At 35.7% G+C, this 72,089-nt stretch overlaps 3 protein-coding genes across 7 annotated transcripts in view; all 3 read right to left on the bottom strand.

The window, feature by feature from the left end:
* Positions 1–7,877, bottom strand: part of LOC149930858 (uncharacterized) — an 8,823-nt gene extending 946 nt beyond the window's left edge. Inside the window, exons 1-3 of the mRNA XM_090159126.1 lie at positions 7,831–7,877; positions 6,444–6,677; positions 1–40 (exon numbers count right to left, since the gene is read on the bottom strand). The exon at positions 1–40 is cut by the window's left edge and continues 946 nt beyond it. Coding sequence (XP_090015252.1) covers positions 1–40; positions 6,444–6,654 — 251 coding nt within the window. The 5' untranslated portion in view covers positions 6,655–6,677; positions 7,831–7,877. The remainder of the gene's footprint in view (positions 41–6,443; positions 6,678–7,830) is intronic.
* A 24,988-nt stretch (positions 7,878–32,865) lies between these two features.
* On the bottom strand, positions 32,866–37,540 carry LOC149930857 (uncharacterized). 5 transcript variants are annotated; one of them, XM_090158914.1, is made up of 6 exons: positions 37,219–37,540; positions 34,057–34,390; positions 33,905–33,984; positions 33,675–33,773; positions 33,401–33,614; positions 32,866–33,127 (listed from the first exon to the last, which is right to left on the bottom strand). In XM_090158914.1, exons 3-6 carry the CDS (start codon positions 33,927–33,929, stop codon positions 32,923–32,925), a joined length of 543 nt encoding a protein of 180 aa, XP_090015040.1. In that variant the 5' UTR covers positions 33,930–33,984; positions 34,057–34,390; positions 37,219–37,540; the 3' UTR covers positions 32,866–32,922. The 5 variants fall into 5 exon arrangements, with proteins under 5 accessions (XP_090015040.1, XP_090015039.1, XP_090015041.1 ...); XM_090158913.1 differs by lacking the exon at positions 37,219–37,540 and having other exon boundaries at positions 34,057–34,818; XM_090158915.1 differs by lacking the exon at positions 37,219–37,540 and having other exon boundaries at positions 33,041–33,347; positions 33,415–33,614; positions 34,057–34,818.
* An 18,850-nt stretch (positions 37,541–56,390) lies between these two features.
* LOC149930856 (uncharacterized) lies at positions 56,391–57,131 on the bottom strand. The gene has a single exon (XM_090157954.1). It carries the CDS (start codon positions 57,129–57,131, stop codon positions 56,391–56,393), a length of 741 nt encoding a protein of 246 aa, XP_090014080.1.
* Between the last annotated feature and the right edge of the window lie 14,958 nt (positions 57,132–72,089).

The following is a 72,089-nucleotide window of genomic DNA, read 5'->3' as shown; positions in this document are numbered from 1 at the left end:
GACGTGTGTGAATTTCCAACCCGACGAAGTGACGACAGACCTGAAACAAAAGGTTTTCATAATTATCTTTAAAGAGCCAATATGATATTTTTGGATAATAATAAAACGGAAGCCAAAAAATAAACTCTAACAAATTTAAAATACTGATAAAACTTACTAAATACTCGAACAAAAAGGTCTTCGGGGATAAAATTAAAACGCGAAACTCGGACCAAATAGATCTTCTAGTCAAAAACAAATTAAAATGGCTAGAATTTCCAGCGGAATACCTTATTTCGAAAAGATGAGCTTACCCTAAACATTCAAAATTTAAAAACGTGTTGCGTAGCAATGAAAGGCCAATGATGGGATATTGGTAGTTTTGTTTTTAAATATACTAGCTTTAATAACGTAAATGCTTAAGTTATAAGTTTACAAATTTTAGAGATTAATGAAACCCAGTGAGTTCCCGCCCAAAGGAAATTAACTAATTTAGACTGCCAATTGTGAATAAAAGAATGAGGGGGTGAGATAATTTTGAGCCAATGATACAGAATAGAGGAAGCGAGCTGATTAGTGAGTAGCGTAAGTCCCGAAATGGAACAAAAGTGTTTAAAATGAAGCCAGTGACCAAGAACGCGACTAAGGAGCGTGGTCAGTTTAGGCCAATTTCGATGTTCATACTCTGGTGAGTTTCCCAGATAGACACCAAAAACCTTGCCAACGTCAACATTGGTAGGAAAGGGAATGTTGATATTGGGTGGGCTATCACGCCCCGCACCACACCAAAGAACGAAGGACTTATTGCTATTAACTATATCTCCGAAAGTGAAGGATAAAGCGTTTAGACACTAACTCTTGACGGCCATTTCCGTTTCGAAATAACCAGGGATAGAAGGCCTACGTAAAGCAGCGCGCAGATCGTATAAGAGCGGCTCAAGAGACAAAACGAAAAGCAACCCGGAAAGATGACAGCCTTGTCGAATTTCTCTAGCGAATGGAATTTCACGGATGAGCGTGTTATTAACACGAACACGAAAGATAGGGTACGTATAAACCACGTTCAGAAAATTATTAAAACTAGTCGCAATGCCAAAGTGAGCGAGTGTCTTAAAATGGTAAGTGTGATCAACGTGGTCGAAGGCCTTGCGAAAATCAACGTTGACAATGGCAAGTTTCTCATTTTTCAACTTTGTGAGACTAATAAGGTCTCGTAAAACCGCGAGCGAGTGATAAATACACTTCCCAGGATTTGAATAATTCTAGGAAGGGTGAGTTAACTTAAAAATTACAGAATTTAGACGGTTTGCCAAAACTTTAGCGTATAGCTTATCACCAGAATTTGAGAGGGGAATAGGGAACTAATTAGCGAGGTACATAAGGTATCCCGTCTTCGGAAGGAGGGAGATGACGGAGCGTGAGAATTTTTTAAAAAATTGGGACAAGTAAGAAGACCGTTAAATATATCGATTACAAAGGGCCCAAGAAGGTCCCAAAATGCGATGTAATAATCAACAGGGATCTCGTCAAGACCACAGGCCTTTCCGCGAGACAACCCTTTTAAGGCGCTGGTAATCTCCGATAGGAAGAAAGTACCAGAAATGGCGGTAGGGTCATCAGTCTCAACGGCTGTCAGGCTAGCCAAAAGGTAGTTATCGATGGTAGAGTCGCGAATATAGGTTGGCTTTGTATAAAAGTTTTCGTAATAGTTAGCGATTACTTCGCGGATAGTATCAGGGTCCGAGACAGTGATACCACGCGAGTCGTTAACGGATTGGATAATATTCACGGAGTGAGCCTTTTTTCGAGCTTATAGAAGTCGCGGGAAGGGGTATCTATACAATTGGAAAACGATTCTCTCGCGCGAAGTAGAGAATCAATGGAGTGGTCTAATAAAAAAGATGTAGGGTTTCCCTATGTTCCTGGTGCTCGGGAGAACCGAGAGGACTAGCGGTCACCATTGCTTCGTGGTGGTGGATAGCAGCCGTATCGCGATTATGGCGACGGTGCCAAAACAGCATGGAGAAGGACTTAAATTTTGGCTTCAGGACGTGAAACCACCACGAGCACCAAGACTCCGTGAGTGGCTTAGCACGAAGAAGGCCTAAACGCATATCGCGAGACAACGAAAGAAAAACGCGGTCTTTAAGCACCGTGGGTTCATGCGCCAAAACGGTGGTGACCGGGGAATCGTGTGAGTGTCAAAAAAATGACACGAAATCGCGTCGTGGTCCGAAAAAAATTACGGGATATGAGGAACGTTTTTGAAACGGAAATTCGAACGAACGTACATTCGGTCTTAACGAGCGGAGCGTAATTTTTGGTGATTTTTTGTACGCCAGGTGTCTGAATTTAGATGACGAAAAGCGTCAATAAAATTGAAATCAGTAAAGAGATCGTTTAAATTTTTACAAAGGGGAAATCGATACTCAGTACAATTATTACGATCGATAGGGTATAAACAACAGTTACAATCGCCGAAAAGAATAACAGTGCCAGCAGGATCAATTTTGTTAACGATATTCCGAATAAAGTTCAGGGTGTCAATCGCGATATTATCATTTGAAGACGAAATGTAAATACAGAAAAGATGAATTGGGGTCTCCAAAGAGTAAATCCCCGCGTTAAATTTCATATTGGCGGAATGGTTAGCACTTTCGCCTCGCAGCAAAACGAGCCGGGTTCGATCCCAGCTTTTGGCACTGGGTGAAAATTGGGAACAACTCCTTCTGCATTGAGTTTGCAAGTTCTCTCCCCACTTTCACGAGCTCTTCGGTTTCGCCTTCCATAAAAACTTGTGGAGGTAAAAGGTAATATTTAGTGAAGGTGCTGTTGGCTCGCGTGGCATGAAGGGCTTGCCACCACCCTCCTACGCATTATAACCCGGCCACCTGAATTACAGGCTTTAAAAGTCGCTTGGCGACTTGGGCCTAAGGTGGTGCCCTTTGTATTAGCCTAGCTGATTATTATTATTAACTGCGAGGCGCCAAGGAGGGCATGTGATAAAATATTTAAGGCCATTGAGACCAAATATAAGAATTAGCGAAATTAGAATTTACGTAAGTCTCTCGAAAACAAATAGTGTCCGGATTAAAACGAGTCACGAAATCACGAGCGAAAATGGACGTTAAGTCCTGACTCATGCCGCGAACGTTAAAAGACAATAGATTAAAAACCATGATTAAGAAAAGAAGCATTCTTAAGAATTGAGCAAACGTAAAAAAGTGACTACTCCTGTGAGGAGTGTTCGATGTCCGAAAGATTAGGGAACATACCTCGAATGGCATAAGCGAGACGGTCAAATTTGCCGCGTTCATTTTACCGATGACTAGAATTTGTCGGGCTTATGCGTAAGCGTCGACGGCGTCGTTGGTGATTTGTCGAAAAGCGTCGCGAGTGACGTGTGCGGGAAATTTGAGGGCGAGGTTAATGCATTGCTTAACATCGTCATACGAGAAAGCAGGTAGAAACGAGCCTTTTTTGGTCAGCCCATTCATTTGTGAAAGAGTGAAAATATAATTTAATACCAGTTGTACCTTTCTTAGGAAGCATGGGACTTGGCGGCCTCATATCGGTTTTCCGCTTAGCAGATTTTTCAGTCGTAGCTTTCGGGCGTTTATTTTTCCGCTTTTTTTCGAACCACTTTAACGGTGGGATCGCTGTCAAAATCCATCTCGGCGTCTAAGCCAGAGACGATCTGCGATGAATCGAGTGTAGGAGTGTCACCGGTAGTAGCCGGCTCCGTGACGCACTGGGAAAGGCAGTTGTGTCACTAGATTTTGAATCAGTTTCGTAAGAAGAGAAGAAGACACAACGGACGACGCTAAAGATTTGACTATGGTAGTCGCGTCATTAGAGGTAGACGGATTTTGTGGCGCAGAGGTGGATTGATTAGGCTCCTTCGGTGGAACTTTTTTGCAATCGCGAACGATGAGACCGGTTTCCTTGCATTAAACGCCGCGAACTGGGTTGTTGACTGGACCATAAATGTTTCGTTATTGAAGATAACCATGAAGTATTCTGGTAGAGCACGATAAGCTTCATCTTACTCGAAAAGGACCGACACTTCGCGGCGAGCACTTTTGATGTGTTTAAATTCAGGACGAGAGATGGATGCAGGTAGGGTGCGTACCTTTCCCTTCAAGCAACCGAAACGCGACATGATTCAAACAATCACGGAGTCGTCAATTGCGGGTGAAATATTAGATAGGAGTACCCTTTTTGGCGTTATGCCAATAGGAAGACACTCCAGGCTATCGATACGGAAGTCAAGGCCGTCAGCAATCAGTTGACGAGCCCAGGTAGCATCGGAGAAATAGACGTAGATAAATCCGTTAGTACGAAAAACATCAGTGTTATTTTTTGAAGGCAGGACTTTGGAGATGGCCCCTAAATAATCTTCAATAGTAGCGTTTCGATGAATTGAACGGATAGAAATACCTCTATCGTTTGTAGAGGTCGGGGATGGTTAACTTTTATTCAATAGATAAAGCTCTCAAAATTATTCGTAAAACTTTTTGATCAAGTAATTTATATTTCTGTATTATCCGATTAATTTTTTGGTAAGTTTGTAAAATTAATCGAAAAAACGACGTTTTTTTCGATAAAAAGCTCAAATTTTACGAATAATACATATTTTTTACTAATTTTCCGAAATATTAACCGGTAAATTTCTTTGTTTACATTTTTTCTCAAAAAAATCAATTTAATTATGGATAATGATTAACCGTTACCGACCTCTAATCGTTTGGATTCACTTGTTGAGAAGTTCGTTTGAACGAATACGTGTGAGGCATTTGAAATCTCTCACTCGTTATACGCTCCAAATATGCGGTTTCCGACGAAGCAGTGATGTCAGCCCACGATCTGCTAGCAGGCTATTCTTCCGAAGAAAGAACTGTAGCATCGATAGTAGCTGCGGCGGATGCATCGCTTTGACAAGTTGATGTAGCTGTAGAAGTGTTAACGGTAGAAAACGCAAAAGTAAGAGTAGACTGGTATGAAGTTTCCTCTTAGGCTCCCGAAGAAGGAACAATAAAATCTTATTTTGCGGCGTCAGCCTTAATCAAATCCAAGGCGCGAGATTTTAAATTTTCAAAAGGCACTCTGGCCTTAAACGAAAAAACGCATTTTCGGGAAACTTAAATATCGTTCGAACTGGAAAAGTAACTATCCAATTCGATAGCCGGAAACATGTAGTTCAAGCTTCAAAATAATACTTTTAACTGTTGAAATACTGCAAAAACCCGGAGCACAATAAAACATGGTTTCCACGGAAAGCCGAATTAGGGGGAGAGTGGAATAGAATGAAATGTACGATAAGTTAAAGTTAATAGTCTTAGTCGATAATTCAAAATAACGGTAAAAACGAAGCAGCCCAGTTTAGTAAAATATTTTCGGCATGGAGATACAGACCGGAAGGCAGGCAAGGCTGCCAGATTTTTATAGACCGAAAACAGCCAACTCTCTCAAATGTTTTAGTTTTCAAAACGAAAATTTTGCGGCGTAGCTATCGACTAAAACTATAAATTTGGTTTCAATTTTATCCTCGGAAGACTTATTGGTAAGAGTATTTCGTTAGTTTTTTTGGCCCCCTCTTTATTATTAACTTTTCAACCTTTTCGCGTTATTTAACTGCATCATAGTTCATAGGTGGTTTTTATTCGCTTGATATATTTGATGGCAGGTTTAACATAAGTTCGGGGTTCTACCGCTTAGTGCAATTTCAGATCTAGTTTCTACTTCATTTAAGTTCAATATTGCATATTTAATTTGTCGCTTTTATTCCGTTCAGAAATATTTTTGTGGTATTTTCGATAAATAGCCCGCCGTCAAATAATCTTTCAATAGCTAAAAGAATCATTCTTCGATACCCCCAAGTACCCTTCTTGAATACTTTCATTTATTGATATTTTACTTAATTATGCTTTCTTTGCGAAGGAAATTAATATCATCCCAAGGCGTCAATACAGCGTGAAGTTCAGGGAGCACTCCCCTCATCTAATGAAATACCTCAGTACTTAATATTCGTATGGTTTAACACTAAAGTAAAAACACGAGAACCACCAATGGTCTAGAGAGTGAGGAGTAAAAACGCGAACAAGTAAAGAGACCAAGAAGTGGGGGAGAAAACTAAGCTTTATTGGGGGAAAATATGCGGTACTTCGGCCGATAGGCCTTCTAGGCGAAATACTTTATTAGGTATAACCGACAATTTGAAAAGGTTTAAAAATATTAAAGAGGCGCGAGACGATAACACGCGACAACAAAGGAGAATACAAACACGCAAAAAGGGGGTGGGGGACTAGAAAAGCTAAAAAAGCTAAAAAGGACTGTCATAAAAGGGGGATGTTCCGAATAAGTTTGATGAACAATTAAAGGGAGAAAAAACACTCAAGTCATTTATTCTGGTGGCCGAGGCTTTTGTTAGCGAACTCTTACACGGTAATTGGAGAAACACTGACCAGATAGTGTGCCATTTGATGCGCTAAAGCCTCCGTAATACGTAACGAACAAAACTTTTCTTTCAAACGTTTCTTGAAGATAAGGCAATGGTAGTGGATCGATACCCATTTCTTTGAACTTGGATTTTGCCAGATTTAATACAGTGTCCAGATAGCTATCAGAAATGGCGTTTTTGTGGTCGTAAGTGCTGGAGGCGTTTCTTCTATTCATGGTCAACCTTCTTGCAGGATAATCTGTAAAATGAATACTACTTTTATTTCTTTTGTAGGAGGATAGTTTTCTGCTGCTCTGGAACATTGAAAATTAAGAAATAAATTAATATTCAAACAAAATTAAGAAATAAAATTGATGATAAATAAATTGAAATATTATATCTAGGATTTTTCGACTTTAGAAATGTAGATGTCAGAATAAGCCGCGAACTTTATTTCGGCTTTTGGCAACCTGTTACTCAAATTATGCTAGTGTAACTTAACTTGGGTATTCAAAACGAATGAATGGATACTTAATAGTTTTGGCTGGTTTTAGCACTGTAAAAGTGTCACTTTTTCTCTAAATTAAATATCATCCTCCCACACGAATTATGGAGCTCCAAAATTAAATATAATAGACAACCCAATTTGATTATTTATCTTTGCTTTTGAATAGGATAAAAAATTACGGTCTGAATTCTTTGCCCTTGGACACGAATTAACAGAATAGAGTAATTCTCATCGCAGAAACAGGCGAATAGAGTGATTTAGGGAAGAAAATCTTATGTTGCAGAACCAGAGATATGTTTTCACTCTAAGACCCCTTACACCCAACGCTACTTTTAATGTTATTATAAGCTGCCCTAGAGTGAAAAAAGGTACGAGAAAATAAATGTTACGTTTAAATAAATCTTTCGTTCAACAAAATATTTTTGAATTATTTCGAATAATTGCATTTAAAAGTTACAGCAAAAGTTTACTTTAACCGTCAAAAAGTTGACGAATTTATTTATTATGGCGTTACGTAAAAGGTCTGAAACTCACTTCATAATTGCCATTTCTTCAGGCTATAGTGCGCGTATGGCCATAAGCAAAATACTGTTTTTTAAAAAACCTTAATTTTTAAAGGAAATGAAAAACTTAAATATGATTTGTGTTAGAATTAAACAAATAACATGCGGAAGGGCTATAGCACAAAGAGTTGCTTTAGGGTCCTGGTACAAATGCCGAGTCTAAAGATTTTAAACGTTTTTAAGATATTTCCGCGTAAGTACTTTTTGACCGCCAGGATATTTGACTCTTAAACCGAAGGTTGGCCATTTGTGGGCTTGGTAGACGTTCTATGTTCCCCAGGGTAGGTAGGGTAGTGACGCACTTAAATGAAAAGGAATCATAAACTTATGAAAATACTCACTGAGATTTTTTACCTTTCCAAACGATGGCCTGAAATATAATAATGAAAATAGCTCAACTTCAGTGATTGATAGTTAAACAAAAGCTTTCTAAGAGCAGGCCATTGTATTGCTTTATTTTATCGTTTTTTTCAACCGTACCCTATAAAATTTTATCTTCTTCGATAATGGATAAATCTAATACTTTACAATATTAATAAAGTAAACGCAGCGTTATTACCGAAATTTCTATTCATAAATAAACATATGATTCTGGCGTAATATTTTATCTTTTTTGTTGGAATGAAGCCAAAAAGAAAGCCTTTGTTCACGCCAAAATATTATGGTCTTCATTCTCGTTCACCTAGCAAGAGATTGTAAGCGGAGATTTGGGAAATTCTTTCCAGTTCCTACAAAAATCTCTTGGTTAAAATGTTACATGTGCGAAGTCACGAAGCTTGTTTGTAACCGGTTTCGTAAATGAGTGAAATTGTAACGCTTCCGATTGTCAAGATCGGTGGTTGCTTTGATTAAGAGCTCAAGCAGTGTGTATAGAAATTAATTTAGAGATTGGGAAAATGACTTGAATCGGAAGAAAGTTGCCAGTTATAAAGTTAAATTTTATTAAAATCAGCATTAGTCTAAAAATTCCACCAGTTAAGGCCAAAGATGGAATCCAATCACTTTACGTATTGCATTGGCAGTTTATCATATAAATCCACAAGCTTACAAAGCTTTGGAGTGGTTTAAAATTTTGAATTGGCCATGCCGAAACACCTTGAAAAATAGATCTAAGCATATTAACAACCAGCCCGGCCAAGACCAAAAATATTTAAGTGAACAACAAGAACAATTTAAGTTGTACCAAGAACAGGTTCGTGCCAAGTATAAACCCATTCTAAAAAGCGATGGAATTTTAACTTTTCACGAAGTAAAGGTAAAAGAGAATGCAATGTGGAATTCCAACAGCCACATGTTCCAAGAATTTGCAATGGATAAAGAGGAATATTCATTTCTTAGTGACCTACCATCAGGCTTTGATCTCATTTGGCTTTATTTTATTTGAATGCATTTGGATTTCAAACCGCTTGCCCAGTAGCCCCGCCAAGAATTTTCTGCACGTAGGCCCAGCCTGATTTAGAGGCCCCATCTATAATGTTTTTTTTTTTCAAAAATTTCCTGACTTTTAAGGATTGTTTTTAAAAATTTTATTTTGACATGATTTCTAAAAGTTTCCCCTGCAATGGATTTTTTATAGGCATTTTAATCAAGGAATGACAATCGTCGATTAGATTTTTCCGAGGGGCAGGTCATTTCCATTTTGGCTTAAACATAGTAAAATGATTAAATCAGGGTAATCGTGATTAAATGAGGGTAATCAAGATTAAATCAGGGTAATCAAGATTAAAAAATATAATATAGATTTAATCAATCTGATGTGTTTGTTCTTGTTAATTAAAGTTTTAAGTAAGAGTACCGAACATGTCGGCAGCCGGTAGACCACTGTTTAGGTGATCATAAAACTAGAGCTCCTTCAGCTTCCCCACCCAGTGGCGCCCCCTGGCTATTATAGTTCATAACATCACCTCTTTTTTAAATAGACTGATTATAGTGTCTTTTAACTACATTCACGATTAAACATTTCAGTTCATAAAATAAGTCTTTTAATTGATTTACGTCTTCGACTGGATCTTCGTACGTGTGGTCTGTGTTTACTCGACTGAGGCTCTTTGTAGAAATATTGTCTAATAAGTATCCTTGATCGGGCTCCTTCTGATGATGTGGCTACACTAGGAATAGAGATGCTTGTGGTAGGCTGTTGCTCTGGTCTCGAGTCTTGTCGTGGAAATAAGATAGGATTGCGACTCGGTGATCGACTTGGTGATGATTTGCTACTCCAGCTTGGAGATTCATTGTCAGGACTCAGGATTGGTGGTTGCTGATGACTCTGGATCTGTGGTTGTTGATGACTCTGGATCAGTGGTTGTAATACTGATCTGTACCCTGCATCTGGATTTGGAATCATTTTACTGGCTCCAGTTGTTGATGTCTCAGACACGGTTGGTTTTAATAACTTCTCACTCCTTAGTCTCAATTGGTTCTGATGTTTTCTAATAATACCTCTCCCAATATCAATCCCATACATCATATTTCCGATAGATTTTTTACAGTTCCCTCTATCCAATTTTCTCCCTTACCATAGTTTTTTACAAAGACTTTTTGATTAGGATGAAACTTACAGGTATATAACATCACTAATTTTTACTAATGGTTTTATCGCTATTATTATTTACTTCTAGCATTTCAATTATTGGTTTATCGATGTTGATATTCTCATTACCTCTCTCCAATTTAAAGTTCGTTGGATGGACCACGTCAACTTTGGTGCGGATTTCTCTTCCAAACAAGATTTCCGCTGGAGATTTACCACTAATTTGCGGAGTGCGGCGATAGTTTATGATAAATCATGCTAGTCTTACGTCGAGAGATCCATTTGAGAATTTTTTTATACCTTCGTCAATGACGTCAATGGCAGAGTTAGAAGTACCATCTATTTTTTTAATGATGTCTTCACGGTACGCACCACCCTTTCAGCCTGACCATTTGAAGCAGGGTGATACAGTGCAATGGTCAAATGCTTGAAGCCGTTATTCTCCGTGAAGATTTGGAACTCGTCGTAAGAATGTCGACTTAGGCCTAAGGTGGTGCCTTGGGTATTAGCCTAGCTGATTATTATTATTATTATTATTAATGTGATGACTACGGCTGAACTGGTTGTTGAAGTGACTCCGATTTCCATCCATTTCGAGGTAGAGTCCACTAATATTAATAAATATTTCCCATTTAGCGGTCCGGCAAAGTCTATATGGACACGAGTCCACGGTTGGATCTCCTCGGGCCACTTCAAGTATTCAGCCTTTGGCATGGTTGCATTTTGCTGACAACTTGAACATGCTCTAATTCAGTCCTCAATGTTGGTGTTCAATTCTGGCCACCAAACTTTGCTCCTGGCTAATCGCTTTGTTTGCACCATTCCCTGGTATGAACTATGCTGTTCATCCAGAATAACTTTTTGGCAAGTTTTCGGTATGACCACCCGATCGGTAGCTAATAAGACTCCTTCATGAATAGTCAAGTCATATCTTCTCTTCCAGTATGGCTTGAAATGCTCTTCTAATTTGTTTGGCCACCCTTGTTGAACAAATTTGTAGATTTGCTTCAAAATATGGTATTTTCCTGTTTCTTCAGCTTCTTGTATCGAGTCGAGAGGTCCTTGATCGAGTTGGCTAATTGCGAAGACATACTCGGATGGTATTGGTGGTGTTATTAGTTTTGATAATAAAGGTAAACGACTTAGTCCATCGGCGTTAGAATGATTTATACCTTTCTTATATATAATTTCATAGCTGTACGCTCCTAATGTTTACCATTCTTATTTGCAATACACATCAATAGTTTACCTTCAGCTGTCGACCATTCTTTCCCCGGTCTCTTTGCAGATGACACAAAACTTATCAAAATTCTTAGTGCAAACACATCAAACGCCGAGCTACAACAGGATCTCTCTAAAGTTGAATCTTGGCAAAAAATTCCGGTTTATCCTTCAACACCTCAAAATCCAATGTGTCTTGAAAAAGACTGTTTGTAATAGCTTACTACTCTTGAAAAAGACTGTTTGTAATAGCTTACTACTCTTGAAAAAGACTGTTTGTAATAGCTTAGTAGTCGTGAAAAAGGAAATCCGCGACTTTTGACGGGTTGCGTTATCCTTTTGTGGGGTGCTGTGTTTGTTGCTCATCGGTGTAACACAGTGTGCTGTAGCTTCTCACTGACACCACGGCATGTAGTATTTCAGTCGATTCAAAAGATCAAGTTTTTAAGGGAAAAATCTGGAATCGCGGTCATTCTTTCTAACCCTCTTGAAATTGGCAAAGAAACCTGCTTTCTAAATAAGCATTTTTAGAAGGCCCAAATGTAAAAATCTTACGAACTTAAAGTTTATTTCGATTTTGGAGGCCCAATCATAGCCACCTTTTTAAAAATTTGGAGGCCCCCAAGTAGGCCTACACTTTTTCAACGAAGGCACGTGCCTACTTGTGCCTATTGCTGGCGGGGAGCCTGCGATTGCCTAGTTTGTGATGGTGCTTCCACAAATCTAGGCACCATTAAAGCTACAATGCTTCAAAAGGGTTCCTTTGGAAGTGTCATAGGAGAATTGAAAAATAAATTTGAAATAAAACCTTACTTTCTAAACCCATTTCTAAGAAGATATCGAAGCGACATAATTCTAATAATAGGATAGTAGTAGATAAATAAGAGGTTAAACCCACGGGGATAAAACCTCTGTAGTGTTAATCCGTAGGTTAAACTCCATAGAGAACCAATGAGGAGTAGTAGTTTGCTATTTCTGTACGGATAGGGAATACAAACGGGAATGAACGTTGGACGCGTTCATTGCGCCGGTAAAGAGAGGTACGAAAGCAACGGAGAGGGAGTTGAAGGGGAACTACAAGCAGAAACTCCACAATTCATAATTTCTCATATCCTATAATTTGGCGATATACAACTAATTTACAATCAAATTCAAACGACAAAAATGTATATTGGCGGATAATATTTCATATATAAGAAATAAGCAAATTTAAGTACAAAGTACGTTAAATGAACTATTCAGGGTGTAACGGATAATAGTACTGAAACTTTAATATTCTATTCTATTGGTCCGTTAGAGTTTAAAATGTCAAAAGAACCATGGTCCCAAAAAGGCCTCTTTCAGAGTTATGAGATCTCAAAAATCAGCCTAAAAACATCGAAATCGGTGTAAATGTGAAATTTTATTCTTCCTTTACGCCAATGATTTTCATAACTTAATCGGTTGTTTTTTAGCGATAAAGTGATAAATAGATTGCCTAATATCAAAAGATAATTAAAAGATCGTTCAGAAGTATGCGCCGACAGATTTCGAACTTCATAAATTTGAGCTGAAAAGGTTGACTCATTATTAGATCTTTCAAGTTAATAATAACATCAGCTAAACCCTAGTAGTGAGTGATACGCAAAAACCAAGGATACATAATGAAATTGTTATCTTTTATTAATAAATACAAAAAAATATTTACAATTGTTAAAAATGACCACTTTGGGCTCTAATACACAAACGACAACGTCCAAAAAATTTTTGAAGAATGTTTTCAAAGATTTCCAGTGTGTTACGAATATTCTTACATCCATCAATTATACGCTGCCGTGAATCGTCAACATCACAGGATTGGGTTTTGTGAACTAAGTCTTTGAGATGTCCCCAAAGATAAATCGCATGGGTTCAAATCGGGAGATCGTACCGGCCATGGAATGGCTCCTCCTCGTCCTACCCACCTCAAAGGAAAAGTCGCATCAAGAGGATCTCTTGCGGCACGTCTGAAATGCGGTCTAGTCGCTAACGTCCTCTAGTAACTCTTTTATGGCTCGTTGAAGAAAGTCTAGGTACGACTCTCCATTTAGCCTAGGCGTAAGGAAGTAGGGTCCCACTAAATTTTCTTCAAAAATGCCACATCAGATGTTGAGACTGAATTTCTTTAAGTGCGATGCGACAACAGTTCCGTGAGGTAGGTTTTGGCTCCACTGGTGGTTATTATGACTTGGCTCATCGTCGAAAATTGTCAGTATCTGAAACTTTCCAGACAAACGGTTTTTTTATAGCTTAAAATGTAAACGTAGTTTAAAATTGATGTAATTACTTGTTCTTCTTCATCAAGTGGAACGTTTCGCACTCCCTTTCGCGAGGGTTGGAGTTGGCCAGTTTCTCGTAAGCAATGGTTCACACTTTCAAATGTTCGTCTTTTCAGTATTCTTCTCTCAATGAAGGTTTCTTGGTACAATCTACGGACTTCATATCCTTTTCCTTCGGCTCGTCCATACGTCACATGCATGTCAGCGTAAGTGATTAAATTTCCAAATGAGCAAGATGTCAACCAAACCTGACCTTAGTTTTCATTAACGTTGATTTAATTTTGAATTTTGTAATCCAAACAAAATCGTGATGCAGCCTCCAAAATAAACACTTTTCATCCATGGGCTTCACTTGAGGAATTTGTGTATCAGCTGCCTTAATTCACATTTACTAAACTTATTTTGTATATACAGGGTGTTTTGGGTGTGCATGTCGAGATCTTGTTAGCGTGGGTCCATATGAGTCAAAAAGGTCTTATGAAAATAGGTGTTTGGTTTCAGAGATATGGTTCCCCAAAATAGAGGTCGGGGACGACTAATCATTTAAATTGATTTTTTTCGGGAAAAAATTTAAACAAAGAAATTTACTTGTTAATATTTCGGAAAATGATTAAATGTAAATTTTGACATTTTTATCGAAAAAAAACGTCGTTTTTCCGATTAATTTTACAGATTTACCAAAAAAATAATCGGATAATACAAAAATATAAATTACTTGATCCAAACGTTTTACGAATAATTTTGAGAGCCTTATCTATTGAATAAAAGTTAACCATCCCCGACCTCTACCTTAAAAAGTAACGTCGAAAACAACTTAAATCCCTGATATGAACAAACGTTATTCTGCCTTAAACCAAATTGTTTGCATTAAATAGGCATTAGTTATTTATTGATGAAATGATCAAATTATTAACAAGTGCCAAAAGTTGATTTGTGAATTATAAATAATGATTTTAATAATGCCAACATAATTTAAATTACTCGGTAACTGGGGTCAATTTTCCTTAAGAAAACATAAGTAAGCTTGACCATTTAGCCTAGGCTTTAATTTACTTCTTTTAATTGTATATTTTCTTGAATATTTATTACCTCGGCCTGAATCTATTCTTTCGTGTATGGCCATACCGTTAAAGCTTGAACAAGATTTATATTTATAATTATTGAAATTGAGTGATGGTTTTATTATAATGTGCAAGTTTTTCATCTGTCTCTTAGAGCTTCGCGATTTTTGGCAACATTTATAAATGGCAGTATTTCAACAACTATTGCCCCTTGAGCGATAAAAATTGCATTTTCTAAATATGAATCCAAAATGCTTGTTTCACAATCGTAACAACGTTATTTTGTTCAGATGTCCCCTAGGAGGGGTTATACAATCATCGTGTCTGTCTGTCTGTCTGTCTGTGGGCTGCGAACGCGTTACCGGGGCAAAGTTCAAAACGCGTTACCGGAGCAAAGTCGAAAAACCGTTTATGCAGTTTAAAGGTTGGTGAGCGTTAACGGAGTAATTTGCGGTTGGTGCGGTCTGGTATGGTTGTTTTTTCATTACCGCTCACCGTCGTGACGGTTTCAACTCAGTTTCATTGGAAATTATGTTATTGTAACGTTTATGCGTAATGTGGGAATGTTGAGTTTGTGTTATGGCTGTTGTGGGTGATCAGTGTGTTGTGTTTGCATTTTGTATGTATGGGCGTTTACTCTCTAACTTCTTTTTATTGACTTTTGGGACGGACCGAGTGCTGAGGGTTACGATAAACGTCTCAACGTTCAAATGGCAGGGTTTCCACCAATTGTTTACGGTATTCGTCTTAGTGTCAATTTGAACCCGATACCTCCTGTTAAAAGGCGGACGTTCAACCACGGAACCACCAACACTTATTACGCTTTATCGAAAATTAGAGCTTCAGCTTTATCGGAAGCGTTTATTACAAATTAACAGAGTATTAAATTTCGGTTGTTATTAAATAGAACGAAATTTCCTGTTCCATTTAAATTATTGCGTATTCCCTGTTGATTAAAAACGAAAGCGCCGCCCAGGTTTCGAACCCGAGCCCTTCTGCACGACAGGCGAATGTTCTACCACAGAACAACCGATTGATTTTACGCTTCTTGGAAAATTATAAACTCAGCTTAGCGGAAGAGTATATTAATGGTTTTTAAAGTCTACATTTTTTACGTATGCAATTTTAAAGGTCAAATCTGTTTTAGCGCAGTCAGCAGAGATAAGAGGATTAAAGGGTAGACCCTGTGGGTGGTCCACTTTGTTAGTTTTTTGTTATTTATTTACGGGTTTTACCATCGACCAATATATAGTTGTGTTAATGCAAAGGCGATAATTTAAGGTTTATGGCTTTGAGAGCTGTCGGTTAGTCCAGTGGCTCTCTGTGCTTTTTTGATGGTAAGGTTTTTGCTTCTTGTAAATAAATTTGGTGTGGATATTTGTATATCTACGATTTCTAACGCAGTCAATGATTTCCTGGGTGTGCGAGTCCTTATATGATATTGGAAATTGGATGGTATTGGTCTTTTTCGTGCGGTATGTGTCACAACGTCAACTGGAAGTCTACGAGTGTTGAAATAAAATGAGCGTTAAAGATGCGGCAAGTATTTCGTAAGCGAGAAAAATACAAATACCATCTGTAGATATTTCTTTCATCAAAATTTGCTTCGTATTATATTCAACTGATAAACTTGTACTGTAAAAAGGGTTAAATTCAATTGTGCATTGTTTAAGTACGTCTAACTCACTGTTGTAAATACTTAATTTATAATATTTTGAATAAATTAAAATCGGTTGTTCGTCTCATTTATTTTAATTAAAATTAAAATTTTATACCGGGCGGGATGGAACCGGGATTACGTTTTTAGTTAATAACACTGAATTGCGGAGATATCTTTAAGGATCATCTCGAGAAATAAATACCACTAGGGACAATTCTTCCGAGGAGAGGTATATTTTGGCAAGCTTGCCAACTTAATAATTTTTCCTGTCAAAGGTTCAGTTTTTACCGAGCTGAAGGCATGTCGAATGATAGACAATTGTAAACTGAAAAACATGCAGTTGGTTGCATCGCTTTACCTTTTACCGTTTTCGAAAAAAATGAATTTAAAAGGATAAAAAATCACCTGTCGAAGAGTTTACTAGCTCTTCTTGCAATCACATGTTTGTGCTCCTACTGGATTTCTTTCACCTATTAATTAATGCCAAATTTCTAGAATGCCATCGTGGTATGACCTATTTTGTTGTTGAAATGTACCTTCATCATTGATAATTATATTCAAATTGATTAGGCTCTAATTTAACAACTATCTATGTCACGACTTAATGTATTGATATTTGTTACTTGAAATTTTCTCTTTGTTTTTTGTATTTGCTCCACAAGTTCTCGATTGGATTCAAATCGGGAGTCAAGGGCGGCCAAGGCAAAACGTGACAGCCTTGTTCGTCCAAAAACGCCATGACGATTCGGGCCGGGTGTGCAGGGCAGTTGTCTTGCATGAAATAGACGCTACACGATAAATTAATATTAGTATTAATAAGACTACGGTTGTTAATAGGATTTCCATCTTACTTCCCAATTTCATCGTGTTCGTATATAGCGGCCAACGAAGGCCACATCGAATCCCGTAAAATTTTGGATCAACGATTTCTATCATTGGTGTGATATGCTGCTGCATACCCTTTCCTTTCTGAATCTAACTAATCTTTTGCAATAGGTACAGATCAACCGATCATACCTCTGTATAGTCCATATAATTAGATTTATTATTAAACGTTTAAACAAAAACAATTCCGTGACCACGATATCAAATATCAAACATCTAAATTTATTTCTTTTAATTATTTACGTTTTGAGCTTAAAATAATTTTATTTTACATTATACTTAACCCTTTTTTTTGTAAAACTGCATACTTGATATTTGTTTATATATGATACTAGAGGGCGTAAGCCTCTACAGTATTCTTCACCACGAGGTTCATCAGTGCTTTAGTTATATAATTTGTCGTCCTAATGGCATTCCCAAAAAAAAAGACTCATATATTGTTAACTAAACAGTGTATTTATTTAGACAGTTAAATAATTATAACATACGTAGACACAACTTTAAACCAATTATGGCATAGCTTTCAATCACGTTTAAGCAAATATTTGTAGCAAGTTCTGTAAACTAAATCATCACATTTTAAGTACAAAAATTAAGAAACAGTTTTAGGAGTAGGGGTTTTTTTTTGAAACTCAATCGACCTTATTTGCAACCTGACATCGAAATATTTATAACAAATTAAATAATTAATCCGAGATTTTGGAACATATACACAATTATTAAACTTTTCAGTCTCTAAATTTGCTTTTTTCATAACAAATGCAACAGCAACTATTAGCCACCAGTTAAATGGGCCCATGCGACTTCCAAAAAGATTGATGCGATTGAGATGATGATTCCGCCACCCCAAATACGAATTATCGGTGAGAGAAAATGTAAGTTTGTTGGTTTTAGTTCAGAATGAGATTATAATAAAGAATAGTAAAAACAACTTTAATTACACAGTAAAAAACTTTAATACAATTTAAAATTGTATTAAAGTTTTTTACTGTGTAATTAAAGTTGTTTTTACTATTCTTTATGACCATATACACAGGTGTTCTTCCTTTTTAATTATCAGAATGAGATTCGTCAATCGGTACTCCAGTATTAAATTTAAAATAAAAATAGATAAGAGACGGTCTTTCTTGTGCCGTTTCTACAAACTGCCAAGTGCTGAAATAAAAATAAACACACATTTTTTAAGAAAGAACACTTTGTTAAAAAAGGGAGATACAACGATATTCAAAAGTGCACAAGAAAATGGTTATATTTTATCAATTTTAAATTCTTTTTAAAATAAACCATTTTCTTGTGCACTTTTAAACATCGTTGTATTCCCTTTTCTAACAAGTAATTATGTGCAAGTCGCTAATAAAAGCAACTTAATAAAGAACACTTTATTGGTCAATTGAAATACGCTATTTAGGTTTGGATAATCCCTCGTAAAATCACCGAAACGTGGTTGATCGATCGATAGTGTCGATTTGAAAATGCATCATAAACTAAAGCTATCGTAAACGCAAAATGTATTCGCTTAAAATTGCGAGGAACCTCGAATTTCCAGGCGATATTCCAAATTTAAACTCGAGCTAGTAACAACGATAATACTTTATGAAAAATCCTAAATTTAGATTTGGTATATATTTGGATTAAAATGTTTATTCCTACTCTTAACGTTTTACGCATATATATTTGTTTGTAAAGACGGCATTATAAGTTTTTAATTTTGTAAACTATTTTCTTAATACATATTTTTTTCTTTATTATTTAAATTGACCCTTAAATCAAGTAATTAAAAAAAGCCTAGTATATACATTTTGTCACAATCAACGCTCACGAATGTCTTAAGCCAATTTTTTCAGTAAAATTCGATTTCCGGCTTTTAACAAAATTAAGAATTGGCGATTTATTTTCGCACTCTGTAAAAAAAACGAAACAATGCTTCGAATTACACACTTTAGAAAAAACTCAAATGAAGCATGCTCAAAAAAAGATGCAGTGCTCAGTTTTTGACACGCTCACTAAAATCCAAAAGCATCTGAACCAGAACGCGCAACTGACTTGTGAGTAATGAAATACGTTCATTTTGGGCAGGGCGTTTTAGTATGTGCTCTAAATTTAAGGATGCGTGTTCTAATTACCCAAATAAACTTTACTTGTTAGACTGGAACAACTTACTTGTAATCTGCTTTTTCTAAGACTCTAAGAGGGAGGCGAAAAGATAAAAACCAATGATACTTTATCACGAAATACGGCTTTCGGCCACAGTTATATTTTTGGCAAGGATTTCTGAAATATGGTAAAAGAGGATAAAACAAAGTTGGTCCCAAATTAACAGCCTTTTTACTGATATAACTCTGAAAAGTTTTTTCTAAGTCGTTGAATTTCGCTTTTTTGAAGAAAGCTACAAGTGAAGGTATTTTCAAGTATTTCTGTGAAAAGAATCGTTTAAGTTTTCTCAAGGACGAACGATTTACACAGGGTTAAAAACTAACCTTTTCGTCCTCAAATCTTTCAACACTAAAGTAATACTCCTCTGTTTCTGGTTACTTTAATACGTCTTCTATGGAATCAATCGTAATTATTTTAACCATCGCCAATTCGCCCTTAAAATTGGCCAAATAAACTCGGTTCAAAACTGTATCAAATGCTAGAATCCACATTGACATCAATAACCTCCAAGACGTATTTTTATGCGAGGAGCTTAAGGCTGTATGAAAATATTTTTAATAAGTGTATAACTAGAATAAGATTTTTTAAATACTGGCTAAATATTCCAACTTATAGTAGAATCACACTTGGAACGATACTTAAACGATTGAGTAGAAGGTGGGAGAAGTAAAAAAAAAGACTGTCGGAGATCCTTTGGAAAATTGACACGCTGTTGCTGTTAATAGCCGTGTTCTCTTCCTTAAAAAGAAAGGCGCTGATCAAAGACACCGCGAAGAAGGTCAGAAGAAGGGAATTCCATTTCCAATGGCATAAGCACAGTGTCCATTTGTTCTTCTCCATCCAGACAACTGAAAATTCTGTGATCGTACTCGAAGAATTTCTGGGTAATTAGCATCTCTGAATGCGCGCTCAACAAGTCTTTGCTCGAAAATTCTCCCGTTAAAACGTCTATTTTCTGCACACAATAAATGATACATTGTTAATATAATAAGGTTTTATTTAATATGAATATAAGTATAAAATATTAAAAAACTGAAATTTTTTCCCTATATAATCTAAACTGTTTAAATAAATTTTCTTCATAAAATAAAACTTTGAGCACATACAAGTTTCTAAATAAACGTTGCAAACTTATACCGTTGCTAAGATCTTGTAAGTTGCCTTTTCCATTTGAAATGGGTAATCCCGTAAGTCTGTAAAACATAATTTTATTTCCCGATATGTTATTGGTAAGGCAGGACAAACAAAAGATTTAGTTTTAATGCGAGCTGTCTTAGAATCAAATGTTTTTTTACATTCAGTTGGAAATAGGAAGCACGGTCGAAAATTGTATTTAATTAATCTTAAATATTAACTTGTTAAATTTAATTTAATATTTATAACGTAAAGGAAGCATATTACGTGACGTTTGGAATATTTCTTAAAACATATCTCATAGCTCTTTTATAACATGATATGTCCCAGGCGACGCCGTTGAGTTTAACGTAATCCACTAGGCTTGGAGCGTTTTGCTTCACGAACTAAAGAAATGTATACGTCAATTTAATTCAAAGTGTTCGTTTCAAAATGCAAACATTATATTATCTGGTACTTGCTACATAAATGATAGAACAGAAAAAAACGTAATCAATGATCTTGGAAGATTCCTAGTTTTGAAGCTATAGTTATTGTTTAACATTTAAACGATGAAAATAACCTTAGAAAAATAATTCAGGTTCAATTTTCCAATTCTAATAATTGTTATTACGGCCCACTCATCCCGAAGTGCTACTTTTCCGTCTCGACTGCAAGAAATTTAAGGAACTCTAAACTTCCAAACTGAGAGCAGAATAAACTACGAACCCCTAATCGAAATATTGTAATGCGAAATATCATAATAATCATAAATATGACGACCCCTTCTCGTAAAATAATTGCTGGCTGAATATTTGGGTGATTGGGATATCCGGTTATTTGTGGTTATTCCAGGTAAGGGAACGGCCCGTCCTTTTATCGGGATATTTTGGTTTCTGTGGGATAGTGAGGAGTTCAACCCTTTAACCCCCTATTGATACACCGACGTGCCCAAGAACCCTTGTTGGATTGCCAATTATTTTTCTTATATATATTATTTATTGTGTTTAAATATTTGGATATGCCTACATGTATTATAATTGAAGAGTCGAAAAATAATACACAAGATAAATAACGCGCGCTCGGACGTGAGCTAGGTAATGGTTACAACGTATATATTTATATTTTATATTTCTTTAACGTCGCGCCTTTATTTATCACCAGTACTGGCCAGTTGCTGAATTTGTTAATATTTAAGTTAATTAAATTAGTATTTAGTTAGTTTAAATTAAATTTATATGTTCGGTTAGGATAATACGGTTAAAATTAAATCATTTAGTGTTTGGCAATAAAACAACTGTCATTTTACCTTTCATTACAAATTTTATTCTATACATCAATTTATTACTGGGGAACCTAACCCCAATATATATCGTTATTATCCCAAACAATCCAATTTGAGTCAAACAAAATCTTATTTTTTTTCAAATTTCTTAATTTTCTCAATGACGATACGCGATAAAAAGTAATTGAAAAAAAAAGCAATTTCCCCACTAATTTTTATTTTAGAAAACATAAAATATAAGTCTTGTGAATCTGGGGTCTGCCATACCACAGGCGTGGCCAATGTTTTGCGTTTAGGAAAAACATAAAATAGGTTTCCCAAAATTTGTTTGGTGTGTCTGTCTGTCCGAGAAAACGGTAAAGAGAGGGGCTACATTACTCATTGCTAGAGGGATTTAGCAAATGGCAGCTATAAAATTGGTTCATTTTGGGTGCGCATAGATATAAGGGTCTCACGACTCGACCAGTCAAAGAAAAAGTAGCAAATATGAGGAATTATTGGCCATCTTTAATTCCTATTTCAAATGTATCATTTTAATCCTCGGGTTCAACGGTGGCGCCCCTTTTCATAAATGCATATTTAAGAAATACAACGTTTTCCTCGGTAAAAAGCAGAAACAATATTTTTTTAACTGCGGACACAGTTTTGGATCTTTTGACTTATCTTTGCAGTACCAAACAAGTTGGCAAGCCAAAATATACCTCTCCTCGGAAGCATTGTCCCTAGTGGTATTAAATTCTCGAGACGTCCCTTAAAGATATCTCCGCAATTCAGAGTTATTTATTAAAAACGTGATCCCAGTTCAATCCCGCCCGGTATAAAATTTTAATTGTAAAATAATTTAGACGAAACAACCGAGTTTCATTTATTCCGAATAATATAAATTAAGTAGTTACAACAGCGAGTTAGAAGTACTAAAACAATGCACAATTGAATTTAAACCTATTTACAGAAAAAGATTATCAGTTAAATATAATACAAAGCAAATTTTAATGAAAGAAATATATACAACGGGTATTTGTATTTTTCTCGCTTACGACATACTTGCCGCATCTTTAACGCGAATTTTAATGCAACACTCGCCCTTGATGAATATACCGTCAATAGCTATATTCGACATCTGGTTGTGGACGACTCGTAAACTTCCTGTTGACGTTGTGACCCATACCGCGTGAAAAAGACCAAAACCGTCCAATTTCCAATATCATATAATGACTCGCACACCCAGGAAATCAATTATGTCCAAATATCCACACCAATAAAAATTGATTTAACAAGAAACGAAAAACTTACCATACACAAAGCACGGAACGCCTCTTGACTAAATAATAAATGACCGTAGACGGAATGGTTAGGGCTCTTTATAAATAAAACAAACTAACCCGATTGAACTGCATTAAACATCTTAATCAGTCGAGAAAACGTTTAAAAATTACCACTATGTAAACAAATCGATATTTTCTTCATAAATGAACTATTACCCTTGAAAACTAATACGCTAGATAAAAAAGACTGAAAAAACGAAATAAATTACAAAAAACTAACGAAATATACCCTTTAATCTTTTTATCTGCTGACTGCGCTAAAACAAGATTTGACCTTTAAATTTTCAAACGTAAAATATTTAGACTTTAACAAGTTCACAAAACTTAAAAAACAAAGTTCAATAAACAAAATATACATATATTGTATTCATCCGTTAGTAAAAACCCCGCCTTCTCATAATGGTTCCTTTTCATTAATATTTTCCCTAAGTAAGTCAATGGCTCGGCGGTGAACTACCTACATTGTAACAATGCGACCCGAGTTCAATGCGTGATCACGATCAAATTTTTACATTAAAATACTCAAATAATTAATTAAATATAAGATTAATATAATTTATAAATATTTAATTAAACATAAGATTAATATAATTTATAAATATTTAATTAAACATAAGATTAATATAATTTATAAATATTTAATTAAATAAAAGATTAATATAATTTATAAATATTTAATTAAATAAAAGATTAATATAATTTACAAATATTTAATTAAATATAAGATTAATATGATTTATAAATATTTAATTAAATATAAGATTAATATAATTTATAAATATTTAATAAAATATAAGATCAATATAATTTATAAATATTTAAAATGATGTAGAATAAATTATAGTACCTAACGTTATAACTCGGAATATCTCGAGTTCCCTGAACTCGATTATCTCGGACTACTGCACGGATTCTCCCGGATTTTGATTCTGGATTGGGTTCTCTCTTGTTCTCGATTCTGATTACGCTTAAGACACCGGACTCCTCAGTTGATTTCAGCTGGGGATTTACTCTCGTTTTTATATTATCTCATGTGATTTTGGCGACCTTTTAGCGCCTTCCTCTCAACTTGGATCATTTTCTAGCTTCCTCTAAGTTTCAAAATATTTCTCTATCGGGGGCTTCATCGCGGAGAGGACCTTCCGCCTGCTATCACTTTTTTTCGGTTCTCTCCTTTTCCTCCGGGTCCTGAGCCTTTTTATCCCCTTGGTATTGTCTACCATTTCTTAATGATCGCGTTTGACTTGGTCATTGGGTCCCTGGGTCATATGGGGGTGGCTTCTGTCTTCTACAGTGGTTTCTGGGTTATCGGAATGACTTGACAAATTTGAAGTCGGTGGAGAGCTGGGGGTCCTTTTCGCCTATCTCGTCTTTGGTGACCTTGGCCTTATTGCCGAGGACCCAATGCACTATTTATGCTACGGCTATTTTTAGAAACTTTATGACACTTTCAAGGTTTTTTCGTTGGGAATTGACAAACCCTTGGGTTTGAATTTACTGGTGAGGTAATAAATGGGGCCTAGGCTTAACTTTTACGATTTACATTAATTGGCATTTTAACTTCAAACATATTACTTACACTAAATATTAACTGATCTAAACTATTAGGGGGCTTCCTCTAAATGACTCTACGTGAACTTTTCATAACGATACTTGTTTAATTGTGGATTCTGACCAGCCTTCGTTGGTTTAAAGTGGTATTTATTATATTTACCATTTCTTAAGTTATTATTATTATTATTATACATTGCATTTGATAGTTTTTTAATGACGGGACTAGTTTTTAATGTGAGATTATATAGACATGGTCAGCTTAACCTGCGACACACTTTTTGGAGCAATCAAGGGGACGTTACCTACAGACTTACTTCTTCCACCAGAGGCGCAATAGATAAAGATATATAGAGAGAGCGGGATACTTCAAATAGGGGTTTGACATAAAGGTTGGAAACAAATGAGCCAGCAAAAAAAACAACCCGGGACATCTATGGCGGTTACAAGGTTGCATAACACTCAGCACTCGGTCCGTCCCAAAGTCATTAAGTTGGAGAGAAAACGCCCGTACAAACACAACAGACTCAACATTCACAACCATCGTAACACAAACACAACAGACTCAACAAACAGAGCAGACGCGACAAACTCAACACCCACAACCGTCATTACATAAACTCAACATTCACACCCTAAACATAACCATTACAATAACGAAATATCCAATCAAACTGAGTTAAAACCGTCGCGACGGTGGGCGTTAACGGAAAAAAAACCATCCAAACCAAAACCAATCACAAATTAAACGCTCACCGTCACACGGTGGTTTTCCCAACCATTCGAGAAACTGCGAACGCAGAAATTTCGATTACCCTTTGCCCCAAAAATGCGAACACGTTCGCAGGCCTGACAGACAGACCCACAGACAGACACGGTGGTTGTATAACCCCTCCTAGGGGACTTAGTACCCTCGGAGAGGTAAATACACGAAAACTATTTTTTTTAAATAACTATAACGTTGACAAATTTATTTTAACCAAAGTTTGGAAGATCTTGACTAATCAAGAATTCGCAACAAAATATTTCATTATTTACCAATTAAGCGTTAAAAAAATTGCTGATATATCAAAATTAATATACTAACTTTTACTTTAGCCAATGGGTACAAGATGATTGAATGGTTGGTGGAATTCATATCTTTTTTTCTGAAATAATGTTTGTTACCATTACTATATAAAATATCATTTAGGCCATCCTAACTTCGGATATTGGCAGTAAGTATTCGAATCAATGAAAGGGAGACAAATAAAAAGTTTTACAAAAAGTATTTAAAACAAAAGTATTCACCTGTCTTTTGAAATTTATAAATTTTTCTTCTCGAATATGACTACAGGACTTTTAAATAGGTTAAATGATTCTAGTCTACGCATATTTAATGAAACTATCGAGTAGCGAACCAAAAATGAGCGCAAAGTAAAAGATTTATAACCGTGCTTCGTCAATACTCGGACATTATCAACAGGCAATTTTCTGACAAACGTTAAATGTAAATTAAGCAAATTTTAATTAGAATTTTTAAACGAGTAAATACTACAAAGTGCACGAGCATAGCTATTAGCGCTGTTTATTTTACATTTGCGCGTTTGAAATCTTTTTCCTGGAAAGCGATTTTCATTGTTAGTCGTCCGCAAAAAAAAAAGTTGTCATGGCAACAACTCTGTTGCTTCAGAACGAAGAAACAAAAATTTATGTCAATGGCTATTGGTATTCTAAAAACACCATTACATATTAATCGATAGTAAAATGATGAGATTCAGGGAGTCGCCCTTATTGGCCGATCAGGGTGTCATTAGGCCTATCAATTACTTTTTATCTCAGAAATTAAATTTTCAAAAATAATCCTATTCACTAACGAACTGATTACGTTGAAAATTTAAGGACTTGGTCTTAAATTTGACATCGCTGTGATTCTGACATTTTATTATTTTCGTTTAAAGTTATAACGTAAAAAGATATTTCTTCATCTATAGGCCTAGTTTAATTTTAGTCTAAAACAAATTAAAATGATTTAAATGGTTTTAACTTATCCAATTGATTCCTACTTCTTTGTCTTTAAAATACGCGTATTTGACATTTATTAACCGTAAGGGTGCAATGAATAAAAAGGCGCTTCTTTTTAGATCCACATCGAAATATATATCGAGGGGGATCTATTGCAATCGTCAGATAGTTGTAAATGTTGTTGCGGTTGTCGTCCTAAATTGCAACAACTTCCATATCTTTTTATTGGAGTGACATATCAACGCCGTTTCAGGAACACTTAATAGGGTTAGCGCTACATGGGAAACCAAGTTACGGGGGTTAAAATTAGTGAGCGGAGATTTAGTGGTTCCTATAATCCGACCCCCCTCGCGTCTGTTGCGAATTTTTAAGCAGCGTGTAATTTTTGAACCAAGTGACTTATCGTTTTAGTTTTTTTATATATTTTAAACATCCTTCAACCCTTTACATTCCATATCAGTTTCAGTGCCGTAAACTACTTAGAGGCCCAACTGTACCCCCTTTCCCGATTTTGGGCATTTTTCTAAAAACAAAGCAACGAGCAACGACTTAGATATCTGTTTATTGGAGTGACATATCAACTCCGTCTTGTTTCAGGAATACTTTATAGGGTATTAGGGTTACCGCTACCTGCGAAACCAAGCTCCGCGGGCTAAAGCTAGTTATCGGAGATTTGGTGGCCCCTATAAGCCGACCCCCCCCCTCCCGCATCTGTTGCGAATTTTTACGCACTGGTGTTTCAGAAACAATTAATAGGGTTACCGCTTACTGCGAAACCAAGTTCCGTGGGTTAAAATTAGTTAGCGGAATCGCTGACCAAAGTAACAAATAAGTGTAACACTCAACGTCTGACCAGAAGTGTGACGAGAAGAAATAAATAAGTGTGACACCAATTTTTTTTTAAAGATTCTAAATAAATATGGCGTGACAAATAAGTGTGACACTCAACGTCAGACCAGAGGTGTGACTGGAAGTAATACATAAGTTTGACACTAAATTCTAACAAAATCTGGCGATAACAATAACCTATTACCAGGACAGTTTTATATAAGTGTTACACTAAATATCTGAAAAATAAATCAAACAAAATATGCCCATATGTAAATATAACCAGGAGAGTTGTAAATAAGTGTGACAAAATATTTCTAAAAAAATATGGCCATAAGTAATATAAGTGTGAAACATTCTTCGCGATTTCTGTTCGGGTTTATTAAAATATTCTTAAATAAGAATATTTTAATAATCCTGTACATAAATCAATATTGATTTATGTACAGGGTTATTAAAGATTTTACCCGTTCACCGATGCTGCCAAAAATCAGTGTCCATGTACGAATAAATCGCACGAACTCCGTGATTTCTCCCACACTTTTGGCCCAAGCCGCGGGTTGGATCCTGGGGGGGGGGGGGGGATATTTTGGTCGTCTTTTGGGGAACTTCGAGGCGAGGCTGAGGGCTGTGTGGCAGAGAAGAAATTCTATTTCTATACATTATTGACGGACCTGCCTAATTTTAGGAATAGAGATCGGCGGAGCAGATAAATTAACTGGCAAAATTTCAATTAATCATAAAAATTGCGGTTAACCGTTTATCCGTGGATATTATCCATGGACAAAAACGATTTAATATGGGAAAAAACCAAACAAACGGTTAATTGTTATCCAAACGCCGACCTTTATTTAGGAATGTAGGGTTGTGGGAAGGAAATAACTTTTCCCCATGTGATGTGTCCCACGTTAAATTTATCCTTTCGATGTGGATCTAAAATTACTGTAATTAATTCATTATTTATCATATAATAAACAGTTTTTAATATTTTTTTCAATAATGATAAATAAACAACGTTTAGCTAGCAGGTTATGTTTTCAAGGATAGACAAACCCTTTGCCATGGTAAGCCGAACGCCACGTCTCTTTTCAAAGTTCAGTTCATGCCCACGGCCGCACGCCGGACAATCAACCCGCGTGTTATACAACCCCGGTTCAACGGATTAAGGACACAGTCGTCTTCGGGATTTGATCACGGTTGGCTCTGACTGAAAAAGTTAATCAACTTAAGTAAAGAGGTCCCGGGGTCTGACTGAAAAAGCCAATCACCTTAAGTAAAGAGGTTTTGGGGTCTGGCTGAAAAAGCTAATAACCTTAAGTAAAGAGGGTTCGGGGTCTGACTGAAAAAGCCAATCACCTTAAGTAAAGAGGTTTCGGGGTCTGACTGAAAAAGCCAATTCGATCCTCTCGGGATAAAGTGGTTAAGACCAAGGACCGTAGATACAGGGACGAGAAAGCAGGAAAAAAATTCCGATTTTAAACGTCTTCATATTCACGGGGAGTTAGATGTAAACAAACCGCGGCCATTGTTACGACGTGGTTCACCATGGACAGTATTATTGTAATTAGTTTTTACAATTTGGATGTTAAATTAAAAATAAAACTACGAGCGTAAATAAAAAAATGTCCATTTGTTTTGAACACTTAAGCCTCGTCACGAACCGCTAAAATTAGGTGACCGACATTTTTTTTGTTTACAACTAACTCTCCTTGCGTTTAGGTCGTTTTAGGTGATATATTCCAACAGAGGCCCCCAATAGACTTTCTCGTCCTTGTTAAGACCCAGTTTCGTTACTGCTTCCCGCTCCTAAGATCCCACCACGACGCGTACCGTGAAAGTTGTTCTTCTAAAAAGCTGTATAGATTCTATTATCTATAACTATGTCTTAAAGTTTCTCCTTTTATTTATTTATTTATTTGTATGTCATCTTTAACTATAAGTCTTAAAGTGTGTCCTTTTATTTATTTATTTACATGTATGTCTGGTCATGTAACTAAAAACTCGAGAACGGTTAGCTCTAGAGCTTTGTAATTTTTTCTCGACTCACAGGGGGAGAGGGAGAGAGGGACGGAAGGGGCGGGGATGGCGATTGTGGCTCCCCCTGTCTCCCGTGCCGACCCTTTGCTTCCCTTGGCTCCTCTCTTGAGTTCTTTGCGCCCGTCCCGACCTTTAAACTTTTTTAACGGGTTAGTGTGAAATTCGTGGAAGGGCAGTTAGTGTGAAAGAAAGGGACTTCGGAGAAGAGGAGGTTTAGTTGCGAATTTTAAGTAGTTCCGGACTTTTTGCAACGCTGGTTACGTGTGTTACGTTTTTACTACACGTGTGGCGTTTTTGCTACGCGTGTTGCGTTTTTGCTACCGCGTTTACCTTTCTTATTCATTAAAACTAAGACCCCGCGTGAAGCCGGGTATTAATTATAGTTTGTAAATAAACTTTGCCGGATAAAATATACTAAGCCTCGTTCTTTTTACCCGCGACAATTGAAGCAAGAAGTAAACCTAAGGAGAATTGACCCCTACATCCATTGACAAACTACTGCGCATTATTTCTCAAGTAAAGCTATTGTCCAAACAGATATGTTTCCTTCAACTCCCGATCCAACTATAAAACGGATGTGGTATTGTAAATCCACTTTTACCACAGCTGCCATGCTAAATGTTAAATTGCCCAACCCTGTGTCTCCTTATATCCACTTCTTCCATTTCACTCTACCATAGTAAGTTTTATTTTGGTTGATATTATCTCCGAAACAAATTGAAGCTAAGGTTTTCGTTTATACACTACAGCTTAACGCACATCAAAGTGAATATCCGATTGTGTCAATCCGGTGTATAAGAACCATTGACAACGGGATTTTGACGCATCTTACCTAAGGAACTTCGCGAATTCATAATTCTTTATAGTGGCAAAGACTAGGTGGTCAAATTAATGTTTTATCGTGAAAATAACAAAATATTTTAAAGCTTTAACATTGATGGACAATATATATATATATATAAAACCAAATTTATTTTTTGATATTTATGAATTTCGAAATATGGTATTAATGTAGCGTACATAGTTTTTAAATACACTTTACGTCCCACAAAACCATGTAAGTTATTTCAATTAAAGATTTGGTTTTTGAAGCGAGATAGTGACAACTGCTGTGTAATAATTCGTTGATCTCCTTTAAACTGTTTTATTCTACAAAACACAACTATTCTATTTTATTCTTACGTGATTTCAAAAAGGCTTTTTTCATTTATTTTGTTGGTTTCTACCAATTACATTTTTGTGTGCCAGCGAAAATAATGGAAGGTGCTGAAAAACAGAAACATTTAAAAGCGATTACCATATATAAATGAAGCACTTTGATAACTTTTAAAATCAAGAAAATAGCATTAAATGTTATATTACATCCTCCTATTTAGCTTTATGCCCATAGGCAATATAAACAGTTTTTTCAAAGACCAGTTCCAGATCGATGCAGGTTCGAGCCTGTAGATAGAAGCCTATAGAGAGAACGGACAAATACCAACATGTTTGACAGCAGACGTCGAGGGAAAGGTTCTCTTATCACTCATTCTTTTTTTAACTTACTTAGGTATTTTAACATATGTAATTACTATTTTCGAAGATTCTCCCTTGAAAAGTTGTACAGCAATAAGGTGTAAATAACGTCATAGTTTGACCAGTTCTACGTATACCTCCCATACCTTCTTCAAAAAGATCAAAATTTAAGCGAAGCTGAGTTTCGTCAGCTATTTGACTTTGGTCATTGGTATGTTAACAGATTAGGCGTTGATCTACGTTTCCGTAACCATCACAGTAACAATCACGCAACAAGTGTTAGGTCTCACCAACTGCAGTTGCGCTTTAACGTGTCGTCTGCATTGTTGGGGATTAATAATAATAATAATCAGCTAGGCTAATACCCACGGCACCACCTTAGGCCTAAGTCATCAAGCGACTTTTGAAGCCTTTATTTCAGGTGGCCTAAATTAAATTATTTCCAGTGTGAAATATCGTATTTCAAAATCCCGTACACATTTTTGATGAATGTCTGACCCCTTGATCGTATCGCTGTGTACTGCACAATGCTAGTATGTTAAATCCGCGGAACTTCAACTATTGAATTACGATCTTTTCTTTTGATAATAAAGTTCTTTCAACTTGGCTTATTGTTTCGCTGGATATTAGACCTTGTTATTGTGTCATTGCGTGGATTTGAAATAAGCGTCGTTACCATTCTAGAGTAAATAAATTTTGTTGCTCTTCGGTTTTTCTGACAACCCACTTATTTTGGTGGGTCACTGGTTTTGCTAGGATTTTAATTTTGAGGGGCAAATTAGGGCAAATATTTCCATGACAGGGGCGTAGTTTCTTGTTGAAATAATATTAATAGTAATTGTTTTTGTCCGAGGGTGCGAAGCGAGAAGAAACATTTTTGACCACTTCAGCTATTTATAGAAAGAAATATTGTTATTAAAAAGAAACTGAATGTTTATAAAGGTTTAGAGCCAGCAGATGAGGTAAGGATTTTATTGTAAGAGTAACGCTCAATAAGTTGTATTAAGCCAGAGGTGCGTAGAAACGACGATGTTTCAACCAAAACTTATTTAAAACTCAACGAGTCACTCCTATGAATGTTTAAGTAAATTAAAATTTTAAAAAATGTATGCTTTTTTCAACAGATCAATACTCTAGTTTTTAGAGACTCCTTAACTTTTCAACTAAACATAAAATAAACAGAATATACAGAGAATAAGAGGCGTGATAAAAATAAATAAATTCTAACACTTTCAGATAATTCAAAATTATCCCGCACTGTATTTTCTAAGACGTTTGCCTCAATTTGAAATTGAAAATCAAAACTTTAGTTAAAGGGATAATGAAATAGTTAAATGACCTACTTGTCTATTCCGCCTCCAAAATTAAGTATAATTCCGATTTTTCTTTCGTTGGAATTATTTAATTTTAATTTAAAAAAATTAAAAACAGTGATATCGTCCGGAAAAATTTGAGCCTAACGAATCTGAGAAATCCGCTGTCTTTTGAGTTTCCCGCAGATAGGTCCAACTTCCAATCAGATGGCTACTTAAGACTTTATCTCAAGCCATCTGATTGGAAGTTAGACCTATCTGCGGGAAACTCAAAATACAGCGAATTCCCGAAACGCGTTAGGCCTGAATTTTTCTGGAAGATTTCACTGTAGTTATTATTTTTGAAAAAATAGAAATAAAATAATTCCAATGAAAGAAAATCGAAACTATACTTAATTTTGGAAGCAGAATAGACTAAAAGTAGGTTACAATTTTATTATCCCTTTAACATTAAAAACAAAATTCAAAAACTTATATTAACCTCAATATTTTTTTCGTTTATTATATGTTTTTAAATTCCAAATAACCAAATAAACATTTAAACCAAATTGGTTTTCTAGATATAATATAAAATAAAAGTGAAAATCAAATGAGTATTTTGTGCTACTTCCTAGTAGAGAGTTGAAAGACAAACAAAATTCCATGGCAATTGTTTTAGGTTGAATAGTCACTCTCGTCATAGGGTCCTAAATTGGATCTACGACTTGCTTTCCGTCCTGATTGTCCTAGTTGTCTTGGACGTTCATCCTTCGTAGATCTGTCTGATCTACCCCCGTTTCGGTCTCCAGAATGTTTTAGCCATTCTTTAATCGATTGCTCAATGTCATATTCTCTGGCCATTTTCAGCTTAGTATTTTGCCTTAAAAATATTTAAATTGTTGAGATTGAAATAAAATTAAAATAATATCTTGTTAAAAACAAATTATGAGCCGTCGCAGATGGAGATTCTTCATAGCAATTTAACTATTGATACAATTCCAATTCATCTGCAGTGCCAGATTGCGGGATCAAGTGTTAACTAAAATTCGTCTGCTAGTATCTCCTATCTTTCTGCCACCCCAGCCTCGTAAAACAATCACCTGAAATACGTGTTTTCTATGAACTAAAAATCATGCGATATTATTAAATATACCCGTAATTTATTACGGCCTTGCTTCTTTTAATTGGACAAATACTGTACAGTTCAAAAACATCCAATTTATCTTCAGAGTCAAACGGCAACGAAGGGAAGTCTGGTATATTAGTAACCGTTGGATCGTCAAATTTTTGAGAAATGGCTTTAAAAACCTTTTCCATTTGAGCTTTAAGGTCAGAAAGCATAAGTAATACAGATTTCTGAAATTTATCTACAAAGAGAAAAAATTATGCATTTAATTAATAAAAGAAAAAGCAACGTAATAATTTACCATTAGGAATAATGAAATTTTTGTTACGAATTGGTAGGTTTGTTTCATTTATCAATGACGAACCAGTTGGCGTAGTACCACATTCATTGTCACTTGAACCTTTGAAATCGAAATTATTTTTATAACAGTTCAGGAATAAATTATTTAAATTTTAAAATTAGATTTATCAGTATTTTGATTAATTATATACACTTGGAATTAGAAAACCTAAAATTTTATGAGGTATTTACCGACTGCTTTCTGCATGATTTGCATATTGGATTTCACTCTAATGCTTTCTGTATTTCTGCTTCGAGTGACGTTTACTTCACTGTTGTGGTTATAAAGTTTGAATGTAGTAACGAAATTCCGATTATGTATAGATTCGGTTTAAAGGAATTACCAGAAGTTACATCGAAAATCTCGAAGGTTTGAGATTCCATTGGTGGAGGACTAGGTGACGTTCCGGGTGGAGGAGTACGAGACTTTCCGGGTGAAGGACTAGGTGCCTTTTTTTTATTTCGTGACCCCCTTTATGGGGGCGGGCAAGAAATTTTAGGTTTACTCAATAGTGGAACAAATAGATGGTTAGCTAGTAGTGCGCGTAAAGGCGGGAGAGAACCATTCGACATTGTAGAGAGGTCTACGGGTAACCTCTCAGAAAGAGAAGTGGTGGAGAAAACTTTAAATCTGTCACTTCGTAGTGGTCGCAATCCCGAAGAGCAGTATCGCTTAACCTATAAAAAAGTTCTGCGGAGAAAACGTAGAAAGATAATAAGAGGAAGGTGTATTTTCTGTTAGAATTTCTAGAGAGTCCGACGAAGTAACCTCTAAATGAAAAGGTATGGATAAAAAGAAAAAGGGAAACAGTTGACTAGTAGTGGTGACAAAGTCCCACTTCCAGGTTAAAATAACGCAGAGCAGTATCGGTTAACTTTAATTTGACGGCACGGTACGAGAGACAAGACAGAGCTGCCGTCGGAAGGGGATAATACGAAAATTGTCTTCCCCCTTCCCGTAAAACATTCAGAGTCAAGGTTCGTCCCATGAAATTTGTACACAACACAGACTGCGATAGTATGGCGTGTTAAAAGCCGTGTATGGCCAGAAGTAATAAATAAGTGTGGCACTTTCATATCGAAGCCGTGTTTGGCCAGAAGTAATAAATTAGTGTGGCAACTAACTTATCGAAGCCGTGTATGGTCAGAAGTTATAAATAAGTGTGGCACTTTCATATCGAAGCCGTGTACGGTCAGAAATTATAAATAAGTGTGGCACTTACTTATCGAAGCCGTGTATTGTCAGTAGTTGTAAATAAGTGTTTATCTTACTGTTCAAAACCGTGTAAGGTCAGAAGTAATATTTCACTCAAATTCAAGGTTTATTACCAATTCATGATTTTCTGCTACCTGCTTAAAGGGATAATGAAATCGGAAAATACAGTACCTTCAAACTATTCAGCTTTCAAAACTACATATTTTTCCAATTTACAGTCATTAGAAAAAATGTAAACTCAAATTTTAAGAAAATAAAAACTACACCGAAAAAAGCAGACGCCGCCAACGCGAAATCGCCGTGTGTTTTGAAAATCCCGGAATCTGTACGGACGCCCAATTAGAGGCGACTTTTGAAGTTAAAACGTCGCTTCTCGTGAGTTTTATGAAGAACAGCGTGATCTAAAATATAGATAGCGCAATGAAACAAACGAAAATGGTTCATGACATCTTCTCTTAATATATCAATTATTAAAAGAACTGGCCCAGTGTCGAGGGGCAGGTCACTTCCATTTTGGGTGCGACTTAATCATAGTAAAATGATTAAATCAGATTAATCGTTATTAAATCAGGGTAATCATGATTAGAAAATCTAATCAAGATTATAAATATAATCACGGTTTAATCAATCTAATCACGATTTAAACTAGATTTAATCAATCTAATCATTATATCATCTTCTTAATCATGATTTAATCATTCTAATCATGATCTGATCTTCTTGATCATGATTTAATCATTTTAATTAAATTTAATCATTTGACTCACGATTTAATCAATATAATCGGTTGAATAGAGATTTTATAACTAAAATCAAAAATAAAGTACGATAATTTAATATTAATTATTAATATTGATGGTTCTATCGCAATTGTGTTTGATACTCGATCTAAATTTCTAATCGCGATTTTATCAAACTAATCACGATTTAATCATGAATAAATAAGATAATCATTAAATCACGATTAATCATGATTTAGTCAACATAATCGTGATTAAATCTAATTTAATCAAAATAATCACGATTAAATCGGATTTAATCTTTTGAGGTGTGCGTCGTTAATTCCAGCGATCTAAATATTTAAGTGTTCGACGTTTGCGGGCAAATTCCTTTGGAATATACTGACGACAGCAATCTAGTTATCATTTAGAACTGATAATAAATATCTCTCGAGCCTTACCGTTAAATCTCCACTCAAAAAGCCCTGTAATATTTTTTGGTTACACCCAGACACATAAGGTGCATATTATTAGAGATCGGCGTTTGAATAAGAAATTATCCAATTATTTAATTTTATTCATAACCGCAAATTATCCAATTATTTAATTTTATTCATAACCGCAAATTATCCAATTATTTAATTTAATTCCTAACCGCATATTATCCAAAAAATCGTTATTTATTCGTATAAAATTTTCATCAAAAACAATTAACCCAACATTTTATGGTTAATCGAAATTTTGACGGTTAATTTATTTCGGAGAATATTGAGTAAATCATTAACTGTGACATTGTTAACTTTATGATCCAGGGCCCAATTTATAATATCTAAATTTATATCAGGCGTTTCATCTTCATCATCACTCAAGCTCTCAGAATCAGATGGAAAAGGGGAGATAGGAATAGAGACACTTGATTTAGATGTATCGTTACTCTTGGTTGAAATATTGTCAAATGCATTACGTTCAAGCAAAGAGATATTTTCATTTGAAGAACACGTGATAAAACATTATCTACAAGATTAGAGATTGGCCCTTGAATATTTATGTCTACGATATTATTATTTAAAAGATATATTTCGTAATCATCAGCTTCTACTCTTTTTAAAACACTACTTATATAAGAATTCCTTTATCTGCGTTTAGACATCATTCTAAACAATTCTTCCATTTTTTACTCTAGCTCTATTTGATTATTCAATAATTTTTCTAGGCACATACGATTGCACAAATATGAAATAAAAATTAACCAATCTAATATATTTTCCTAAGAAAACTAAAATTGACTTGGGTAGAGATCTAAGTTAAAGGTTAATTGAAAATAACCAATTATATTCTATAAATTTGTCCAGTATAACTGGTTTAGGTCGACAACTTTGTAGTACAATAAAGACGCTAACGGCCAAGGCTTATCAATTTGAAATTTTTTTTCTACTTTACCTTTTGATTTGAGCTTCAATAGTAATTCTTTGTCAATCAATTAATCATAAAATAGCATTTTCATAATATCTCAAACAAAACTAATCATATGCTTAGCGATTAATGTTGATAGAATTAAGCAAATGGCAAACCAAAATATACGATTGAGACTCGAGAGACAGCATGCTGACACCATGGATTATATAACCTTACAGGGATAGTTCTGTCAGGTAAAATGTTTGCTCCAGACGCACCCTGGTGACCAAAATGGTCAACACCGGAAATTTCTTATTTTACCGATACACGGGGGTAAAATTTTCCGAGGGGTGAGAAAAAACGGTTTGGTTCTGTCGTCTGCATTTTAGGGCTTTGTGAAGACATAGATTCCTTTATGTTACACGTGTGCCTCTGATTTCACCTACAAATTTACTATGTTTTCATCAAATACCTACGAGGTTTTAGGGATTCCATGCTCAGACAATAACACTGAAAATTTTTCATCAGGTAAATATTTTTAAATTAGTTGTTTTCTAATTTTTGAAGTGGTAAGGCAAGGCTTAACATAAAAATGTACATCTTATTTTCAAAGATAATGAAGAGGAATTTGAATGGGGAAATATTGCTCTACAATTTGTCATCTCCATCAACAGCGATTACTTTACCCAATCTTTTCTTAATACGTGTAATTCTTCCCTTTAATTTATATACCGCAGTCTTTGTGGATTTCAAATGTGTAATGAGACCTTCTTTGTCCATATTCTTGAAATGTGTGAGGCTTTGATCATTTTTTTCTTGTTCCGCCTTAATGTAACTTTGAAACCAGCCCTTTGTTACACGCAGTAAAAACACAGAGACCTCTTTTCATTTAGTTCTATTAAGCTGCACCTTTCACTATGGACTCCACCAGATATTGAACTGAAAAATCCATTAGCATTATTCCGATTCTTAACATTGTTCACAAACTCATCCTCGGAATTCCCTTTACATGTTTTCAATTTATCCAGGACATTTATTACAGATAGAAGATCAGTAGCGTTCCTCGCCTCTTTTGGAAGTGATCTAAGAACAGCGAAAATCGTTATAGGTTTTCCTACAGCTTTGTACGTGACCGTAAATTTGCGATCAATGGCTAAACCGAGAGTAAAACAACACGACTCATTTAATTTTTGCATTTCAAATCCATTCAATGTGTGAGTAATTCATCGGCACGGAGAATTTTTGGAACACTGATTCAATATCTTCTGGCGCTACGTCATTATTCTCAGTAACAACTTGTTGTGGTTGAATTTGGTCTACTACCGAGTCCAGCTGCATACTGTTTATGGCTTCAGTTTCTTCCGTTAGAGTTTCTGAAATATCTGTTACCACCAGGGCATGAAATAAGCACAGGACACTGGAAATTGTCCGATAAATTTGGCAAATGTCCGATAACTTTTCAAAATTTTAGGGGGGTCATTGGACATTTGTCCGATAACTTTTTCAATAAACTGGTAATGTTTTTTTCTAAAAAATAAAAATATTAACAATTATTTTACAAAAAATATGAGGAAGTTCAGAGTTACTGAAGATGATATTTGATAGTTTATTCTGTAACTGTGAGTCTGTGCTGTGGCTGTGCTAAATAGAGAGGGATGGCCACCTGGCGGGTAGTGGCGGCCCGGGGATCTGGTGACCAGGGAAGATGTGTTGAAGCCTCAAGTGCAGAAGCAGAAAGAGGCTTCAGCATTATGAATAATATAAAAACCAATAAGCGCGTTAGTATTTAAGTCAATGTATGACTATTATTTGGCATGGTCCTTCCATAACAGATTTTCAGTCAGAAAAATGTATTAAACAGTGGTGCAAAGAAAAAGGAAGAAGACTTGCCTGTAAAAATTAGTTCCTATATTTATCAAAACTAACTTTGCATAGATCTCATTTTAAATAAATATTGAAATTGTTTTTCAAGTGTTTTTACTCATTTTTTAAGTGGGGGGGGGTCATTGGACAATGTCCAATAAAATTTTGGAAATGAGGGGGGGGGGGTCACTGGACAAATGTCCGATAACTTTAATTTCTTATTTCCTGCCCTGGTTACCACCGCCATTACATTAATAGGATGTTGAGACAAAGCTTTTTCTTCAACTTTGGCTTGTTCTTGTGGTATAGGTAATACTACCTTATGAATTTCTTGTGAGCTACGATTACTAAATTCGTCAACTTGGGCTTGTTCTTGTGGTATAGGAACTAATACCTCCTGAATTTCTTGTAAGTTATGACTACTAAATTGCAATGTGGAAGTTGAAGCTACTTGAAGTTTACTTTTCAAAATTGATACATAATCATGGAAGTAATGTTTTTTATATTAGATGATGTAATACCTTAAAGGAGTATGTAACTTACGTTTAAATGGACAGGATCAGGGAAATTTTCACTTGGGCCTTTTCCCCCAACGAAATGCTTCGAACAAAGTTAGGTGTTGTAGCTCACACGTTCAATAAGGTAATCATCTCTTCCAAACCATTTCAACCATCGTGTTCATTGTTCTAAACATATTTTTGGCTTTGGAAAAGGGTAAAACACAACGTCTTTCATATAATCTTTCGCGTTGTAACGGGAATCACTATTGAATCCTTTATAAACACATCGTTTGATGCGCGGCATGATGATTCAATTGTTGTAAGCACTAGGCCTACTTTTCTGTTAACTCACTTTTATAGGAATATACTTTTCTTTTAAAGTACTAAATTTGTTACAAATAACTGCTTTATAAACGGTATAACATAAAACCACTAATTTATATAAAAAATTCACGAATAATGTATCCTAAAATGACGATGATATTTCCGAAGAACCAAATAAAATAAATATGTTTAAAAATTAAAATTCAAAACGACGTTCTTGAGAAATTCGCCAAACTTTACCACTAGATGGTACAAATTCCATATTTCAAGTTCCGGATTTGTATCGGTAAGGGGTAAAATTGAGGGGATGAAAAAAAACCGGCAGCCTTGTTTGATACAAACGAGTTCCATATGCTAAAGGCGTACAGAGTATGATGTGAACTATCCCTGTAAGGTTATTTAATCCATGCTGACACGGCTGACGGCTGCGTAAGCTAGGCTGTGTTGACGGACCCCCCGAAAAATATTCCGTTCGGTTGGTTGTTAAGAAGCGTTGCTAGAAAAGTCAAATATATAATTGTGTTAAAGGCTATAAATATAATGATAATTTTAAGTCAAGTCATTTAAGAGTCCATGGTCAAATTAGCTTTTACCCAAAACTTTTGGCGGGAATTTGAATAGTAAATATTAGTATAGCACAGTCTCTCTGTACAGACTATAGACAGAATGAGGTTCAACCCTGGAGATTCATAATAAAAATACCGACCTACTATCGCCGGTACCAAAATCGGTAAAGAATATAGCTATAATGAGGAATGTGCGGACTTACCGAACATCATTCGGCCAACAATTATGAGATAACAAAAACTGAAGTGACGATGTTTTTGACCAAATTTTGAACGTGCAATGACTGCCGGATATAAAGACTACAATGCAGATATCGAAGACTTACATTGCGACAGTCGGGTGACTGTCTGGTGCCAGACCCAACGCAAGATGCGTGTAACAATTATTTGAAAGGGTGGCCTATTTTGGACAATTAAAAGACTCATGGACTCTTAGCCAACTCTATTCCGGAGCCCATGTGCTACTGGGGTTAACATTTTTAAATAACTAAATGGTTAATGAATAAATTAAAGGAAAGTTCCAGATTTTGTTTTAGCTCTTAAGCATAATATCGAAGACGGTTTCGAACAAGGAAATTGACTATTAAAAATTAAAAATGATCGATGCAATTAAAATTATTAGCATAAAACTAAAATTTACGGGCGTCGCCATTTTCATATAACGCGGGCTCTCAGGTCGCAGCATTCTGATTGGCTCTAGTTCCCAGCGGTAATAATTTTACTGTATAGCAGGATTAATTCTACAGATAACCAATGGTGAAGCTTGGCTTACCCCACATGACCAAAATAGTAAAATGCTTAGTTTGTTTTGAGTGTTTACCTCGGTTTTTGTTTACATAGTTATGGCAGGGCGACTTAATCCTTATGATTTAGACCCTTTATATACCGATTCAGAATTAGAATTGATGCAAAATGAGGCAATTCAGGAAGAAAATGGACGAAAAGTCTGCATAGAAAATATTTTTAACATTGACGAGGTAAAAACTGACTGCCAATGTGAAAACTGTATACCATTGTGGTTAGGCCTTGGCAATAACGATATCATTATGGAAAATTTAAAACAGTATCTTACTCATCAAGACATAAGTGGTGGTGTTATCTGTTGTAAACGTGTTAACAGAATAAGTTTGTTTCTACAGCAGCACATTCCAGCGAACCCGTCAACCTGTATTACATTGTTTCAGGGGTTTACGAATTTGGTTATAGATAGGCTTTCTCTAGAAACTGGCTATAGAAGCTATATGCACAACAGGAGACGACCACCACCACCAGTAAATTTAGCAAACCAGTAAGAATAAAAAAATACTTAATGTGTAACTAAATTAGTGCAAATTTTAAATTTAATTGATAGGTCATATAGGTATGCGGCTTATCGTACTTTTAATCACATGGTATACCACAAATTGGGAAGAAATGCTAGACGTATCATTCCGTTATGTGTACTTCTAAAAATTAGGAGAGAATATCCCGAAGAAAGTGCAATTAACTACACAGGTTACAAACCGGTTGCTGAAGTATTAGCGGCATGGGATTAAATGGATAAAAACCTCCCCTATGGTTAAAAATACTTATTTAAACGTGTAACCTTAATCAGAAATAACCACCACTGTGATATAAACGGTTTAGTTAGATGTTAGCATGCGGTTTTTACATTTAATTATTTATGTCAAAATATCACCTTAGTTCATTTTTACTCATTTTAAAATATCAAACCTGAAAATTAAGTTAACACCAAATTTGTAAACTCATGGAAACTTACTAACAACTTTTCACTCTATGGCATTTCATGTTAAAAAATGTAAACAAACTCACGGTTAAATTCATAATTTCATTTGAGCTAGGTTTGGTATGTTTGAAATCTGATTATTTCATTATTTCAAATATTTTCAATACAATTTTTGGTTCATATCTGACTGGCCTCATTTTGTAACATTTCTTCATTCTGAAAGGGATCCGCAACCTGCGTTTCAGATATTTGCAAAAAAAAATTATAATGGGACTACGAAGTAGGTGCGAAGCTACATTTTAAGTTATGTTCTACTTAATTAATGACTCATTGGCAAACTATATAATCATTTATTAACTGGCTTGTTAATACTTAAATATCTATATTGTTAACGTACAAACAATGAACAATGCAATATCACCTATATCGAGATGTCCCGCGCACCCATATATCGTAAACACCTTTTACCGGGCAAAGTATAATAAAAAGCGCCAGGCTGTGGCGCCATCGCGTTACAACATTTTTATTGAGACGCGCGCGTTATTCAAATTTTAGACCTTAACACTACATAAGAGTGGAAGTGAAACAAATTAATCGTACCGATAAATTCAAATGTGCAATGTAGGTTGCAAATCTCTTTAAAAGTACAGTAATTGAGAGCAAAAGTATATATTTAAATTTTTTTAATAATTTACCATATAAACCAATTAAGTTTTATCCCAGCTTCAGAAATGTATGTTATTTTTAAAAATATAATTTTAATAAATTTCAATGTAGTCGACGTCTTTTTGCTGCATTTCTCAATTCTTTTTTCTCCGGTCTTAGTATAGGAGCAATATTCTTCGGGAGCACTTTTATTAGTTCTTCACTCGTAGCTTCTCCATTAGTTTGCCTCTTTACAATATTTTCCATAACTGTAAGACTTTGGCTCTTTCAGCGGTCTTGCATTCCATTCATTCGTGGCTTTGGAGAAGAAATATACAAAATCTTCTTTAGTTTGGCTTTCTACTATCTCCGTTTGTATTTCAACAAGATTTTATCTGCCTACATTATGATTGTGGTCTAATATTGTCAAAATTATTCTTGCCTCCATGATTGTATAAGCAAAGTCATATTGTTTTGAACAGTACTTGTTCATTAAACTATGGAATGACTCAAGCGCAGACGTATGGGAAAAATTATTAACTTGTTTCAAATCTTTTAGTAACGGTTTGTTATTAATAAGTTTTACTACATTATTGTAGGCTGCACTGTTGGGTTTATTCCACTTTCTCCTCCTTTCTCCATCCTGAGTTAACCTAGCGGGACCACATTCTGGATACTTTTTAAACTGAGAGAAAGTGTGCTTATTAATTATGTGATACTGAAATGATTTCCACATTTCAATCAACATTTCTGGGTCATTTTGACATTTCTCCGAGCAATACCACAAATGTCTGGAAAGTGCTTTCACCCACGGCTGTAGATCTTCGTTACATTTCAATTTGGCCATTGCCCTAATTTTTTTACCAACTCCTTTCGCCAGATGCCAAACGTCGAATTGATGATCTATTAGTGGGTGCTCATTCCGTAAATAGGCTATGATTTGAATATGGTGATCTGTCGTTAATTGATCAATCTTTACCGTACCTTCCATGCGATTTAGACATTTCTTTAGCACTAATAATTCCATGTTGGTTGATTTGAATTCTACTTCTGTTTTTTGGATAAGTTCAAAGTGTACACCTTAACTCGTTATTTTGACACATGAAAGAGTAGGTACAGTAGCGGGCACTGTGGCCGGGACTATCACAACGACCATCCGCTGACAACTTAACCTCTGGACTAGTTTTCAATTCTTCTAATATTGTTTCTTGCTCCCTTTTCCAAGTTTCTTTTATTTCGGGAACTAGAATATTCTTCTGTATGCCATAGAAAGTTGTCTTCCCAATACCCTTTAATCCAAAAAATTCAAAGAAGGAGTTAAACCTGTGAAACGTCCCACCACTTAGTAAAACTGTTGCGGTAATAAGTAAATTTCCAGCGGGATTTCTTCCGATGAGAGGTTGTGATTTCCAGGTATTTAGATGACCGTTCAAACAATAAAACTTTATAGTTACAAGGCTACCTTCATTTTGAGATTTTTCACCGTCTGAAATATCCACTGGACTTGAACATCCATCATGGTCACACATAACTTTCGATAAAAGTTTGTCCAATTGACTTTCAAATACTATATACTTTCGTTCACGCACTAAAGTCTGTGGTATTAAATCTCTTTTTAATTCTTCTAAAACCGCTTTAGGGGAAAGTGTGTGGTCATCTGACTCCTCACAGCTAGGTTCGTAGAATGAAAGCTTGTCAAATTCTGTATCACTTTGAGAAGATGATATATTAGAAGGACTACTACAATAGCTTTTTGGCGTTGATTGAAGTATATGGTTACACAATGGATTACAGACTGGACTATTTTCCACGTTGTTTTGATGTGATTGAAATATATGTCTGGAGTATGAATGGTCACGAGGCACATGAACTTTTAAACTATCTGTTAACGCTTTCATTTCTTCACAAATTGTCTGTGGAGTACAAGTATCTGTGCCAAAATCTACAGTTTCCAAAACCATTTCTTCACACTGCACACCTACAGAGTGCACGACTCGAGAATCACTACTAATGTTACTTGAGTTCGCTGTAGGGGCTGTAGATATTTCTAAATCATCACCCTCATTGACCAGTAGCTCTTCACTCTCATCATTCTTTGGTGTTGCACTCTCAACTTTGGACACCAGAAAAGGCGTTGGAATCGAACCAAAGTTCAATTTTGTATATGTTTTATTTTTTTTATCTTGAAGAACTCGAAAACACTCTTTGACAAAATGCTTTCCACAAACTCGGTAAAGGTTATTAGGAAAATCAGGCTTTTTTAAAGTGCCTGTTTCATACCCAGCTATAGCAGTTTCAATTTTGTCTTTTGCTGATTTCTTAGCGTGTTTGACCCATTCTTTAGTTAGCTCTACATTTTTTACTAAATCAGGAAGAGTAAAATATTTTACATTTGGTGTACGACGACTATTATTGTCACAACCGTTAATCATACAGCTTGGCATTTTGAAATAGATATGCGACCTAATAGCTCTTTCTATAAATAATATATTCGCATACATGTATAAAAACTGTTATTTTTTGAAGCGCGCGCTTTCGAATATTTCCGCGTAGAGGGTCTCGTGCGTCTTCGCGCGAGCCGAAAAAAAAACAAAATATGCGCGCGCTCTCTAACTTTAACTGTACGATGAATCTAACGTAATCATGTGACCTCTCGTATTTTATATAACGAGCTATTTAGGCCCCCTAACTTTTTATCTCGATATTAGGCACCAACTAGGCCCACTAACTCAATGACAACTACGAAAAAAATTGAAAACAGAAACCACGTGATCCAAGGAGCTATCCTTCTATTGGCTAATTCTAGAGCCAATCAGGGAGCTGCGACCTGAGAAGCTTTCAACTTAAATAAAATGGCGGCTATTACGAACATGTAACTAAAAATAAATAAATTTAATTTTAAGTTTAATTAATTTTTTTCTCGCCAATTTTTAGACATATCTAAGCCCGTCTAATATTTTAAACAACAAATTAATATAACCTGAACCTTTCCTTTAAGTGAAGTCATTTAATGAAATTGCCCATTTTGGCAAACGTTTCGGTAAAATGATAGTGATAGGAAGTACGATTTGATCTAGCTTCGGTAAATCTTTAAAGTTGGGGCATTTTTAAGCAGGTTTACGTTTAGTGTTTGTTTATTTTGAAAGTATTAACAAAAACATCTGAGAAAAGCGACCTTATGAACAAAATTAATTTAGCGTTAGCAAGATTTGAGAAGAAAAAAGCCATTTATGGAAATTGCCCATCTCGGCCAATGTTTTTAAAACGATTTTTAACAGAAAAAGTCAAGCAGGTTTTTGTGTCATTAAAACATTAAATCTTTTTTAATTAAAATATATAAATGTTCGTTTCTAGATTCAGGAGGTATGTAGCGAAAATAAATAAAACTGAAGTTAAAAGTTTTAAATTAAATTAAGTGTATTATTAAGTTGAATAGCACCTCCACTTCAGCGGTCAAACTGTCTTTATTGGGGTGAGCGAGTTAAATTATTAAAGTGGTGTAGGGAGTAACAGTTAGTGATTAAGTTCAGTTTAAGGGATTGGTTTTTAAAGTTATTTAAGTTTGATAGCAACAAGGGGTTTGCTTTGATTAATAATGAGAACTGTGGTTGAGGTTTACCTTGTATACATTTAGTGTAGCCAAAATGGTTAATTTAAACCGTAATAACAGTGCAAAATTTAAACATAGTAGATTGATAAAAATACTAAGAGATGAATATGACATATACAAAAGTAATAAAATTGTAAAATATTACGGTTTTAAGATGTCCAGTTCTGCAGTATTGACCGGCCTTGGCGGGGACTACGGATTTCTACGATGGTTTCTTCAAGGGTTACACTTCACAGCGGGCCCTTATTTAATTGAATTCCGCACTGCACTGACATCGCGACTCGAGACTAGTTCAGCTATTTACGCGGCTGGGACGTCTTGGGGCGCAACTGTTGTCATGTTCCCGTGCTCGGCTCTCATTTTTGGACTTATGTCATCCAAGAACTCAAAGCCCTTCTCCTAAAAGCCTGAGACCACGTGGTCCATTCAAATGTATCGGGCTCGGAACAATCGAGACCATTCAGGGCTGCCGCGTACGAAATCTTCCGTCATTGCCCGTCAATCCCGGACCGTAGGATTTGACTCGGGTCAAGCACTATCAAAGGATTTCCAGCACACTTCGCGCAAACTATAAATTTCGAATGTGGCGCCAAATCGGCGACTACCATAAATTAATGAACATAGTGAAAATAAACTAAGAGGACTAGTGGAATTTTCATGAAATCTTGTTGTACAATGTACATGTGGTAATATTGACTATTTACAGGCAATCATCAACGCTTTGGGAAACATTGCTAGAGATGGGTCCTTTAATTTTGAAAATAAAATCAAAGGGGAGATGCTAGACCCAAGAAAGGGGAACCGTGACTATGGGTCCCAGAACAAATTGCTTAAGAGTAGGCCCATTAACCGGTTAATCGGAGGCCAGCGTCCAGATCGTTCAGTGGGCTTTGGAGGGTATCTCCGAGAATTTTATAATGGTGAGAAAACCCAGGGTATGGCTTAAAAAATAGCTTATTAATATCGGTAGAATATAGGATAAATAAATTGTGCGTTACAGGTATTTAATTGCTAATTTAAATTTCCCAAACAAATTTTCAACGCGATATTCTACTCTGCGCTGTAAATAAATTAAAATTTATTTTTAACAATTTTCAAGACTGATTTTTCAAGTGTCATAATTCTCCGGACATTTTCTGTTTACTTTCATATATATATATATATATATATATATATATATATATATATATATATATATATATATATATATATATATATATATATATATATTATATATATATAATTACAATAATTAAATAATTTAATTCAAGTGTAATACAATTTTAAATTGTACAAAATTATTAATACATTTTCAATCGTCATAATCGAGTAATCCGTAATTTTATTAAACTCATCTATACATTTATCATCACCATGACCAAAATTAGCTCCACTATTAGTGAAATATACATCTCGTTATATTAACACCCCAAGGGTAAATTGTTTATTTAGGACTTTTGGTGTGTGCGAGGCTGTTGTAGGTAATTATCCAGAGCTTTTCTAAATTTATACTTAAAACTGTTCGTTCTGTGCCTTTCTTGAGAATCCAGAATTGACGATATCTCAATGGGAATTCATTCACATTAACACGGATTACCATTGCATAAATACCCACTGCCAACATTTGGGAAAAATACGAAATTACAAGTTTTCCTATTTGAGCAACAATTCCCGTTCTGTGCTTCTGTGCACGCTATATAAATAAAAAATAAATTATAAATATTTTTTTTTATTCTACAGCTCTCGAAGAAGTCAACAGTTTTATTCGCGTAGCACGGTCTCGAAATAATTAATTAAATATCACGAGCTAGTCTGCCATTTAAATATAACGACACGAATCCGTAAAAACGTTTACCTTATTCAGTTGTATACACAAATGGCATAAATTTCGCAAACGATTAATTTGGTTTTTGATTATTAGTCAGATTTTAAAGTGCGTATCTCCTTTGAAAGCATTTTCAATGGAATAACTTACTAATTCGTTCTTAAACTTCTTAAAACGGTCAAAACAATTGGAAATTTGCATTTCACATAATTTACATTAAAACCAAATTAATTGGAATTTCTAATACTTCAAAAAACACCCTTTTTAATTTTCTATAACCACAAGTGCCCATTTGAAACCAAACCAATCAGAGTTAAGAAAATTGCTAAACGGTGTTTTGGATTTAATAACTTACAAACAATATCATCCGTGAGAACTTCAACCGAAAAGAAAACCACAAGAGAAAGCACCAGCAATAAACGAATGTGGAAAAATCCGGACATGGTTCAAAAGAAAATTCACTGCTAGGAAAAATATTTAAATTTATTAGCGCCTCTCCCATTTTCATCAAATGTAAGATGTTTGACGAAAATGTATTTGCTTTACATGTTGATTTTCGATTAATAACATTTTAGATTTGTCAAATGAATTTAGATGCTCATTATTTGCGGATCTGCATTCTACATTGGTTACCTTGCGTTAGTGTCGTTCAAAGAAATTATCTTAATAATATGAAAGATCTACCTTTAGACGATTATAAAAAATAAATAGTAAGAACCATTGATTTTTGCACATGTTTGTTATCATAAATACCTTATCAATTTATTTTAAATTATTTAAACAAGGCATTATATTCATTTGAGACTATGTAAATATTACGTAAAGATTATAGTTAGACACTGGTCGAGGTTAATGGTAATAGTAAGTGTAGGGAGCTGTTGGCTCACGTGGCATGACAGGCTTGCCACCACCCTCCTACGCATTGTAACCCGGCCACCTGAATTAATGGCTTTAAAACGTCGCTTGATGACTTAGGCCTAAGGTGGGGCTTTTGGTATTAGCCTAGCTGATTATTAATTAAACAAATGGAGAATCATCCAACTTTAGAGTTATATTTCTACGGTTCAAACAACGTTAAGGTTCATACGAGTCAATAAATTTTTTAAAATTTAAAAGCGACTATTTCAACCCAGACAATTAAATTTCATTATTTTAATTTGTTAATAACATCATGTTTTATTTCATCCATTATATCCCAATTTATGTCTAGTAATTTTCCACCTACAAAGCTTTACTCTGCCTTAAACTATAAAGGTGAAAACGCGATGTGCAACTGCAACCCAAAGTACTTACCAAGTAGATTCTTTCGTGAAGTATCGTTGAATGAAATAAGCGCTCTATCCTGCTGGGTATTATATAGAACTGTATTAAAGCAATATAAAACCTTACACTAAGAGCATCGATTTTGGAGGAACTTTTAGCCTTTGGCACTGGTATTAGATGAGGTAGGCATCAGTATTCTAAACGAATAAACAAGCGTCTGCGTAGGACAGATGTCAACTCTGTTTTCCGAGGCTGTTACTCTACCGAGGAATATTAATATCATGTGATCGGTATGTTACGCAAACTAAACAGCTGACACATTGTCATATCAATGTAGACCGTTTCAATGCGAAATAAAATGCTTTTCTACTAATAAAAGAGCTTGCCAATACTCGGTTCATCAATAAAAAAATAATCAAGGATTTCCCAAATCTGAATGGGCACTAAGACGAGATTTTCCTATTGATAAGAAATATATACCAAGCTGGCCGCCATGGCTAAAGCTAGGAAATGATTTGGCCCTATTGTCATGGAATTCGATTAGCGTGATTAAAAGAAAAAGAAAATGTGGTTTATTTCGGGAAACCCTTATTATTTATCTAATTTTTTGGATCTACAAAATGAAATAAACTTTGTTCTCTACGCTAAGAAGTTCCAGAGATACACAGGGGTAACAAGGACCCATTGAAGCATGGGGGTTTGGTTCTTCAGAAAGATTTACTAGACTAAAGAAGTAAAAGTGGATACGATAAAAAATGCCCTTTTGAAGTTTGCCCAACAAAAAAATATGATTAAATATCAAATAATTAACGTAACAAGTATGATACTCCCTTTGGATTTAATGCAAAATTGTTTTTCAAAACAAAATCTCACCCAAAACCGTCTTGGATTTATTATCTTTGGTAGTAGTTTATTTAAAATTGAGCATATTGGGATTTATTGGGGCTTTCTGCAGTAATATGAATACGCAATAACTTAAAATTTCAGTAGCGTGATATTTTTCTTCTGATTGTCAAAGTTCTTTTTATTATTGTTTCTTATGGTAAAGTCAAATTAAGAAAAAGAAAATTTGTGAAAAGGAACTATGAAAATGGACGCCAATTTGTCTATTTTTAATTTTTCCTAAATTAGATGATTGCTTTTATTGAAAGTTGGTTTTCATCAATTACAATGTTGTAGAAATAGAAATTCGCCACCGCTTGAGGTTAAGTATATATATATATATATATATATATATATATATATATATATATATATATATATATATATATATATATATATATATATATATATATTCAAATATATATATATATATATTCAAATATATATATTCAATCTATTATACAATATATATATAGGTTACCATGAATATTTTACACGAGTAGAAAATCAAACGTTTCAATCAAAGTAAATGTCTCTGATGCATGACAGCAGATTTTCCCTCAAGGCTTCATTTCATTCTGACACCTCGAGGACGCTCAACTGTACGATTTTAATTATTGGAACCGCCAGTTTGCGTATTTCCCACTTGTTGCGAAATCACTTATTTTACGTCAAACGGAAAATGATGTTTTACGACAAGAAGAATACGCGATAAAATGCGTTATTGAAATTTACGCAGAAAATAGCAGAAACCAATTGAAGTAACTTTCGAGAGGTGTTAATTGTTCTGTACCAAATGGTTTTAATTCAACCAACGGAATTGAAAAATTGTAATTTAAAATTATTCACGGAAATTTCGTTTCTTTATTTCCGCTGCTTCTTGTAAAGGCAAAATTCTCTTCTGCGCTTGCGTGAATAAGTAACGTTTTTTTTTGCGATCGAGATAAAAAGGGCAATGTTTTAGAGCGCTCTATACGCTTTATGAAACCTTTGGACATAATATCTGTTCAGGGGTCACTCGCTATTCGTTGAAAGTTAAGGAAGAAAAGATGATGTATTGTGGGAAGACGTTTGTTTGTTCTGAAATTCAAATAAAAGACAATCCAATGTGTTTCAAGGGCTTGCCATCAACATTAGGTGTTTTCCTTGCAATTATTTCTATGAACTTGCGATACATTTCTACGTATTCCCTTACTTTAAAGAGCAATCGGTTACAATAGGAATAATTGGAGAGCTCTTAAGAAATTCTAGTTGTTCTGAAACACCTAGGATCCAGTGGTTCGATTTTGGCGTAGCGAGATAAGTGAATTCGGAAGAGCCGATTAATTAAAATCACACTTCGGTAAAGGGATACAAAATATTGATTTATTACGGATGATTATAAACTGTGAGAGAACTAACAGGAAAAACAAAGTTTAAAATCGTTAGAATTTATCACTAGACTGGAGTGGAGTGGCGGAGTTAGGTTGAAGTGGCAGATTTTCTGGGAACCTTTTCGGGGCTAGGACGGTGATACGTTTTCCGACGACAAAATGGGCAGGCATGAGAGAAATGGGTAAACTGGGTTGATGGCTGTTTCAGCGCCAACCAATTCTGTCTCCAATCCCTCTTTGTAAAGGTACCCTGACTAATCGTTTTCCGTAGGGTGTTCTTTACGGACCTCACCATCCTCTCCCAGAACCCACCGTGATCGCTGGCATGAACCATGATGTAGTCCTAACTCCCCGAAGAAACTGGTGACTACTGGGGATTAAAAGAATCGGATAATTTGTTGCCACTCCACACCCGTGCGGTTAAAATACTTTGCGTTATCCGAATTATTTATCTTTGTGATGGCTCGACGAGCGACAGATTGCTGGAATTCGAGCAAAAATTTTCGGAGGACATATCTTAAGTGAATTGGAGGTGTATTTCCTGGGTATCCATGCTCGTATATATTACAATGTTCACCCTATTCGCAATTTAGAGTTGACTGGCCAGATTGAGAGCGGCTACTTCAAATGTTTCCGACGGTATAGCCCAAGAAACTGGTAAGGGGGCCATTGCAAAGGCCAATGGCTTAGCGATAAACCTGCGGTGAACACGACAATTACTAATGATACTTCGTACGAGTTGCCGTCCCTTGAAGATCGAATATTTATTCCTTATTTGTACGAGTTTCGTTGACTCCTCCGTGTAGTACGTGGCAGTGGCTGTTATGGGCAATGAGTTTCACTAGATTATGCGTTAATGAAAAACCTTGGGGGTGCTTTTGAAGATAGGATAGGTTGAGTTATCTCAATCTCCCTCCAACGTTAAGAAGTCCTTGCTTGCCCAGGACGGGATTTAGAGTGTTTATCCTAGATGTCTAGATGTCTTGCTCACCCTTTTCCCTTCTGTCAGGCTTTTTATCTCTTCCGGATACGCCTCTTTTTGAGCTGTTTTAACCCGGAAAATATCGATATCTTCGGCCATTACCATGGTTTTAGTTTTCAGGTAATCATTATATCGTGTTAATTTGGCCATGAAGTGATTAGACTTCGCAAGCAAGCTGTAGTTCTCGATCCTCAGACAGTTCAATGGCACCTCGGTCGCAGGCCCGGCATTGACAATGGCTTGAGTGATGGGATCGCCGTGTTCAGCTCTTAACTCCCGCTTCGACCTCTTCGCTTTTTTCTTCTGTTGCAGGTCATAGTAGTTAAGTTTCACGGATGAATTATGGTCATTGCTACCACATAGAATCCTAGTAATCTTTGCGTACTCTGCGTAATCTCCACGTACTCCAAGTAAGCTTCGCGTTACCCGCTTAATCCTCGTAGTCTTAGCGTTCTCCAAGTTATCTTCGCGTACTCCACGTAATCTTTGCGTACTCCGCGTAATCTTCAGATAGTCTCAGCGTACTCTGCGTAATCTTTAGGTAGTCCGCGTTATCTTTGCGTAATCCGCGTTATCTCCTTAATATTGGCGTACTTTGCGTAATCTTATTGTAATTCGCGTAATTTGAAGTAAACAGCCCCTCGAGGCACAATTTATCGTACTTGGTTGCGATTGAGCTGCTTATTCTGATACTCCGGACATTTGATACAACGAAGGGCGCTTTGTGTGTGAGTTTCTTTTCTAGCGGCGATACTCTCAATTTGGCTGAAACTATTGTTGTCTGGATCTCATTCACTCTGACGTGATAAACCAAGTTGAATTGGGCTGCGAAGCCTCTCTCACTGGCGTCGACGAAAATGCGTAGCTCGGGTTGGTCGAACGCTCCCGCGGTGAGGTCAGCTTACTATTCGCACCAGGCGTTGAATACGTCTGCCAATTGATTAGGGAGCTTCTCGTCCCATCCGGTAGCTTTAAAATATCTGCGTGGAAACGGTCCTCCTAGATATCCTGGAAAACGAACTTAGCGATCACGGTGAAAGCCGATAGGAGACAAAGAGGATCGAAGATTCTGGCCAATGACTTGAGAACACAACGATTTGTGTTCTTTCTGGTTGTCAGGAACTGCTCTACATCCTGATGACTCCGCGATGCGGAAGGTAGAAAACAGGATGTCCGTCGATGTTGGTAGCTTCTTCGATGGCACCGGCCTTGAGCTGATCCTTTATGTTGTCATCGTGGCTCTGGGGAAGCGCAGGATTGGCGTGTAGTTTTCTCAGTAGATTTTCAGTTATCACAAGGAGATCGCAGTTGGACTTCGACGGGTATGACACCTGATACTATCTCTGTAACGTCCGATTGCAAATTAATCAAATACCCAAAACGCACGCGGTTTTTTCGCAAGTGAAATTCTTTGTCTTCGCACTCGCAACAAGCTTTCATGACGGCTGTAGTGGTGACTCCAACTGGTGTTACTCCAACTGCGGTAGGGCCGTTAATGACCAAATCTATTAGTGAATCCATCGCGGCGAGCGTTTCCGTGTAATACCTTTAAGAAATCTGCCATCCCACCTTAGTTTTTACCTCTCCGAGTAGACTATGTCCCTTAGGAGGGGTTTTACAATCATCGTGTCTGTGTGTGTGTCTCTGTCTGTCTGTCTCTGTGTGTGTGTGTGTCTATATTCTGCGAACGCGTTACCGGGTCAAAGTCCAAAACGCGTTACCGGAGCAAAGCCGAAAAACTGTTTTTGCAGAACTTTAAAGGTTGGCAAAACCACCGGCTGACGGTAAGCGTTAACGGTTGGTGCGGTTGGGTGCGGTTTGGTGCGTTTGTTTTTATTCGTTAACGCTCACCGGCGTGACGGTTTCAACTTAGTTTCATTGGAAAGTTTATTATTGTAATGTTTATGTGTAGTGCGGGAATGTTGAGTTTGCGTTATGGTGGTTGTGGGCGATGATTTTGTTGTGTATGCGTTTTGCATGTATGGTGTTTGCTCTCCAACTTCTTCATACTGACTTCTGGGACGGACCGAGTGCTGAGGGTTACGATAAACGTCTCAACGTCCAAATGGCAGGGTTTCCACCAATTGTTTACGGTATTCGTCTTAGTATCAACTTTGCGATCGCATCGGGCGGGATTCGAACCCGAGCCCTCCTGCATGACAGGCGAGTGTTCTACCACAGAACCACCGATACGTGTTACGGTTCAAAGAAAATTATAAGCTCAGCTGAAGCGGAATCGTTTATTACCAATTAACAGAGCATTAAATTTCAGTTTTTAAAATAGAACGACATTTCGTGTTCCATTTAAATTATGGCATCGAATATAACGTCTTCTCTGTTGATTAAAAAGAATGCGCTGCCCAGGATTCGAACCCGATTCCTTTTATATGACAGGCGAATATTCTAGCACAGAACCACCGATGCATATAACTTTTTTCAGAAAATTATAAACTCAGCTTAACAGAAGAGTATATTAATGGTTTTTAAAGTCTACGTTTTTTACGTATGGAATTTTAAAGGTCAAATCTTGTTTTAGGGCAGTCAGCAAAGATAAGAGGGTTAAAGGGTAAAACCTGTGGGTGGTCCACTTTGTTAGTTTTTTGTTATTTATTTACGGGTTTTATTATCGTCTTAAATATAGTTGTAATAACGCAAATGCGTTTATTTAACGATTATTGATATAAGAGCTGCCGTTTAGTCATGTGGCTCTCTGTGCCTTGTTGATGGTAAGGTTTTTGCTTCTTGGTAATACTTTTGGTGTGGATATTTGGATATCTACGATTCCTAACGCAGTCATAAATTTCCTGGGTTTGCGAGCCAATATATGATATTCGAAATTGGACGGCATTGGTCTTTTGCATGCGGTATGTGTCACAACGTCCACTGGAAGTCTACGAGTCGTCCACTACCAGAGGTCGAATATAGCTATTCTTCATCAAAGGCGAGTGTTGAAATAATATGAGCGTTAAAGTTGCGGCAAGTATTTCGTAAGCGAGAAAAATACAAATACTCTGGGTAGATATTTCTTTCATTAAAATTTGCTTCGTATTATATTCAACTGATAAACTTGTACTGTAAAAACGGGTTAAATTCAATTGTGCATTGTTGTAGTACGTCTAACTCACTGTTGTAACTACTTAATTTATAATATTCTGAATAAATTAAAATCGGTTGTTTCGTCTCAATTATTTTAATCATAATTAAAATTTATACCAAGAGGGATAGAACCAGGATTACGTTTTTAGTAAAAAACTCTGAAATGCGGAAATATATCTTTAATGGTCATCTCGAGAATTTAAAACCACTAGGGACAATTCTTCCGAGGAGAGGTATATTTTGGCAAGCTTGCCAACTTGTTTTTTAATTTTTATTGCGTTCAATATTTGGTCTGGCTTGTTTCCTACTCCCGGCAAGTAAAGAAAAACGGAAGTTTGGGAAAGAGTCACAAAAATGACGAGAATGTCGTTGTCGTTCGCAACAACTACGACACTATTTGAATTTTTAGATAAATCAATGGCAGTATTCGCGATTAACGTGTCGGCATCCGATTTCGCTTGAAGAACTTTAATTCCTGAATTTCTTAGGTGTTTTGACAAAATGTCAATAAATCATGTTTTGTGTCTCTTATTAGCTAAAAATTCTTGTTGTCCAGCAATAGCAAATGCATTTGTTTGGACGATTATATCTGCAGACACTTTTCGACCGCTTCTCCTGCTCTGTTCAATTACCTTTGTATTGGACGATGTTTCATAACCGTCAAACACCACGGTTGCAGAACTACTAAAACTACTAGAACTTCGCTGGCCTTGGCCATACAACTTTATGCAATAAATAACCGTGGTAAATAACGAAATTGGGGTTTGGTGGCAAAGAGGTGTCTGGTTTTGATAGAGGGTCAAGCATTTCAGTTAAAATTGATTTCTTTGTTTTGCGCATTGAGATTTCATCAAACGTAGCGGCTGTTTTTGGGGAAAGTTCGTGGGACATGTAATTGGAAAGATTATTCGGTTTGTTATTGATGACACAGACTTTTCGATTAAAAAATTGCTCCGGATTAACTGGTACGTCTTCGTTTTGAATTTTGACTGAACTGTTTTGCACAGCAAAAGTTTTAACTTTGTTAGCCCTCTTCAATTTAAAATCTGCAAATGGTTTTCCGACCATCTCAGAAATTGCTTTCAGGCCGAGTTGTTGAGCTAAATAACAGTTAACTTCGTCAATCGCTACAACACCCGTTGCGAGAGAGACAAGGTTTTCAGATATACCACTAAAAGGAGGGAATGTGTCAAACCGGTTCTTAAATGTTTTAAAATCACTATCGTCCTTCGTAATTCTTGATTCTCTTAGTTCGACATGTTGCTCGGAAGTTTCGAAACCAATTTTGCAATACTTTTTTAGGGCATCGCATACTCGCGCACATGCTGGCAAAGTAAGAACCCATCTGGACAAAGTACTCTCTGTTATACCACGCCCTCTTGTTAGACCTCCCGATGTTTTAATAGCCTTCATGAGCACCTGCTCGATAGTCATGTCGGACCAAACTCCGGACCAAAATCAATAAGAACGTCTTATCGTAAAATAGGCCTTTTCAATCAGTAATTTGAATTTGGGTTCAGATATTTTCTCTTTAAGACCATGCATGTCTTGCAAGTATAAATGCGTGCTGTTCGCGTAGTTCAAGTGGCCAGCTGCGTGGAAAAATGGAAGAATTTCTTTAATTCAATATAAATGTAAATATGAGTCTCCAGATCTTTCAGCTCGAACATAGAGACGTAGAAGTTCGACTTGTTTGAAATATTGAAACCATGGCTTTCCCGTTGCGTTGTTGCTTTCCAGAGTGCACAATTTTTTATTCATTATATAATTCATAATCTGAACGCATTTTTCTTCTAGGCTTTGTTCATTTTGCCTTTAAAGACATTGCTATTTATCTCGTTTAAACGATCGCATATCGGGTCAAGGTCTTCGGAACTGTGCTTTAAGATCTGATAGGCAAGAGCTTCTTGTGTTAAAAAGTGTGCTCTAAGCGATCTAGAGAAAGCTTTTCCCGATGTCATATGTTTGACCGACGCTTTTGCGTAAACTGTTTCCCAGAGTTCTTCTAAGCCTGAGCCCGACACAATGTATCCAATGGGGCCAAGAAAGGACATAAGGAGGTGAAATCCCCCTAGTCTTACAACGATATTTGCTAAATTTTCTCCAATTGCCAAAGCTTGGACCATTTCCCGAGCTTTCCAATATAAAGGCTGGTCGAACGTGACTATACAAGTAGTTTGATTATGTTCTTTCGCGAATAGAAGAGTGGTATAGATGGTAGATAATTTACTTGGGTCCCAATTAATAAATGGCAAAACGTCGATCCGGCTATAATCATAGGTTTCAGCTTTCGTCGCAATTTGCATATAGCCATTCCAGCTAGGGCTGGCTCGGCCTTGAAACAATATGTTGAAATCCACATGGTATCTAATTTTAAGAATGACGAAATTTTGATGGTAGTGTAGTTCGATAGATCGATAACGTCCTTAACAAAGATACCTTTCATCCCAGAGGTACTAGCCATTTTGTAGGTTTTAATAGATATTGTACCACGTGATATGATATCTTGATTGGTTACGTCTTTTCTACGGGGAACTACGATCGTATCGCTTACGTCTTTACATTGCGGAGTAATACATTTTTATACCTCAAATATTATGAAATGTGCCATGTCCCGTTAAAAATTTAATATTGAAGTCTGCGTTATCAAATGAAAACTGCACAAATGTATTGGAGTTTTTCATAGTAGTTGGATGGATAAGGGCGGATTCTTCAAACCGAACTATTTCTTTGTAACTTACTGATAGACCCAGACTATTCAACATTTCAATTAAGGACCGCGATTCATATTTTCTGTGAATGTAGACACCAACAGCTGTTAGCAGTTTCGGAACGAACGATCTAGGTTTACATACTGTCATAATGATTTCAATTATTGCGTGACGCTGTTTCTTTAAAGATTTGGGATCGTTCCTCATTCTAGTCAGTCGGTTAATAAAAACTTGCAACGCTTCTGGAATTTGGATAGCATCTAAGTCAGACTCAGAGTCATAACTCGAATAAGCGTTTATATCGTAACCTTCTGATCTTATTTCTTGTCTAATAATGTCAGCCGCTGCTTCTACGACTCTTAGTTGTTCTTCGCTCTGTGTTTTCTTCTTGTCAGAGTACTTGTTATTGTGGAGAATTTTCCCAACTGAATCATTAACGGACAAAAAGGGAAAACCTTGCGTCGTTTCTTTTAAAGTAATGCATTCCTCAAATCGGTCTATTAGCTTTGTCTTAAAATGTTTCGTGGAGTACCTGGATTTCGAAGGTGAAAAATCCTGAAATATTTGCTCTAGCTGATCCAAAGAATATTGACATTCGTCGTTGTTTTGTAAATACTCGCAAAATTTGGAAAACGCTTCTCCTAGTTCTGGGTCTTCCGGTCTTCCTAAATGACCCATTGATTCTTTATGCAAGAAAAATTTAATTCGGCAATGCCGGTGGTATCTGGCTTCAGCAGCCACTAAATCAACCACAGCATTTAGACCAGTGTGTACAATTTCGCCAAATTTATCTTTTCGTTCTGTGGCTCATTTCTTTATGGCATCGATTAATTCTCTCGTAGTTACTTCCGAAACTAATTTACGGCATTGTAGTTTTTGTCGTTTAGTTGTCCTTCGTTCAAATCATTCCCACAAAATAAACAATTTGATTTGAAGTTAAATTCTTCGAGAGACGATTTAAGTCTCTTCTGGCTATTAAACGCCGAACCTGACGGCACGTCGGTTTTAACCGCGTTGAGATGAGCCTGTATGCTCGATTGACGCGTATAATTTTTTCGACAAGAAGTATGAACACTTGCCATATTAACTAGTTTCTCGTGTAGGTCATCTTTCCTTTTCAAGCTGCGTTCGACGATGGTTTTAATCCCATTAGGCGTCACGCGAACAGTTTTACCATTTAAAAGTTCGGAACACAAAACACAGTTGTCTTCATTCATCATGAAAATTAATACTTAAATATTGTTGAAATAACTCTGATAAAAGCAAACTATTTTCGCCTCGTTCTTGTTCATTTCCCTCGGAGATTTTCAAGGTCACCCTTTTTCGCGCCTTAATGCAATAGTTTCGCGCCTTATTTTACCCCTCGAGGAAAGCGTTTAAGGAGATCGTGTGTAACGCCATTATTGTAATACGGCGATTACTCAAACTAACGCTGTAATTAATCACGCAAACATCTAAACAGTAGGAGGGGGGTATCAAACAAATAATTTTATTTCGCTTGATAATAAACCGATTTTGAAACGGAAGATATCGTTAGATTACGCCATGCATTAGGTTGAACGACGTTGTGTTTAAAAAAAAGAAACATTGGTAACATTTGAAAAAATCTAATATTATTTAATTTTAATCGATTTTTTCCAACGTTTATAGTTATATGGACCTATATACCCCAGTACAGTATAAAATTCGGGAGTCAAATCTTTAAAACACTTCGTTTAACGTAATTTTATCGAAATCGGACCATTAGTTCTCGAGATATTGCAACTTCCGGTGCGGTGGCCATTTTCCAAGATGGCGGCGGTAGCGGCATCCGGATCCTTGGGGACTTTTGGGGGGAGATAAAGGACCATAACCGGCTTCGATCCTGAAATTTTCAGCTTGTGTATATTTATTTCCCTTCTTGGTCCAAAACATGTCTAAATACCCTGTACTATTATATCGACAAACAATTAAATTCAATATTGATACGGGAGCTGATTTAAGTGCAATTTCTGAACAACTGTACAAGTCATCAAAGTTCAATATTCACCTGGAAGAGTCGAATACACAACTATTGGGTCCTGGTGACAAGAAATTGAAGCTCGAAGGCCTGATAAAGGTAAAATTGAAAAACCAAAACTGAGGGATATAATCCAAGTTGTACGTAGTTCGAATGTTGGAGACACTTCCGTGGAGTTTGATAGCCAGTGAAAAGCTTAGCATAAAAGCGAGAGCTGATAATGACTGGTGTGTGCCAATGTTATAAGTTAAAAAGCCCTCTGGGAAAATAAGAATTTGCTTAAACTTGGCAGATTTAAACAAGTACATTAGGCGGGAATGGTTTCTCATCCCAGCTTAATTCTTCTCAAAAGTAAGATAAAAATATCGGCTACTGGCCAGGGCATTAACACTCGAGACAGCTCATTACACAACGTTTATTTCGCCAATTCGCCGTTGGACATTTGCAATCGAATCGATCGAGGGTACCACAAAATTACAACACGACATTTAAATATGGGGGAGTAATCAAGAAGAGCACGACGAAAGACTAAGACTAAAAAAAATATGACGGAATCTGGTTTAACATTAAACCGAGAGAAATGTCAATTTTCAAGTTCGTCAAATTACGTTTTTAGGCCACATTATCGATTCCAATGTAAACACCCTGATGATGAGAAAGTCAAAGTGATTACGCAGTACACAAGACTAACTAACGTCACGGTACTAAAATAATTACTAGGTATGACTATCTATTTGGTTAAGTACGTCCCCAGAATGTCTGAAATTTTCAAACCATTAAATGCACTTCAAAGTAGAAAGAATGCGTGGGTATGGGATAAATGTCAAGAAAAAGTCTTTACATAGATTAAGAAGACTCTAAGCAGGAAACCAGTATTATTTGTTAATGATGCAATCAAAAGTACTGTTATATCAGATGATTCTTCGTTAAAAGAGCAATGCGATTAACAGCTAAGATTAGTTGCCTGCGTATCGAAGACGCTGTCCGAAGCAGACACGCGCTATGCGCAAATAGAAAAAGTACCGCTCACTTTAGTTTGGGCTTGTGAACGGTTTCGAGATTACGTAACTGGATAACGTAAACATCACAGACCATTGCTCGCAATTTTACAAACTAAATAATCGGATGACCTCTCACCTCCCCTTCAAAGGTTGGGGACTCGCTTAATGAGGTAGAACTATTTTGTGTACTATACGCGTAGTTCATTGGACATAATAGAAAACAACGAGCTTGAATAGGAATTAGATTCGCATATCCAATTGCTAATGTTCAAAATACTAGCTTCCGAAGTTATTAAATACGCTAGAGATGGAGGGCCTACCAAAAACCCAGTCTCTCGAGATTGTCAAGAATTATACCTGCACCGTTACGACATAACGGAGAAAGACTGATTACTGCTGAAATATGCTCGAGTTTTTATGCCAAAAGAGTTGCGTAAGGATTTTCTAAATACGACTCGTGAAGGGCACCAGGGAATAAGTGTTGAGTAAGATCGAAATCTGCCGTTGGTGGCCTAGTATATCGAACGCCTTAAAAAGAAACGCGGTGCCTCAATGTCTAACTTGCATTTAAGAATTTTGTTATAAACCCGAACCACCTTGGCCATCGGAATTTCATCAAAGACCATGGCAAGTCGTAGCGATGGATTTATTTAACTTTGAAAAACAAAAGCCCATAGTAGTATCTGACACCTACACAACCCAAAAACTCTACCGATCCATATGAGACTAGGAAATCACCATACAACCAGCATCGCGAACCACTTCAATCGACTCCACAGCAGAACGAAGAATGCGGGCGTTAGAGTAAAAAAATAGTGAACAATAATCATACAGAAACACCCTGCATAAATAAACCCAGTGCTCAAAATAAAATTCAAATATATCAAACAAGAACCGGTCGCAGCTTAAGAAAGCCCGCGGGGTTAAATTTGTAAAGGTGAAAGGCAATTGGTTAAACAACAAAAATCAAAAGCGGCGGTAGTCCCTATGCAAGGTCCGGGTAAAGAACACCTACCCGAGCACTTGCTATATTATCTCGAGTCAGAATGAAGCCGATTTTACCCCCGTGTATCTCAAAAACTATAGGTCGTATAAAAACAAGTGTGTATCGTTTGAAAGGTTACAGGAACGCGACAAACATATACAAATTCCATCGAACAGGGTTGAGGCGACGTTTCGTAGTAATGGGGCAAAGTAAGGCTTAATTTTTCTTCTTCTTCTTCCTCTTCTTCCATCGTCTCCCCGCAGACCACTCTACAGAAAAAACTACTGTACCGATTTAAATTAAATTTGGTATACAGTTTCAAATTAAGCTCCCATTGTGTCCTGCCAAAGGCGAAGTTCATATCTGGTATAGTTCTTGAGCTATGGCGACAAATGTACAGTTCAGTGAGTCGGTAACGAAACCATGGAGTAATAAACACATAAGAAGTACTAAACCGGAGCGACCAGCGATTTAAAAAAATTATGCAGAAGGTTTGATGGTTGATTCTAGGTGAAAAAGTGGTGCTGAAAAAATTGTCTTAAAGTTTAAATGCCCGCTATGACGGATGAACTTGGAAACTATGTATGGAACATATTTATAGGTGGATTGTAGGTAAAAAGGGGCGCTGAGTTCGACACCAAAAGTCTTGCGAGTGTCAGGGTGGGGGTTGTCCGCCATAGGGCTTGTCGATAAATAAATCCAGTTTATGACGTTTATGGGAATATAATAACAGATCTTGTGACTGTAGTTTACATCTGCCCCAATACTAGTTTTGGGTGACGTAGGGTTCGCGACGATTGTATTAATATTTGTAGACTGGAATATTGATGTTCATATTGATTAAATACGGAGCAGCTACAAAAGAGTGAGAAATGGCTCGTTTCAAGGCTTGTTAGGTTAAGGTTAGGTTAGGGTTAGGTTAGGTTTAGGTAAGGTTAGGTTTAGGTTAGGTTAGCAATTTCTGGTTCTTTTGTAGCTGATTCGTTATTAATTACCTTGTTTTCCATTGAAACCAGCCATCTTTGGCCCTTTGTAGCTTCTCCGAATGCACATTAATGTTTTTCATTGAAATAAAAAAATTATGTTTCTTTTGTAGTTCTTTCGTATTTAATTACCCTGTTTTCTCGCTCTTTTGTAGCTGCTCCGAATTTAAATACCCTGTTTTCTATTGAACCAAGCATTAGTTTAGTCTACAACTATTAATACTATCGTCGCGTACCCTACTTCACCCAAAACTAGTATTGGGGCAGATGTAAACTACTTCCTATTTTGTCCTAGGGAAATAGATTAAACATTCGAATGCTTACGATTTATAGGTTGTTTCTAAGTGAAAAAGGTGCAGTGAGTTCGAAGTGTCTCGCCAGCGTCAGGGTGGGCAGTGTGCCGCCAGAGGGCGGTAAACGATGCCAAGTAGTATATAACACAGTTCAAAACGTGTAGAGTTAAATAACAATCGTACAAGCTTATTTATTAACATTAAAAAATGAATTAAAGAGCATAATGACGTCACATTTTCAAAAAATTAAAGTAAACAATATCTAAACGTACACAATGTTGGCGAAAGAGCTAGGCAGTTCTCAATATTCCAAATAGGTGAAAGTTCACTTTCCAATTTTGTTTTTAAATATTATTTCCGCTTTGTTACGTTTGAAGGTATTATAATAACTTCACTTCTATTGTTATAGACAAAAAGGGGTAAAATCCACCCAAAAACCATTGGGTTAAAAATTGCAAGGTCCTTTAAACAAAAACGTCACGTCCTATATTACTCTAGGCCATAAAAGTAATTAAATCAAATAACGGGCAAGATCTGTAATTATATTCCCATAAACGTCATAAACTGGACTTATTTATCGACAAGTGATGTGCTCTGAAGTAATATGCTAGACCTTGCACGTCCTAAGTGTTTTACTGAGTTAAAATCCTTTGTACAACCATAAAACATTTCAAAGAGAATGGCTAATATTTGAATCGCATTGTATCAAATATATTATTTAGATCGAAATATATTATCTACGTTGTTTAAATTTACTCTTTTACCTTAAAACCATAATTAAATAAAGCAGACAAGTTGTTGACTGCAGTAATTACGTCACTGCAGTCAACAACTTGTCTGCTTTCAGTAATTGGCCAGTTTCAATAGTCGCACCTATCGATAATGTTCAGAAATGTTCGAGTACCACTAGTACGGACAGTTCCAGTAATTTTATCGAGTGTTTTTATTTTGACTTGGTTGGACAAGGTGGTTAGAAGAAACCACCTATGGACTATGAGAAGGATGATAAAATACGCGAAAAAGTAAATAAGTCCACCACACTCCCCCCTTTTCGGCTTTCCGTTGCTAAACGCAACGCGTTTTGAAATTTTTAATGTTTAGGCTTAGTTTCTCTTTTCGATTTGATAGTCGCCAGCCAGATTTCCCGCACGGTACTGATGAGTTCCAAATAGAACGAAACCGGTCTACCGTTGGAATTTCTGGCTATTTTATTTATTTTTAATTTAGTTTATTACTCGAAGAACTATTTGATCCGAGTTTCGCGTTGCTCGAAGACCTATCGGTACGAGTTATTAGTAAGTTTTTAATTTTCTTCAAATTATGGACTTATCTACTTTTTCGCGTATTTTATCATCCTGGACAAGGTGGTACTTTGAGCGAGACAAGAATTAAACACGTGCCAACGTTTATTTCACTGCCACGTTATGTTGACTCTGATTATTGAAACTCGTTTACTATGCTTTTAAGGTAGAAGAGTAAATATAAACAGAGTAGATAATATTTTTCGATCTAAACAATATATGCTCCTATAAATAAAATAAACAAGCCGGGCCACGTTTTGCGAGAACGAAAGAAAACTTTAAAGTCGGGAGGTTGAAATGGTCCCGTGATTAGGTAATGCTGCCATCTACATCGTTTTTAGGAAGTAATTCTTGATATTTATGCTTGTATTTCGTCCGCTACGTTGTAAATTTTATGATTTGTTCACTCTTTATACATTCTTAAGAAAACGTTTTATCTTATATTGACCTTTTTCTTTAATTTACTTTGTAAATTATTTAACTGATATTGTATCATTAGAATCGTTACGGCTAAGCTAAGAAAACTTGTCTCTTCTAATATTAGCCATTCTCTTTGAAATGTTTTATGGTTGTACAAAGGATTTTAATTCAGTAAAACACTTAGGACGCGCAAGGTCTAGCATATTACTTCAGAGCACATCACTTGTCGATAAATAAGTCCAATTTATGACGTTTATGAGAATATAATTACAGATCTTGCCCGTTATTTGATTTCATTACTTTTATGGCCTAGAGTAATATAGGACGTGACGTTTTTGTTTAAAGGACCTTGCAATTTTTAACCGAATGGTTTTGGGCTGGATTTTACATATCTGAAAGGGGAAGATGTGAAGTTACATTTAGTTAAGGCTTAACTCACTAGATGAGGAGATTTGTGCCATAATCGAGATAACTTTTGCGAAGCGAGGCGTAGGTACTTTTTCCGTTCTTTACGCAAATATTGTAGTTAAATTTATCTGTTAATAAAATTTATTTTATTTACAATAATAAGTATCTCAATTTAAACACATTATAAAACAATTCAACACTCGGATATACAAATATTTATTTAATTCTTTTTCATTTAGAAGCAATAATTTCTATTGAAATCAGTACGTTGCTTCAAAAATGAATTAGCACTAATAAACACTTAGTATCAATAAAAGCATTTTAATAATCTGAATTTAAAATAAAACTTCGTTTCTTGTATTTTCAGATGGGCCCCTAAAGGGTCGTAATGTGCAATAGATGTTGGCTTTACCGAGAAGTCGGGGTCCAGCTCTTGTAACTTATAAGGGCGGTGATGCATTGGGAGATGTTACATGTGATCAAATGGTCTTATCGTCGCCTCCGAATTCTGTCAGGTAGGGGCTGGAAAATGGGCTTCGGATCAGACTAATAAGGAGACTACCCGAGGTGTTACTCATCGATTTTGTTTAAATTCAGGGATTAAGTAGACCTTCATGTAACTTAAAAAACCACCAAGGGAAAAAATGCGTTGGGCTTTAGTTTTACCATGGCAACCGAAAAGGTTTTTGACAACTGAAATAATATATTTCTCTACGTAAATTAAATGGCAAAATCGAAGATTCTAAAGGTCCCCCCCTTATTCTAAATGTTTTGAAACAAAGGTGGTTAAATTTGGGTAAATATCTAATTTTGGGTAAATGTTTTATTTTGGGAAAAATAATTTTGAGACAAACAATTTTGGGAAAAATGTCTAATTTTGGGTAAATGTCTAATTTTGGGTAAATGTCTTATTTTGGGAAAAAATTTTGAGACAAATAATTTTGGGAAAAATGTCTAATTTTGTCTACCTTTTTAGATTAAGGGTTATTCTGTTTTATAAAGCGGAATAAACTAGGATAAAAATCTAAATTTAAATTGGTATATTGGGTTAATTAACTATAAAAATCTAAATTCAGGTAAATTGTGTAAATTCATATCTAATGACTAAATTGGTTTAGATTTATCAGGTACTGTGAATTGGATGAAATTTTTTCAGGTTTTTAAATTCAATAACATTTGAGCAGGTTATGTATATTTATTTCAAAAAGCTTTATTAAGTAGGTGTAATATTTTTAATTTTTAGTAAATATCTATTTTTAGGTAAATATCAAATTTGGGTAAATATCATTTTTTTTAAATTGAGTAAATGTTGGTAAATTCAATAAATTTGAATGAAGTAAATTGGGTGAAATATCTTAAATTGCTGTATTCGGCGGTGTTTGATATTAATAGTATTGGCGATAAATTACTTTCAATATAGTTAGAGATATCGTGAGTTCCGCGTCACATTATTTTGGTCATCAGTTACAATCAGTCAGAGAACTCACTCTGAGCGAATCTTTCTGTTGATTTCGGAAATTCAAGATGGATGTTAATAAAATTACCGGAGCTCAATATTTGTATGATATTGTAAAATTAGAATTTCCTTCATTCAATGGAAGTTCCGGTTTCTATAACGACAATGAAAAATATTTTGCAAAGAAGATTTTCAAGAGCTAACAGAATACGTTTTTCAGGAGGAGGAAGAACTATTTGGTAAGAATAACTTGTGTAATTAAGCAATATATGGAAAAGCAGTAGACTCGATTGATATTCTATATTATTAATAATTAAATAAAATTTAATTGGGTACTTAAAGGGGAAACATTGAGATTTTTCGAAAAACCTACTCAAATTTCATTCAGTTGAAAAACCGTATAAAAACTTATACAATTTACAGTACCTGATAAATCAAAACAAATTTAGACATTTGATATGAATTTACTCAATTTACCTGAATTTAGATATTTATAGTAAATTTACCCAATTTAACCATTTGAATTTAGATTTTTACCCAAAAGGTAGGGTGGAAAATTCCAAAATATTTGGTCGATTTGTCGTGGAATGACCCCAAATTTAGAAGTTTACCAAAACTTAGATATTTACCCTAATTAAAATATGTACCCAAATTTAAATACTTACCCAATTTAAATTCTTACCCAAGTTCAAATACTTACCTAAATTCCATGTAAATATTTAAATCTAAATATTGACCTGAATTAAAATATTTACACAAATTTTAGTACATACCCAAATTATTACTCAAATTTAAATACTTATTCAAATTTCAATACCAAAATTTAGACATTTACCCAAATTTTGACATTTACCCAAATTTAAACATTAACCCAAATTTTGACATTTACCCAAATTTAAACATTAACCCAAATTTAGACATTTACGCAAATTTAGACATTTACGCAAATTTAGACATTAACACAAATTTTGACATTTACCCAAAATTAGACATTTACCCAAAATTTTGACATTTACCCAAATTTAGACATTTACCCAAATTTAGACATTTACCCCGTATTAGATATTTACCCAATATTAGATATTTACCCAAAATGATATATTTACCCTTATTTAACCACCTTTGTTTAAAAAAATCTTTGAAACTTTGAATAATTTCACGAGGGGGACCCTTAGAATCTTCTGTTTTGCCATGTTAATTTACATAGAGAAATATATTATTTTAGTTGTCAAAAACGTTTTCGGTTGCCATGGTAAAACTAAAGCCCATCCCATTTTTTCCCTTGGGGGTTTTTTTTTTAAGTTACATGAAGGTCTGCTTATTCCCTGAATTTAAACAAAATCGATGAGTTCACCTCGGGTTGTCTCCTTGTAAGTGAGAGAGTCCAAGCATACTGGCCACCCCGTTGGAATTGGTACGAGGCGCTGTGACCATGTCTCCCGACCTTTTGGAGCCCACTTGGATATCCGGTGCCTATTGCGCTTGGTTACGCGGGGTTGCAGTGTGGCCATCGTTCCCCTTTAGTATCCTTTTTAAAGGGCTAGACTTTCTACTAGGGCCCTGCGAATCAGCTGTATTCGAGAAATTCGAATATAGAATCGAATATCGAATCGAATTGAGAATTAAATTCGAATCATATATTAAACAGATTCGAAAAATAGTATAAGAATCGAATATTCGCAGAGTTAATAAATATAAAACCAACGTTACCACATTAATAAAAATGTATCACACATTTAAAGAAAACACATAAAATAAATTACGAATTACGAACAAAGTAAGCAAAACGAAAAAAGAGCGTGTAGTATACCACTTGAAATCGTATTCATAAATGACCCTTAACGGTTCAAAAGTACCTATAGAAAAAAATATAACTAAGTGGACCACCCACAGATTCTACCCTTTAATCCTCTTATCTCTGCTGACTGCGTTACAACAAGATTTGAGCTTTAAAATTACATACGTAAAAAAGGTAAGACTTTAAAAACGATTTATTTACTCTTCCGCTTAAGCTGATCTTATAATTTTCAATGAAATGTAACATGGATCAGTGGATCTGTGGTAGAACACTCGCCTGTCAAGCAGGAGGGTTCGGGTTCGTAACCCGCCTGATGCGATTGAAAAATGGTACTACGACGTATACCGTGAACATTTGGTGGACGTTTACCGTAACCCTCAGCACTCGGACCGTCCCAAACGTCGAAAATTCTTCACGTGCATTCACAATTCGCAAAGTTAATCTATAATTCACCCAATGACAAAAAGAGGACACTTTTGGAAAAATCTTTTCCCTAATTCTAAGAAACTGCGAACGCAACTATAACACTTTGCTCCGAAAATGCCAACACGTTCGAAGCCGAGACCCACACACACACCCAGAGAGACAGAGCGGTGATTGTAAAACCCCTCCTAGGTTACATAGTACCCTCGGAGAGGTAATAAAATTAATAGAACTGTCATAAACAGTACAATTTTCCTATATGAAGAAACTTCTCTTTAGACTTCTACCGAGAATATAATATATGGCATAGAAAAACCTTTATTCGCTGCGCTTTCAGTGAACATTTGACCCGAAAATTAACCTCGAAGCTGATGCCAGAAACCTTGCGTTTCGATATTACTCGGAGTCTAGCTCAGCTTCCTCAAGCCAATGAACTTAAATGCTAAAAGAATCATTTCGTGCACGCCATATGTGGATTGATCGAATTAGTAGATGAACCATAGAATGAATAGAAATACCACCTTAACAAACTTAAAAAAATAAACTATGAAATGTTATAACGAATTTTCGATCTTTAATACAACGATTTTTTAAATAAGAGATCCTACTTATTTTAGTATTACATTGGTTTCTGCATTTAATAGATTTACGAAAAGTACTCAAATGACCCTCACTAAAAGATAGCTTTCTCTTTTTAATTAATTGATTTGGGTCTACCGTATGGTGAGTACCCATCTTTGAAAATGTGCAGTGACTCGAATAACAAATCTCTTTGTACACTGACTAAAAAAAATCGCTTATAAAACAGTACGTATTTGATTTCTTAGAGCTCAACAGTGGCTCCACACTCTCGCTTCTTCAATCAACAAGCTAACACAAATTACTTAAAGAATTCAGCAAAAGTGAGCCGCTTTTCCCAACTCATTTTTCCCCTCTACCGCGAGATGAGAGTGCCCACATCTGGAACTGTAAAATGTGGCAAAAGCGCGTCTCTCAAAAAACGAGTACCTTGTAAATTACTATTTTTACGAACTATTACGCTATAAAAGGGAAGAGATTCAAGTAGACAGTGTACGCATCACAATCGTTGTCATCAGCGTAAAGTGTTCTCTACTTGCATTAAAAACAAATTTCTAAAGGTAAGCCACCACATAATATATTACTTATTCTTATTGAGAAATGAAGGTTGGTAAAAAAAAAAACACTTTAAAGGAACCGTGCGGGAATTCCATTATCTTCATTAGTTTGATTTTTAACACTGATCTTAAATAAATGGTCATAATGAAATTTAAAAAAAAAATAAAAAAATTGAATTATAAATTTGGAGTCAATCCGGTCAACCAGAATGTAATGGTTTGTTCTGCCCTTGAGAAGAAATATTGTTCTTGATTTACAACTTTATAATCAGTGATATCCTCACATAAACAGTACCATAAATAGAACAGGGTGGTGGATATTTCTCTATATTTAGTAGTATATTATAAACTCCCTTTAGTGTAAATCAATAGTCATCGTATTTTCAGTTAAGAGGGATATAAAAATCTAAAAACCTGTAATGACAATTTTGACAACTGTTAAAAGCAGAGTTGGTCTAGCGACGTATTTTTCTGTTAAGCATTAACGGCGTCAAGATTTTTGGAAGCCCTATTTTCAAAACAACGATATGTGAATATAGACAGTGGCACAGTTGTTTGTCTGCTTTATAGTATTATCGTAGCAATTACAAAAAAATAGCATCGTCGCGTTCTATATATTACTCCAAAATAATGTACAGACAGCTCTCATTTAATCTAAACAAGTAAGGGTTCAAAATCTAAAATATCGGGGACCTTTTTTGAAAGATGTAAGAAAACTTTCTTACGACGATACTAGATGGCACGATTCAATTGGGGGAAATAGATTGGTGTTCAAATAAGGAATGCTTTTTGGTTGTAGATCAAGTTAGAGCGTATGAGAGTCAGACTCAATTACTTAAATATATTTTAAACTTTTTCTATAGTCACAAATATTTCTACTGCTTGACCTGGTTAATGTTAGCCTATATTAAGCTCGGTTAATAGCTCGTGAAAATATGCGTCGACTGTTTACGGACGAAAAAAATTATTTCTTTAGGCTACTCTGATTTTCCCCAGAGTGGTCCGAAAAACAATGGCTGTCCCTTTGAGGTTTTACCAGGAAAATAATTTCAAATCCTTTGTTAGCCTTATTTCAAATATTAGCTAGAAATTGCCATTTAAATACTCTTCTTAAAAATATATCGGCTGAGGGTTAAGGCTAAGTCACTGCTTCCCAGTTATAACTCCACCTTATAATAACCACAAAATCTATATTTTTTTATATTGTGTAAATTATAAGTACATATTTTATTAGTTAATTATTATTATACTCTAATTTTATTACTTTTTGCATCACGTTAAAAATTGAACTTAAATAAAACCTATGGTTTAAGTGGTTCGAGTCGAGCGGTACGAACCTGCTTACTAACAACAGAACCACCTTCAGCTTCAATTCTACGAAATAAAAAGTGTTGTTCACAAAATTTAAGCGTGTCCATAGTCAATTGACGTATTCAGAACGTTATAAACAAAAAATTCAGTTTGAAAATCTAAATAAC

Source organism: Leiobunum rupestre, chromosome 9 (genome assembly GCF_980474605.1).
Source record: "Leiobunum rupestre chromosome 9, qqLeiRupe1.1.hap1, whole genome shotgun sequence".
NCBI lineage: Eukaryota > Metazoa > Arthropoda > Arachnida > Opiliones > Sclerosomatidae > Leiobunum > Leiobunum rupestre.
The sequence above is the reverse complement of the archived record's forward strand: the minus strand, read 5'-3'. Positions and strand labels throughout refer to the sequence as shown.

What these genes read in the sequence shown, in the direction of transcription:
- LOC149930856 (XM_090157954.1), bottom strand. Translation starts at nt 57,131, where the DNA reads ATGACTATCGAGCAGGTGCTCATGAAGGCTATTAAAACATCGGGAGGT.
- LOC149930857 (XM_090158914.1), bottom strand. Translation starts at nt 33,929, where the DNA reads ATGCAAATCATGCAGAAAGCAGTCG. An exon ending in AATCATGCAGAAAGCAGTCG is followed by an intron (nt 33,774 to 33,904) that starts GTAAATACCTCA and finishes TCGATTTCAAAG; the next exon opens with GTTCAAGTGACAATGAATGT. An exon ending in AAGGCCGTAATAAATTACGG is followed by an intron (nt 33,128 to 33,400) that starts GTATATTTAATA and finishes AATATTTTTAAG; the next exon opens with GCAAAATACTAAGCTGAAAA.